This window comes from Necator americanus, chromosome II (assembly GCF_031761385.1).
Source record: "Necator americanus strain Aroian chromosome II, whole genome shotgun sequence".
Lineage (NCBI taxonomy): Eukaryota > Metazoa > Nematoda > Chromadorea > Rhabditida > Ancylostomatidae > Necator > Necator americanus.
This window is the reverse complement of record NC_087372.1, coordinates 5,698,892-5,770,980: the sequence shown is the minus strand read 5'-3', so window position 1 is coordinate 5,770,980 and position 72,089 is coordinate 5,698,892. Positions and strand designations below refer to the sequence as shown.

The following is a 72,089-nucleotide window of genomic DNA, read 5'->3' as shown; positions in this document are numbered from 1 at the left end:
GGTGATAGATGGTCCGGAACGTTCCCAGGAAAAATTTCACTCCTTTTTATAAATGATTGATTGATCGGTGATGTATTTGAGTCCTTTCAATCGTTTTTTTTTCAGCCAATACTTCTCAAATATGTAAAAATTCTAGTTCTTCAAACATTTTACAAATACTCACAAATATTTCTTTTTTCTTCATGTTTATTTTATAAATAAAAAGGGAAATAATCTATACCCTATTTATTTATTAACTTATCTACCCATTTATTTATTTTCTTTTCTACTTATTTATTTATTTATATATTCACTTATTTATCTTCTCGTTTATTTACTTTATCGTTTATTTATTTATTTTATTTTCTTATTTAATATTTATTTATTCATTTACCTGTTCATTTATTTATTTGCTTATTTGTCTATCTATTTATTCAATTACTTATTCGTTTATTTATAATTTATTTATTTATTTGCTTTTTTATTTATTTATTTGTCTATTTATTTATTGATGCAAACTGAGATTTGGTAGTTGCTTTTTCGACGAACACTGTCTGCCCATCAGGTGACGAATGCCCAGAGTTGTTTACTTGACTTGGAAATATTTAGTAAATATTTTAGATAATTACCAATAGTTACCCATGATAATTAATTACTAATTATAATTACCCATGATTTTTCCTATTTTCCATAGCGTAATGGCGTGCACTGTTTTTCAAACAAACGTCACAAGAACTTCAAGTCATCCTTAGATTGAAATCACCATCAAAATTCTCCCGGAAAGCACTTCAATATCTAAAGAAATCTGTGCGCATTTTGCTAAACAACGAAGAACGTCCGCTCAGTGGTGTTCGTTCTCTGCACCGTATCCTTTTTATCTGCAATTTATGACTGTTCACTTAGTTCCCTCCCGGAAATGCATCCGATATTTCAATTTATCCAGCTAACCTTTCAATACTTCACTTTATTTCGTTAATTCTCTTTACGCATACGGTATACTGTAGATAGATGTTCAAGTAGTTGTTAAGAATGTAGTTGTATGTACTTTCTTAGAGGATTGAGCCAATTCATATTCTGCTTCGCTGTGCAGGAGAAAAAAATGCAAATAAGATATTTGCACATAAAAACAAGTGCACTTGCACTTTCTCTTCCTAGAAAATCTCCTAGGAGAGAGAAAAAAAAGAAGAAAAAGATTCACGATGAGATGAATCTCCTAGAAATTTCGCTATTTTAGCTTCTCTCACTTTAGAAACTTCGCTATTTTAGCTTTTCTTACTATCTTTTCTTTTTATTTTGCATTTTCCAACCACATACTTCCTCTTTTCTCTTTCTGTTTCTTTTCCTCATACCTAAAAAAAAACTGTACCATATATGATTCATGGACAAAATCTTTTATGGATTTATAATTTTTTAAAATGCTTTTTTTTCCACTTTTATTGAATGCAGTTTTTATGGAAAATTTCGCGGAAAAATATGAAGATGTTACTTCTACAACGCTTTATTTTTATTGGCTTAACAAATAACAAAAAATTTGAAATAATAAAAAATACTAATAATAAAAAAAAAAAAAGCAGATAAAATTAAAAAGTCAAAATAAGAAATAAGAAAATAAAAAAATAAGAAAATAAAAAAAATAAAAATAAAAAAACAAAAAAAAAGCGAAAGTAAAAAATTTAAATGTGGGAGAAATGACTTCGCCTAAAATTCTTGGCGCTCCAATGAAGAGAGTTTTTTCCCCGGCCGTTAAGAAATATGTATAGCATTTGCATAGTGTAACAATGACAATCGTCGATAACTGGATGCGAAGGATCCACAACCTATCGACCACATCCACCATATACTGAGCACTGAAAGAAATTTGTGCCTAATTTTTAGCGTTATTCTCATTTCTATCTGAGACTGATTAAATTCTTTTTGATTCAATAAAATTTTAAAACGAAAGAACACCTGGAGGTTTTTTTTTTCTCGTGTTTTTCTAACAGCAAACAAGCACTTGGAAAGAAATCCGATGACGTTGTTGCATTTTTCGCGATGGTACTTTTCTGGAATAGAATAATCGAGGACCGAATTTATTTATTTTTATTTTTACAGAACGTTTTCATATAGTCCTTTCTTCGGCAACGGTTACGTACAGTAATGGAGCAAACACTGCCGTCTTTACTGTAGTGCGACTAGGATATTCTTTCTTTTTGGGATATAAAATAATTGAATTAAACTGAACTGAATGGGAAATAAAAATAACTAAATTTATTTTCGTTCTTTGGATGCATAAAACAGTGCATCCAGAGAACGAGAATAGATTGCATTCAACCATTTCTAGAAAGAAGTGCAATAATAACCTATTTAAACATTTTTTTCGCGGTAGTGCAACAATGCTACCGTTATTATTGCGTTCCTTCCTATGGTTGTTTGAATGCAATCTATTCTGGTTGCATATTTTTTACCCTATAGAAGAGGAATGCACTAGTCAGAGTACTGTAAAGACGGTGGTGTTTGCTCCACTACCGTATTCGCTTAGTCCAGCCCTTTGATTCACACGAAACTATTTAGGATATTTATAATGTAATAAGTTATGTTATAATTACACAAGATATTTCGTGAGAATTTTCATTGATTGTGTCTGAATTTTTTCTCAAGCTGTCAAAGTAACATAGAGAATCTTAAGTTTTATTAGGTTGGTGCACAAATAATGGCATTTTTTTTATTATTTAAACTCGTTCAGAGAAAAAAAGAGTTTTATTTCATCCTTCTTCCTATAACATGTTTATTATGTTTTAAATATATTATATATTATTATATTTTCATGTTATTTAAACTTTGTTCAAGGAAAAAAGAGTTTAACGTCATCTAACATGTTTTATGGTTCAACATTACCTAAAATGTTATATGGAAGAGTATTTTTTACCTATAAGAAAACATTTTTGGTTTTTTATGCTGATTTAATTTTTGCTAAATATTTAAATTCTAGTCAATAAATATTTTATATTTTGTTTTTTTAGTCAATAAATAGCAAGATCTCGTTCTATTTGCATGTTATCTATAGATTTAGCAAAAGTTAGATTTTTTAAGCTTTTTTTTCTGCCTTTTCGCTTCCTGGTTATTCTTCCTCTCACCATCTCATATTCAGTGCTCGTTTAAATGAATTTTTCAAGTAATTCTTTGCCTGCTTCCTCAATAATGCACTTTTTTCGTAGCTTTCTTTCAAATATTGATGAATCGGCTTCTTTCATAGCGCAATGGCACTGCTCTTATGCAGAAATCGTTTCTGGATACGTGTGCTTGTCGGATTGAGATTTCATCTCTTTCTTTCAAGAAGAGAATACCTTCCTTCTACTCATCTGAACCCTCATCTCATCTTCATCTGAGCTCTCCAAATTCATATAGAAAAGTGGCAAAATAGTTAGGTAACTGTCGTTTTTCGATAACATATATCGGTAGAATCTGTATCATTCGTACATCCGTTTTTTTCCGAAGTTATCACTAGTAAATAGGGCGCCACAAATTCCATATTCGTGATAGGTTGCGTTTAGACACTTTTCTTGCATTCAAAAATATCCGACTCAGTGTTTTGCAGAGGCGCTGCCTAAATCTCTTTTTGTTCCACATTATTCTCTTCTTTCACCGCAGAACTTGGCTTTGTGTTAAAGGCATCACCCAACGAATCGGAGGTGGTACAGATTTCAGGAAGAGTATTCGTATATGGGATCGTAGATCATGAAGAGGGAGTGATTCCGTCCGTTTCTTCCTAATTGCCGTAAAAAACGGCCCCGAAGATGCGGCGGCGCCCAAAGCTGGCGTGCTCCAATCGAACTCTTTGTGGAAAATAGTGCGCCAGAACGCCCGAAGCCGTATCTTCCGGGCCGTTTTTTACGGCAGTTAGGAAGAAATGGACGGAATCACCCCCCTCTCCATAGTCTCCCATCCCGTATACGAATACTCCACCTGAAATCCGTGCCACCTCAGATTCGTGGAGTGATGCCTTCAATTATTCTCGGAATGGTGAAACAACTATGGCATTCGACAACTAGACAGGGTCACGTTAGAATGGGATTGCGTGGTTTTCAAGAATAGAGTGGGCCGAAATTGTCCACAAGGCTCTGATTGAGTGCCGTTGGATTCCCTAACTCTTCATACTCATCATTTTCATAATCAAATGAGAACCTACCTCACCTTTCCAACACAAACCAATCAATTTATGTTTTGTATGTAGTGAAGTGTATGGTATCTCATAGATTGTTAGGAACCTTTATTTTACTTTATTGCCTGAAATCGATGTGCTATTTGCAATCTGGACCACCAAATATCTCATATGTTTCATGCTCGTTCACTGAAATTCCCTGTTCACTAAAAGTATATCGGTTCAAAGAATCCCCAAGTACAAGACAAGAGAATCTGGAATTTTGCTTAAAATTTAAATATAGCGTATCAAGAAATTGACGTAGTATGAAAATTTCAATGAAAACATAGAGGCGGAGGTATACGAGTGTGAGCGTTGCTGCACTCAATTCCCTCTAATCATCCTGAAAAACTACAGGGGAACGGCGTTTGTTCCCACGAGGTACGTAAAAATGCTCTATCTCTGTCTACGCGCCGCATCCGTGAGCGAGCGGTCGAAGATCAATGAGGTCTCCTCATCTTTGTATCCAAATAAAACCAATGAATCGGTGACTGATGGGGGTGGAACGTGTACAAAGGATGGCACGTTCTAACGTACCTCGGACGGACTAGGGGTTTCCCATCACACATCCGGTAGTCGGAGCCGGTGCTTGGAACTCCGTTCACTTTTGGATGGTTTTTGGATCTTAATCATTCGAGCTGCACCTCATGAGCTGGACCTCTTTACCTGAGCAGGATTCGGTTCCTCCCCATCGCACCCATGTCTTCCCACACCGTCTTTCGGGGCGATTCTTGGGGAACTGAGAGTGACCTCGGTCATATTCGTAATCTACACCTCTAACTCCATGTTTTCCCTCACGTTTCCACACTCTGTCAATTTTGTGATACGTTGACTTTATACATTTCCAGCAATCATCCTTGCGAAGCGATAGATGCTCAAACTTGTACTATGCTCTCATTAGCCGAGTTCTCATGTTGCTGCTCTTGTTCTCGGTTTCTTCCGCATCTAAAAAGAGCTCGAACGATTCATTCCTTTCATCCTAGGAATTAGACAACTGAAAATTGACGACCAAGTAATGCCTGTGCTTTTCTGAACAGATGTAAAAGACCTGATCTTTCGAATCTAATTTTTTTTTTACCTTATATGCATAGTTCTTTTTTCCCCTTTCTGGATATCTAATTTCATAGTGCAACATGGTGTAATAGGTGGAAAATAAGGAATTGTTACCGGAATCCCCTCCCCAATCCGTATATTTTGTTGCTGCTGGGTTGAACCGCATGCGATTATTTTAAAACTTTCATTTCCGGCTGGCTTTTCATGGAGTTCACCTCCTTGAAATTCTGCAAAAGGTGGAGTTTAATACAGTCTATCCGTAAAAAAGTTTTAAACACTCAACAAAGAGAGTTCTTTGTTTTCTTTTAGATCTAATAGTTCGAAATAGAAATGCGAACCGTATATACCTCAGGAGTGGAGAGGATTTTTTTGAGTGTTGTTGTTTTCTAATAGTTGCAAGGTAACTAATTGAAGATTATCTGAAAAGAGGATTTCCGCATGATTCGGACCGATTCCTCTATGAGTTTTCGTTTTAAGGTTTTTAGTGTTCGTCGAAAAAGCCTTCAAAGCTTTCTACACCGCAATATGTACGTTGTTTATTTGTGAATATCATATTCCTGACTTTTTTCGCCTTGGGTTTTCTCGTTGCATTTTCTAACCACCTAATTCCATGGATTCAAGTGATTTCCTTTTACAATCTAAGCGTTGTTCATTTTCACACGTTGTTCCTTCTGTCGTAAGCATTTGTCTCCGTCTTGCTTTCAGGAATTCAGACGAAGGACATATATACTTGTACAAACACTTTCTTTGTTGGCCGATAGAGATAATTGTATGTAAGCTATTGTTCGAGGTAGCTAGGGGGGAGGGGGCTGGGGGGGGGGGGGGGGGAGGGGGTTTTTAGGTCTCGCTACAAATTCTTGAAAACTAGCTCTTCCCAGACAATGCTAACCTCGTCGCAAATAAGTGGTACGTAAAGAGGTGCTTTCTGCAAATCACGGTTATTTTCTGAATATGCTCCTATATATTTTTTTAAATCGCCGGTTCCATTGCTTTATAGCCGTCATCAACTGCTACTTCCTAGTAAAATGCGACTAACACCTACGTTTCCTATAGCGCCAACAGAGTGGGGCTGTGCGGGTCACATTTAGTACTATCGGCTTCTTACCTTGGTTCCGATTAAATAGTAGATACCGAATTACGGTATTATCGTAACTGGTATCGTTTGCTGTATAGTCGGGTCAAAACGACATGAAGCACGGACATTTGCGCAAGCGACTGCGCTCGAAGCGGAGCGGTAGAGCGTAGCGGTTGAGATCGTGTAAGGTCCTCGCTGCCGCCACTCACCTCTGCAGTTCGCCATGGTCCCACGTCGATTCCAACCGCTGTCTCCACCGCACCGCTTCTGAGAGCGGCCGCTCAAGCAACGGTCCGTGCTTCATGTCGTTTTGACCCAACTATACCATTACCGTACGTTCTAAGTGAAATGTCCACTGGAGCGTTGAAAAACTGTAAATTTTCCCATCTACGCTGCTGGTGGTGCGAAACGTGTTCTATATTAATGTTTTCTTGTTATGCCAACGAGGTTTAGGTGAAACTTTTTTATTGGCCTGACGTTTCGAAAAATTCGTCTTTTTCAAAGGCCTGAAAATGGTTCGAGGTCTTTGATACCATGCGTATCCCATCAAAGTCCTCCTCTCTCCTCGCCAACCCTCGATATTGTTCCAAGTACACCACGCAAGACCTTAAAAGGAAAACAACTGACCAGTTTCACCGACTAGCGGGGTTGGTAAACCACCGCGTTCTTAAAGATTGCCACCAAGGTGAATGAGATCTACGCACTGTGCAGTATCCTTAGGTACTGGTGTCTGGATAACGTTAAGGAACTGCATGTGGGGCAATCTTATAGCTCACAAAGTGTTACGAACGGCAAGAAGTCATTGGTAATTGATAAGCACTCATTTTTGTTATTCATGGACGGATTCCTGACGGAAATCCAGAATGCTTCCAAAGCCTTCCTAGCAGATATTTCTTTCTCGTGCGCTAATATCGTACATTTTATTTCAAACTCATTTCCATTATGGTTATCATTTTTGTGGCGCCCTAACGGTGTCATCGAACTCCCTCGCCTTTTACCAACCAAATGTTCCTTGATACGCACGTTCAGCATCTTTCCAGTTTCTCCAATATAAATGGCATTGCACGTTAGGCATTCTATTTGATAAATAACTCCGATGTTCGTGCAATCACCGGCCTTACCGAATGGACAAACTACGCAACATTCTGACTCGCATTGCCTATCGTGGAATCTATTGCGAACTAACTGTCGCTTGATGCTGTCGTTCGGGATGTTCACCAACACAACATCATCTTGCAGCTGTGTTCGCAAAAGAGTCTGGTGTATAGCAGCAGTTAAGGAGTCAGAGACGAAGGGGATGCACAAAGGAACTCTACCTCACGTGGGATCCTCACTCCTGTCGTTCGTGGTTCGAGATTGGGTGTTAGATTTCAATCTCGAGTAACCGTTTGAACTAGCTATGCTTGTGGCTAGTTTTAGTGATATCTCCCGTTCTCTATCCCCTGTGCACATTGCTGCTGCTGTTTTGACCATATTTCAAATAACTGCTTTTTTCATGCCATTAGGATGGGCTGACTTTGTGTTTATCAGTATGTTTTTCGAGCTTTCCTTGCGATACCATTTTACACTTGCAATGCCATTGTTTAGTTTTATTTGAGCATTCAAATAAGGCAGCCAACCATCTTTTGGTTGTTCTCGAGTGAGTTTTATGTACTGCGATCGTTCATTCAAAATTCTAAAGCATTCGTCCATTTCGGATTGCGTTGATGTTATAATGAAGCAATCGTCGATATAACGGCAGTACATCTGTGGAAGACGTTCCATCACTGGTTGTTCTATTCTACTCATAAAGCAAACGGCAAGAACTGAAGCAGGCCTTTGGCCCATAGCAAGTCCTCTTATTTGAGAGAAATATTTGAGAGAAATAATAGAAATTCGTGTTCTATATTGCCTTTTGTTGTTTTCAACGAAAGAGAAAAGTACAGGCTAGTGCTGCCTATCGGTACGAATAAGAACACATTACCAAAATAATCTTGGTTTGGAGAGGAGAAAGTATCTTTTTGTGCAATGGGTGGGTGTAGTGTAGTCGGTAAGAGTTTCCCCTGTGACCACACGATCGATCGGAGGTTCGAATCCGCTCTAGTGCTCACCAAGACTTTCATCCCTCTGGGGTCGATAAATTGGTACCACACTTGTCCTGGAGGATAAAAACACTGACTTGACACATCGGTTAGCCGCCTCAAGTCATTGTATAGGCCAGTTACACGTTCGTAAACCTCAAACGATTCTGAATTGAAGTGAACGTGGTGCCGCATCCCAAGCGGATTGATTAACCCTAGACACCTTATCCTTTATTCTTTTATCCTTTTATGTAAAACTTATTTATGCCCAAATTAACATTCCCATTCGATGGTGTTAGAGGAGGTCTCGAAAAATTTGTGACGAGAATCCTAGAACTCCTCTTAGCATCTTAGACAAAGGCTTATGCATATCATAAGCCTCACTACCGTACCGTAAGCCAAATTTGTGCGAATAATGGAGATTCCAATTTTTGTGGTTATCGAGTACTGTAAAGTCACAAGATTTCCTCTTATCATCCATGTGTAGGGAAAGTAAAATTGTAAAAGAAAGAAAGTGATTGTAGATAAGCCCATGTGTCGTTTATCCCGATCTGCTGTAGAGGAGGCGTAACGGTGATGCGAATTCATCGGTGGGTCAGTTAGACCACCATGTGTTCGAGCGAATGAACACCTGGATGGCAAGAAGAAATCTTGTGATTCCACGGAATGAGGTAACTGCACGTTGCGGCGTCAGACCGGAGCAATCTCGGAGTTAAGATCGTTATCTCAGCAAATACTTTTGGGAACTTTTGGGGTTCTTGGGTTCCGATCTTTCAAAAAATGTTCTGAATCAGACAAAATTACAAAATTGTTTAGGCAAAGACAAAACAATGTTTCTCTTTTCTTTTTTTGCGCAATTGGTATATGTGAAGTATTGAATAAATAAATAATTAAATAAGATGAGATAAACTATTCACTACAGGACACAAAGATTTGAAGGCGTTCTATATCTATTCCAGAAGTCTAAACTTTGAACTGGGTAATGGAAAGCTATAAAATCCCATCAAGTGCCCTTTTTGATCCTGGGAATTATTCGTTCCTTTCTTATTGGGATCTCGCATTTACATTTCAAACTTGGAGATCGATGGGGAGAAGTTTTTTTTTACCGTTGAGCGAATGATTCGTCTGTTCGTAGGTTCGATGCAGTCGATTCCACGTTTTTTAGCTGTAGAGAACGAGAAATTGCCAAAACGTTAGCCAGCAATAAAAATTTTAAACAACCTCGGATCAAGCTATAAACATTTTTATTGTATCGTCATTATACCTGGGGTTCATTGAAGATCGGTCATAGCAACGATGGCGGTGGTTGAGCGGAGACCTCAGCTGTTGCATGCTTGTCAGGATCTTTACGTGACTTGCTGGACATCGAACTTGTCACTTTTTTGTTGCTGAACATTTGTTTCTCAGTTTTTTTTTAGCAAACGCAGAAACTAATCGAACACAGAAATAATTATTAGATTGAGTAGTAAATAATTTCCCTTTTGTTTTTTGTGCATTTATTGTGATGTTGATTTATTGTGATTAATATGTATTGAGCTTCTCTGCTAACTCTCTCGCTGTTTGTCATGGATTTTGTTCCAATATTGTCTTCAAGATATTGTCATCAAAGTTTGAACTGGGACCCCTCTCTTGGTTCGTCTTTCAGGGTCCCATCTCGAGAAAGAAATTTGACAGACCAATTTCTAACTTTCCGATCGGTTTTCGCTCCCTCTCCATGCACAATGCTCAATATTTTTTGAGCCGTGACCGCTACAGTAATCCCCAGTTTAAATTCACAGGGCGTCACATGGCGTAAGTGCATTTTTTGATCCTCCATTTTCAAGGTGAACGAAAAAAAAATCAAAGTGAACATTCACAACATGCGAGACTGCTGTCCAACGTGTAACCGAAACTCTGCCCCCGTAGCGATTAAAAAAAAATCCCTTTTTCAGGTAAAACATTGTTTGTGAAAAAAATAACTGTAGTGGTCATGCACCTGCTCGGAATCTGTTTATGACTCAATTTTTGTTTTTGTTTTTTTTTTCTTGTGCTGCTTTTTCATGTTATTTGCTATTTTGAACGGTGCTCCACAAACATTCGCCGAGGCGTAGCCTGACATCTAACTATTTTCGGCACGTGGTAGCAGCGAAATGAATTAATTCAGCCTCGACAGCGTGGTTTCATGGACAACACGCTAGGATCCGTTATCTTCGTCAGCGTATGAGATGAGCATTGATGCGCCAACTCTCTGCAATCACCTGTTATCCATGAAAAATTAAGATTCCTTTATTTGAATTTTTTTTGTCTTTCTCTTCATTTATTCATTTACATATATATTAATTTCTTTATTTTTATTTTTGTTCACAAAAATTTTCTTTATTTTCTCATGTCCTATTATCCATGAAAAATTTAGATTCCTTTTTTGATTTCTATTTGTCTTTCTCTTCATTTATTCATTTACATATATATTATTTTATTTTTATTTTATTCATTTTTATTCCACAAAAATTTCTGCTCACTTATTTTCTAATCCTCATGCGAGATCAGTCAATAGTACTGCATTCTAGGCGATAAATATTTTAATGGTCATTAAGGTCTAGCAACTCAGAGCAATGAGAGCAGTTAAGTACGGGTGAGGATAAAGAGGTTGGAGGAGGAGGGGTGGCCCGATAGAACTTTAATCCCTTCTATGTTTTTTATTGACATGAAACCTGTTCAGTTTATGTTTTACAACGGCTATTTCTGCAAACTTTTTAAAATCAACCCACGGGCGGTTCTGAATTTTTCTGCGCAACTGTTTCTATATTTTTCGGATGTTGTTTCGATCTTAGTGCAAACTTTCAGCCATGCATTTCTCTGCTTTTTCTGCTTTTGATCTCTGCTTTTTTTTAAAAAATAAATTTAATTAGCTTTATCTTTAGGAAAAGAGCAGCTGAAAAATCGTGTCAGTTTGCCTGACTTTTTCTTCCAGGATGCTTCGCAGTACATTTTCTCAATCATTTTAAATCGTTTGAAAAGATTTGCGCAAAGAATTGCAATTTTTCTTTTCCCCCCGATCATATCATCCTTTTTGGGGTTTTGAGAGAGTTTGTTATGAGGCCAGAATTATGTCGATTAGATCAACACAACTATGATTACTTTTAAAAGCACCACTCCACGAATCTGAGGTGGTGCGGATTTCAGGTGGAGTATTCGTATAGACGACAGTAGATTATGGAGAGGGGGTGAATCCGTCCATTTCTTCCTAATTTCCGTAAAAAACGGCCCAGAAGATGCGGCACAAGGCTGGCGCGCTCCAGTCGAACTCCCTCTAGAAAATAGTGCGCCAGTACTCCCGAAGGCGTATCTTCCGGGCCGTTTTTTACGGCAATTAGGAAGAAATGGACGGAATCAACCCCCTCTCCATAGTCTCCCATCCCGTATACGAATACTCCACCTGAAATCCGTACCACCTCAGATTCGTGGAGTGATGCCTTTAAATAATAATTGTTTTTAATTTTTTTCCCATGTAAGGAGTTTCCGTATCGATTTTTTTCTGAGAAAATTGTTCCCGCAGAAAGTCTTCGTGTCGATTTTTTTCTCTGAAGAACTTCTTTCTTTCGCTCAAATGTACTTGCTGAATGTGCCGAAAGAGTAGCGAAAGATTTGCGTTACATTTCCTGCTCTAAAATGCATGCCCTTGACTAGAAGTGCACCAAATGAATGTCAGTGCTGGGATGTTCTAAGCGCGGAAGTCCAATCCTCGCCGGCATTTCCCTTATTGTTCTTCTTAAATAATGGATGCTACGGTGACATCATGGACGATACAAAATTCACAGTCGTCACAGCGATGTCTCAGTCATTTATTATTCAGAAGCCGTGTTTACAATTGATACATAGCACGGCTTCATGTCGTAGTTATAAGGTTTTTCTATTCTAGACAATCCCTACTATTTATAATTCCATGTTTTTCCTAATAATACAAAATTCTCGTGAGATTTATCTGTGCAAGACGTTTGTAGCAAATTACTCTGCTTCTATCTCACGGTCAGAATTGAGTTTAATTTTCTCCTCCGTTTTTTTCTCACATGAAAAAAATCCAATTTTTTTTTTCTCGAAATGAATTGAGATGTTTTTTTTTTCAATCCATAAAATGTTGCGTTTTTTTACATCATTCTCAGCAGAATGAAACCTTCAAATATATCGAACAGTTATTATTTTTCTATTTTTTTAGATGAGGTTTTTCTTTCACGAAGGATTCTTGAATAGGGAACAGTTTGAACGGCTAGAATTCTTTCGAGGAAAATTTTCGATATGTCAAAAAGTCAATAAAATGTTTTGATTGTTTTGTCAAAAATAATACAAAAAAACCAGAAAAATATAAAGCTCAACTGACTCTTTCATTCCCATTCTTTCCCACATTCTTTTCAAATAGGGGCTTTGTACTGAATATTCACATTATCCCTTTTCCCGAAGGAGAACGGATAATGTGAATATTCTTGGAATGAAATAGCAGGATTGACTCTTTTTGAATGAAATCGCAATATTCTTTGGCGCGAAATTGCAGGATTTACGAGAAATGAAAAATCATTAAAAAAAAACTCTTGACTTCTTGAAAATTTGTAATGAAATTAATGCAAAGATTGATTTATAGGTGTTTTTCATTTGTCGGAGACAAGAGAAATTTCCAGGAAAAATCACATTAACACAACTTTCTTTTTTTAGTTTGTTATTTGGTAAAATAGCGTTTAGGGAAAATAGGCCACTAGTAAGTGTAAAAATTGAAATTAGTTGTTAAAATTAAAAAAAAACATTGGAAAGTGTCAGCAATTTTTTTAAATACGCCATGTTGCTGCAATTTTGAATCTGCAGTCCTTCAGCATCATGTTAATGTTAGACTCAACTAACTCTATAACAAGAAATTTTTCTTGGAAACGAGAAATGGGAAAAGGAAGAGAGAAATGCTTCTAAAAAAAAGAGAAAAAATTACTTGATCACTTGAAAACTAATTCATTCGTTGAAAAGCAAAATAATTGTTATTATTGACTGGCCTTTTTTGTCAGCCACAAAGTTTGCTAATGATGTTTTCACGTCTGAATAGAGCACATAGCTGTTACTTTCAGTAATATGTTTTCTTTGTATTTCACCCTGCTTATCACGCTGTAACATTCGACTGATTGTTGGCTTAAAAAAGGAAAAAAGAATCTTTGTGATTTTTTTCACCAACATATACATTTAGAAATGAGAAAGAAAGATTCTGCCGTACTGTATCAGAAAAAAAATACAACCCTTGATGATGGTATTATAGCGAGTTTGCCATCACATAAAAACGTTTGCAGTATTTTTTTTGTTATTATGCTGCGATCTTTCTAGAAACTTGGTCTTTTTATGGATGGAGAATTATCCATAATTACGTCATTTCATTTATTTCACATAATTTTCACGCGGAGACGAGGACATATACTCATTCTGAGGACGTAGAAATTCTACAAAAATTTATAATAAATTCTTAGGAATGCGTATGAAATTTCTTAAGAATTGTAGATTATTGTGGTTTAATTGGTAAATATATAATTTTTCTTCTATTGTTGCTAATCATTCAATAGTCGTACTTTCTTTTTCTTCCGATTTTATTATTCTTCGCTAAATTTAATTAATCTATCCCTCCTTGCTAACAATTAATTAATCCTAAAGCTATCATTAGACCGTGAAAGACTTCCAAAAAAAAAGGAACCATTTCCGCTGTTCATTTGTTTAATGAGTAATTATTACGTTTATACTTTTATTCTTTATCGTAACCTCGATAAAATTAGAATCTTAATGTAGCCATTCCATAATTGTTTGCTTTCTTCTGAAGGTTATATATAGCGTGAGAATGATGGCAACAAAATAAGCTACCCATATATACACAAACGCACACGTTTCCTAATATGATACTGCTGAAATAATTTGAAATCCCGGGAAAATTTTGCTGGGCGGCGCTCATATGCTGCAGTTGACGATTAGCTGTTTTGGCCTCCTCAACGTGTTTATAGTTCGTTTCTTTTTTGAAGGAGCATTGACGTGGGAACTCGCAGTGAAATTGTAAAGAGAGGCCACAAAATATTCATGCTTTAAATTCTTTGAAAGAAAAATTCGTTGACGTCATTTTTCGCAAATTTCTGGACACAGTTTTTTCCGACATCTGCTCATAAATTCCTCACATTTCCTGAAATAGGGTATGTCTTATGTAAATGGATTTTTTTTGAATATGTAGACTTTATCTTGTTGTTGAACGTCTTTTGTGGATATTTGTGGAGTCGTTAGAAGGTAATGTGAGTTTAAGAAGGCGGAAAAAGGCGTGCGAAATACTTACTTGTACTTAAATCACTCCCAAATCCAGCTCTGCTGGGGAATCCACGACGGCGCTCGACGGATTTTACGCACAGTCACGTCTCATGCTGCACAATAATCTTATCTCTATTCCTTTCCTTCTCATCCAGTGGCACCGTACTCTTAAAGACAGACCGAAGAAAATCCTATTTATGTTCTAGTATAAGTAATAAACGCATAATCATAAACAAAATATCACAAAGTAAACATACAGTACAACATATAATTAAATAATACATTAATATAATACAAACATACAGTACATAATTATATTATATTAATTACAGAATGTAATTGCGATGACAAATATATAATTCCTAGGCAGTAGACGTTCCTGTTCCGTTCCTGTTAAACGCTGGTATCTGCTGCATTTCAGTTCCTTTCTCCTTCATAGACCAGTAGAGAAAAAGAAAATTCTCTTATTATTTTCTTTTCTGCTTCTTCTTTTTCTTGATTGACTAAACAATAGAATCTCGAAAAGATTCTGAACCCATATATTTTTTCTTTTCTGCAAATCTCTTAAACTGAGAGCTCTCAATTAATCTTTGCGCTGTTCACTTCAAAATCATAATTCATAAGTGTCCTTGTTCTAGCTGCCAGTCTGTTCAAGTTCTATGTATTTAGAACTGTTTAAAATTATTATTATTTATTTTTATTATCTATTATTCTTTATTATTATTATTTCTCATTATTGGGTTAGTTGACGTAGTTTACACGTCGATGATCGATAATAATAGTAATAAATAACAAATGAGAAATGATAGTAACAATAATAATAATAATTTTCTTCTCATTCCACATGACTTTTTCATATTAGTCGACTTATTACAAACAAGAAAGTTCCAATTAAAATATTTTATATAAATGTCAACATATGTCTGTGTGATACATATATCACACCACAACCTACATAATTGCCTACATTTCTTACTGATTAAACTTATAAAGGGGCGACTGTAGCGCAGTCGGTAAGAGGTTCCGCTGTATGCACGATTGATCGGAGGTTCGACTTCTCCCCAGTGCTCACCAAGCCTTTCATCCCTTGGGGGGGGGTCGATAAATTGGTACCAGACTTGTTTGGGAGGATAAAAATACTGACTTGATCATCGGCTGGCCCCTGCAAGTTATTGTGTGGGCCAGTTACACGTTCGTAAACCTCAAACGATCCCTGAATTGAAGTGAACGTGGTGGCGCATCCTAAGCGGATTAATTAACGCCAGGCACTTTATTTTTTATAGTTTTTAAACTTATAAACTTCTGTCAGTGTACCACTTCTGCTTAGTATGCATTTTAATCCTTTACTTATTCAATAAGTTCCCTCAGCCAGCACTGCAGGAGGAATACGTAAAATTTTCCTTTGTTTTCTGCTTGAGATTCCTACGTGAGCTGAAAACTAAGCGATTTCTTTTAATTTTTATATAATTATATAATTTCTGGTTCTTAAGAAGTAATATTCATTGTATGTATATGCAGAAACCATATGAACGTTAGAGATTAGATAATCACATGTGAAAACAATGGGAGAAGCAGTATAATACATCTAAAATCACTCAAAAAAATACAATACATAACACATAAAAATCTGAGATCATAGGGAAGCGATACGGTAGTATTACAGCTGAAACAAACCAACTCGCTGGATTTTTCTCATCAATTTCTTATCGATTGTATAGAAGTGGATGAAAAATTCCCTTTAGAGTTTTTTCTTATCGTTTGAGCAAAACCATTATCCGACCACCCAGAACTAAAAAAAATTAAAAGCTAAAAAAACCAAAATTAAATGAAAAAAGAAAAATTTGTCGACTTTACCGATTTTTTTACACACTCGCTCATAATTTGATCGAGTTGCTTGGCAGAATATTAATATTGGCCACGGTCCAGTTCCTTGATTCTTGTTTGAAAGCCAAATTTTTCCTATGAGTAAACGAAAATTTTCCTGGTTCAATCGATGATCGATGAAAGCCTTTGCAAGGATCTTTCTGGAATGGCAATAATATCCTTTACATTGGTCTACGTGGACTCATTACTTGGTATGATAGTTCTAATGCTACACTATTCATAGTTGTTTATTTTAGTTGAAAGCGCTATACCACAAATCTGACGTGGTCAGGGAATCCGCAGGAAAAGCTAGAGATGGGGTCGTGGATTGGGGGGAGAGGTGGTTCCGCTCATCCCTCCCTCATCGTGCGTGGGAACCGCTTTAATTCCTACGAGGTACGTTAGAACGCTCGTACGCGTGCACAAGCGTTCCAACCGAATTCGTCGTGAAAAACGGAGCCTTTGATGTGGTTATTTTTCTTTTACAACGGTTAGGAAGACCGAACAATCCCTGATCCTGCAATCTACAACCACATCTATAGCTTGTCCAGCGGTTTCTCGGTTTCCCTCACTACGTCAGATTCGTGGTGTAGCGCTTTTGAGTCAGTTCGGCCATGCAAGCCCTCATCAATTTTGGAAATATTTCAAGTTTCATTCGTTCTTTTTTTCTGATTTCAATCCCTAATCCCTAAGATTTGCCTTGGATGTTGGAGTTCTGATGAATTAGTACATACTTTTTAGTGGCGTTAAACGGTTCCATTACTTTTGGAGGTGTTTGTCTGGATTCTGGTTGCACTTTCTAACAATTGTCACTCCGCAGTAAGGAGTATACTAGGTCTCTCTTACTCAAAAGGTCCCATGCCCTTCCTATATGGATCTTGCACTTTTGGGAAGGGTAGGGATTAGGATTGATATACTATGTTCATGAGAGGAAATAATTTGATTTCGAATTTTCTAATTGTTTCTTATCCAGAAAATAAAGGTATACAATCCAGTTACAAGCGAATTGTAGTCTTTGGTGGAGAAATTATTAGCTAACTAATTTACTAGCTACCGTAATTTACTGGCCATATTAATTTGAAGTCTAGTAAGAATAGTCTTGATTTATAGTGCAACATTGCGTAAGCGGTTACGTACAAGTTGGTTCAGTTTCCAACCTTTTACAGTGCAATTAATGGTTGGTTTCCACGCTGAGTGCGGAATTAAAGGCAGCGTATCGAGAAACTGACGTAATTCAGAAACCTTTGGGAAAATAAAGAGTTTGGGGTGTTGATTACGACCGTGAGCGTATCCCCACTCAATTTCTCATAGTTGTCCCGGAAACGGGCGTGGGAACCGCTTTAGTTCCTACGAGATACGGTAGAACGCGCTTCGCTGCACACGCTCCGGTTTCCTCAGCACCCTATTTATTGGTTTCACTTGAGTAGGCTGCTGAGGATGCCTCGTTGATTTTCAACCGCTCGCTCGTGGACGCGGTGAGTGCGCAAAGGTGACGCGTTCTTAGGTACTTCGTAGGAACAAACGCGCCGTTCTCACGCTATTTTTAGGAGGAGGGAATTGAGTGAGGCCGCGTTCTCATAATCTACACTACATCTCTACATCTCATCATCTACTTCTACAATCGAGCTCTAAATTTGCCCAAAGAGACCCCAAAATCGTCAGTTTCAGGATTCACTGCCTTTAAGCGAGGTTCTTATGGAGCAGATTTCTTATTGTAGCTCCGTTCGAAGACAGAATTCAACGTCAAGGACGGAGAGTGTGAATTTTTAGCGGGATTTACGTTTCAATATTAGTGACCACAGTTTTTACGTTGGTTTTAGGTGAAGAGATCAATGGTTAACTAATCTCTTTGGTTTTCTTGTCAAAGTTTAAGTTTTTAAATTTCCCTAAAAAATAAATATAAATTATAAATATATGTAAATAAATGAAATAAAAAAATATAAATATAAGTATAAATATAAGTATAAATATAATATAATATACAAATGTAAATAATAAATAATAAATTGTGCAAATATACGGAACATCTTCTAAAGTTCTTTTTTGTTTCAACTATATAATTGAATTCATAAAATGAATCTTTCAAACATCAGTCGGCACGAATCAAACATTGAATATTCGATCTATTCATTTATTAATGGATTGATTTTATGAAATATTCGAATAGAGGAACATGATGTGATGCTTTACGCTTTACGATTAATTACTACTAACTCTTCATAGAATTTTCGCTGAACATTATTAATAGTAATTGTGCCATCGCTTAATTAACTAAATTAATCACATGTATTATGTCCTCAGGGACGTGAGAAGACGACAGACGTCTCTGACGGCGTGTGTGTGTGTGCATCTGGCAATCATATGACAACGCCGGCTTGGCTTCCCTAGTATTACCCTAGTATTCTCTATTCTACCCACTACACTATGCTGCTAATTAAATACGCCATGCCATTCTTTTGCTTCGTTCACATCGTCGTCGTCGTCGCGTCACATGACCGTTATCTCCTCTACCAATATTAATATTTTCTTCATTTTTTTTTCTCTTACAGTGAACAATGAACAAAGTTCTACCGATACCAAGAATTCGTTACAATCGTCGTCAATCGACAAAAACAGGCCGGGAAGTTGTTCGACCGCAAACTAACAGGTGCTTTGTTTGAGTGCGTTTCTTTTTTTTTCATAGATAGTTTTTGTTTCTCTCACCCAAAATTATAGGGAAAAGAGTCTTTTTTTCCCGACATCAATTGAACCATCTTTCTTGGATTCCGGCTGCTAAAGGGAGTACACATGTAGTTCATTAAAATTTTCAAAGTAGCGAGCTTTTGTATTTCGGATAACAGATCCTCATTTAGCGAAGCGATTTATTTTTTCCATAATTTGATTTTCTTCGGAATCGAAAGGAAATTTCAGTGGACAACACGTCCTCAAATGGATATTAGTAGGGGTTTGCAGCGTTTTTTTTGTATCTTTTTAAATTGAGTTCACCAAACTTAGATATGCGTCAATGATAACGTTTCCAGAGAACTTCGTTTCCAGCCAGGAGCTAAAGCGATGAGAATTTTTTTAAGATAGAGGTCAATATCCGATCGATAACGTTAAGGATCGAACCCTGACGTGAATGTGTAAATTTTAGTGGATTTTTGGAGCACATAATAGAGTTTTAGAAGGACAACGTTAGCAATTCTTCGAGGAAAACATCATCAATAAAAGTTTATTTTTTCCTGAAATTTATTATAGCTACTTAAATGCACTTACTTTAATAAATTACAACGCTTACTCCATAAAATTTGACAATAATAATAACCGTGTACGATAATAGAGATGTGATGAAGAGCACGATTTTTTTAAAAAATAATTTCCTTTCTAGGGAATACATCCCCAAGACTTCCCAAGTATAAACGTTATAAACTTTGCTTTGAAAAAAAACACGGACAGAAATAGATATCTGATCGAGTTTTCAAAGTGTTTGTGACGCTTGCTTTTTTGCATGTTTTAAATAAAGTCGGCATTACTTCTAAACGAAAAAAGTAGAAAATTAGAAAAAAAAATCATAGAAAATAGATTTTGTTCCATCTACTGTAGGTACAAATGCCACCTGACCTTATTTCTTTTATTAGGTTATTCTCATTTTCTTCATTTTAATGTGCCACATGATTTTCTCCCATTCTACTTGTTATTTATAACCACCAAATTGTCGGGAAACGGGAAAAAGCCTCCTGTCGTCCTGAGCTCATATCCAATCTACTCTGCAATGCATATCCAGTCTTCAGGAATGGAAGAAAATCAAGTGGCACGTTAAAAGCAAGAAAATGAAAATAAGCTTATAGAAAAAATACTTCAGGTGGCATTATTAGCATCCAGGATACATCCTTAGGAGGACAAATACGATGAAAATAAAATTATTGAGAGCTTCTTTCTATATCTTTCTTCTTCTTCTTTCTTCTATCTATACTCTTCGGTATTACTTGATTAATTTGCTGACGCAAACCCAACTGCAACTGCACTTCGTTGTGGGACCAAGCCGTTCGTATCAGAGAAACATCCTAATGGCCGCTTATCGGCCAGAGATCATTTATCCACAGTTGCACAAGTGATACTGTAAGCGGGCTCAAAAACCTTCTGCTCGGGACCGACAGGATGAATCGGTTTCGATCGGCTTCGCTAAATACGATCAAGTTATGCTTTAGAACTTCTTGCAGAAATTTGTGATCAAGTCCCGCGACGAAGTTCGAGTATTTCCGGGAACCTTTACCACTGCCAAAAACTTCAACGTGGTTGAATTCTTGATAGAAAATTAGTTGAAGTCATGAGAGGGATATTTTCCTATTAATATTACGAAAAATATGTATTATTATTAATATTTATGTTCTCCTGTTTTGCCAACGAGTTTTGGTGAAATAGTTCAAAAACCACGTGTTTGCCAAAGGCTTAAAAATGGTTCGAGACATCGATGCTATGCATATCCCATCGAACTCCTCCCTTCCTCACTTACCCTCGATATTGTTCTTACCACACTACGCAAGAACTCTAAAAGGAAAACAGACTTACCAGTCTCACTGACTAGCGGTGCTGGTGAATAACCGCATTCTTACAGATTGTCATCCAAGTTTAATGAGATCTACACACTGTGCAGTATCCTTAAATATTGGTGTCTGGATAGTGTTAAAGGCATCACCCCACGAATCTGGAGTGGTGTGGATTTCCGATGGCTAATGACTATACGGGGTCATAGATTGAGAAAAGGGGGGAAAACCCCCTTTTTTCCCTTTTTCCAAAAAAAAAGCCAAAAAAAAAGGGGGAAAAAAAAAAAGGGGGCCCCCCCAAAAAAGCCTCGTAAAAAAAAAAACCCCCCCAAAAACCAAAAAATAAAAAAAAAAAACACCCTTCCCCCCCCCCCCCTTTGGTTTTTTTTTTTAAAAAAAAAAAAAAAAAAAAATCTGTACGACCCCGGTCATAGATTGCAGAAAGAGGTGGAATAGCTCTCATTTCTTCCTAATTTCCGTAAAAAACGGCCCGGAAGATGCGGCGCCGCACAAGGCTGGCGCGCTCCAGTCGAACTCCTTGTAGAAAAGAAGTGCGCCAGAACGCCTGAAGCCGTATCTTCCGGGCCGTTTTTTTACGGCAATTAGGAAGAAATGGACGGAATCACCCCCCTCTCCGTAGTCTCCCATCCCGTATACGAATACTCCACCTGAAATCCGTACCACCTCAGATTCGTGGAGTGATGCCTTTAAGGACCTTATATCTTATAACTCACAGAGTGTTACGAAAGGCATAATATCATTAGTGGTTGAAGTGGTTGAAGCACTAATTTCTCTTATTCATGGATGGATTCCTGACGGGAATCAGGAGTGCTTCTGATGTCTTCCTGGCAGATATTTCTTTCTCATGCGCTAATGTCGTACACTTTAGTTTAATCTCATTCCACTGATGTTTCTCATTCTTGTGCCGCGCTCTCATTAATGTCAACAAACTTCCACGCCTTTTACCACCCGAATGTTCTCTGATACGCGAGTTCAGTATCTTTCTATTTTCTCCAATATAAATGCTATCATCAATATTAATAGTAAGTATATTAATAAATAGTACTAACTAATATTATTCCATGTTATTTTTTGTCTTTTTTCCATTGAGAATTTTCACCGTGGGACCTTTTCCCCGCCCACTTCTTATTCGTCGACACTGAGTAACTTGATAACATGTTTAGTCGTGAATCGCAGATCACATACTTGTTCTAACATGTTTACACTCTTGTTTGAGCACCATTTTGTCAACCAGTAACTGCTGTGAAGAAAAGAGGCGTATCGCCTGCTCTCCGCGTTCATTCCCTCAGGGTCCCTTAGGGTGACCCGTCTGAATGGTCTCTTAATCTTTGAGTTAGTTTTTAAATGAGATATATCTGTGTCTAGGTGCCGTACTTTCAAATAATTTTTTTCCCTCGAGACGGGGGTGGCGCAATCGCGGTAAGAGGTTCGTTTGCGACTGAACGGTCGATGGCTCGAAGCTGCTCTAGAGCCAACCAAGCCTTTCATCCATCTGAGGTCGATAAATTGGTACCGAACTGGTGGCTTAAAGGCACCACCCCACGAATCTGTGGTGGTGCGACTTTCAAGTGGGTTATGCCTACACGGAGTCGTAGATTATGGAGAGAAGGGTGATTCTGTCCATTTCATCTTAATTGCCGTAAAAAAACGGCCCGGAAGAGACGGCTTCGAGCGTTCCGGCGCGCTATTTTCCGCAACGAGTTCGATTGGAGCGCGCCAGCCGTGTGCATGCGCAGCGTCTTCCGGGCTGTTTTTTTTCAACGACAATTAGGAAGAAATGGACGGATTCACCCTCCTCTTCATCATCTACGACCCCGTAAAGGGACTCTCCAACTGAAATCCGCAGCACCCCAGATTCGTGAGGTGCGGAATAAAGAAGGAATAAAACACCTGGCTTGGCCACCGCAGATTACGGTAGGGCTGCACACACCATCATAAACCTCAAGCGAATTTCTGAAGTTTCTTCTTCTTATATTTCTATTATATTTCTTATATTATTTCAAAAAATTCTGAAGTGAATTCGAACCCCTAGGTGCATCTCCAAACAGTTTATCAACGTCGTGCACCTTATCTTTTATGTCTTTTTTATGTTAGCTTAGCCAAGTGTTTGATGTATGTAGCCATTGTTATTTTTGTATTAGAGAACCTTTCTGATTTATTGCTGTCTCATTTCTCAAACTGTGTGTCTGCCTGCCTCGACCTAGAGCTGTTGGAATAGCAGATCCAAGAATTTGAGGATGAATGAAATATGGCAAAAATGTGGATTTGGAGTAGAAAATTCGTGTCAGATGTTCTTTTTTTTTTGCTGAACAAACTTTATTAATTTGGGTGGTTTCATTTCACATCACTCAGTTTTCGATATTTTTATTTTATATTTTTATTTTTCGATAACGTTGAGATTTTAGCGGCAAATTGATCCCATCCACAATTTCCCAAAAATAGCGAGCAGGACGAGGCGACGCATGCATAAGTAGCCACGCCCACATTGCAATTTTTTGCAATAGTTGCACTATAAATCACTAAATTTAGTTCTATTTGTCACACGAGGTTTCCTTCCTTTTTTTTTCTTTACTGTCATTTTCTCTTCACTATAAATAAATTAAGAGTCTGGAGAAAAGATTAAATTTCCATCACGTCTCTGTTATTTTCGTAAAATAGAGCGTGTAACAGCTGACCTGAAAACAACGTAAATTTATTTTCCCCTCAAAAGACATTCTTCATTACGTCAAAATTTGTGTAAACACAACAATCCACATCTATTTCGTCTCAAAAGTCTGAATTCAACACGATTTTTTCTATGAAATTCCATCAGGATGCTAGCAACTGCTCGCTGTATTCTTCGGTGAGTGTGTGTGAATTTGAGTGACGTATCGTTGTTTTTCTATCCGTTTTTTTCTTCAAATTTGAATGCTTTTTTTTTTCTGAAAACCCTGCCATTTTCAAAGTGCAGACAAATTTTTACGTAAACTTGTCTTAGCATCGATTCTTTTCCTGCCATATAAATACAGAGAAATTTGAAATGAATTGCAATAATTATGTGCTAGCGTAGCCTGAAGTCATAACTGTGAGTGTTTCCATGGACCTAAGCTTCCACATCATTCATCATGTCACATCAAAGCATTAAAGAATCGTTGAAGCCACATAAAACCACATAAAATTGTCCATCCATTATTTTCCTTTATTTTGATTCTGGTATGGAATTATAGTTTCTATTTACTTATTTTTTACATATTTAGTTTTAATCTTTGTCACAAGTATCGGAATTTTTGGTGTGGCCACAAAAATTGCAATTAAGCACAGGGTGGCGAAAAATTACGTGCGCGTGATATTTGACATTGACAAAATTAATGCGAAGGTCTGTCAAAAAGAGATTCTTAAGACGTCTGTGGTTTCATCGAAGCAAAATCACCTCAATTTTATTTTTAAACAGGATTGGGCTACTACAGCCCATAAAGCCAAAACAACGATCCACTCTTCCTTGAGACCAAGATTGAGTCTTTTTTTTTCGCGAAGGATCTGTGGCCTAATTCGAACAACGCGGATCTCAATTCATTAAACTTTTCTGTTTTGGAGGTTTACATATTTTATTTATTGGTTTTATTCCCATTCTCTCATCGATTTGACGGTCCCCGAAACCATCGATAGATTAACGAATTGACGCTTATATCAAAGCTGTTAGTGGCCATTTTGAAGATTGTTTGTGTTTATAAAATGTTTTGGCTCATTGTTTTATGAACATGAAGTTTCTTTAATGTTTTTTTTGGCAGAAAAAGTAAAGTTTGAACTTTTTTCAATGGCTCCTATAATTTTTCCCTATCGTTTATGTTTCTAGAACTGTTTCCAGAAGACTACAATAAATTCTCCATAAAAACAAGTGACCTTCAGCTTCAAATCTAAGGATCGTGTAGTTACCTAGTTCAAAAACGTATGAATGATTTAAAATCCGCTCGACAATTGTTCTGGAGAATAATTGATGCTCATCATGGTAATTATTCATATGTCACATTGTCTTTTACGCAGTCACGCGACTTCTTAGCTATCCTTGGATTTCTTCCCGGCGTTACTTTCTTCCTCGGCGATCGTAGATCATCTTAGCGCTTAATTCATTTCCATTTCTTCTTCTACCAATTTATTTTCACTCTCGGTTAGTTCGGTTTTTTCAAAGACATTTTCTCAAAATTCATAGAAAATTAATAAATAATAATAAATTTTAAAAAAAATAAGTTCTTAAACTTTCTTGTGACTTTATCTTCTTTCGTCTGTTCGTTTTCAAATTCTCCTGACACCTCTACGAAAAGTAAATCGAAAAGAAATGATGCCATGAAATCAAAAGTTTTCAGAAACACAATTTTCAAATTTTGTGAGTTTTTTTCGGCAATACAATTATTTCTCGTATGTAGTTTGAGGGATTGTGAGAATTTGAAATTATCACATGACATCGAGCAACGTGATCTTTCAGGAATATGTAATTACGTGCGGAGTTCAGACGCATATTTTAAAATAGCATAACATATAATCTTTAAATATGTACAATAATCTCGCATATGTACTCATTCTTTTCGGGACCCTATGGGACCGAAATATCCGTCAGAGCGTCCGTTTTTCATTTTTCCTCAAAATCAGCACAATTCACAACTTCTTTCAGATCTACCATAAGTCATTGACTCGCCGTCGGGCATCAGATTTGACCTTTACGGATGCTCAAACATGGTTACCATTATTGTTTTTCTCTAAAAAAAAAACGCCGCTTTTAAATGGAGGACAGGAAGGAAATGAGCTATAAATGTTCTTATTGTTAGCTTTTCGGGAGAATTTTGCCTTTCATTCATTACTGGACAAATGTATCTGCACAGGAAATATAAGTAATAGTAATATAGTAGATAAATATAATATAAAATATAATGTATCGGGAAGTATAACAAATTTCCTTTGGATTTTTACCGTATGAAACACGAGTAGGGGGATCGCATGTTTGAAAAGATCGAACGAATTGTCTTTCCTCAATTTTCGAACCTATTAATGAGTTATGTTTTGCTTATGCACTACATTTTCCTCCACACTTTCCATATTTCCCATTCATTCGATTTTCCAGACTTTTTTTTGTGAAAGAGATAAATGAGATGCCACTTTTTTGCGAAGCGCGAAAATTCGAGTTAGAGTTAATGAATAGAGGTTTCCAACTAGTTAATTGTTTTGTCCATGAAAAATATTGGATATCCTTTAGAACAATCTTTGCAGTTCGAATGTTCTCTTGTCTTGAAACCTCGGCATATTCTGTTTGTGTTTTGTGATAGTGTGCCTGCGAGGTTTTTAGATGGAATCCTTTATTTGTTTGACGTTTTGGCTTTTTTAGCCGTCTTCAGAGGCCTAAATAGTGGATTACTGGAGCAATGCTACGCTTATCCCACACGCAGACCCAGGGTAGTGTGGTACTTGACGGGATAAACGTAGCATAGCTCCAGTCATCCTCTATTTAAGCCTCTGAAGACAGCGAAAAAGCTGAAACGTCAGGCAAATAAAAGGGTTTCATCTAAAAACCTCGCAGGCACACTATCACGAAACAATCTTTGCAGTTTTCAAAGAAATGTGTAATTTAATTTCGGCATTGATTTCTTGAGGTTTCAGGTGACTTTTTAATTCCCAAACTTTAGGTGAGTTTTTAGTTCCCAAAGTTGCTTCAAATCCAGTTCGAGCGGGATCCATGGCTTTGCGCTTCAAAATTCCCAACATTTTCCATTTTAGTTCTCTCAAGCGCACAGAATTGGCTTTGTTTATGAGTAATGGCCTCAGGCGAGCCATAAATAAACCTGAAAAAAAAACAGAAACCTATGTTTAAAAAAGCCTAACAACCTTAACATAGTACAACATAAACCTTAGCCATAAGTATAACCAATTCTGTTCTTCTATTCTTTATCGTGTTCTTCGTCCGGAAAAAAATTCAGTTCGTAGCGTTTGTTAGTGGCTCAATGGATTTTATGCTCTCCTCATACGCATCTCCATAGTAATATTCGTCTTCCACGAATTCGAAATTCGAGTTCCCGTCGTCGCCGCTGAACGTTGAGATCACATTACTCCGTCCACCGTCATGCTTCTTGGATATGGATGGATGTGTTGTCTTTGGTGGTGGTGGTGGTGGAGTTGAACGAAAATCGAATAGCCGGCGTTAGTGGGAGCCAGTCGACCGTTTCTGAAATCTCATTCCATTCTCGCGGCCGCCATCCGCTGCTATAGTAGTATAACTTGCGTCCGATCAATAGTGTATGTTTGACGACGCGTTCGTTTCCCCGAGAGACCTAACTATGGTGGGCGTGGTCAAATCATCAATTATTTCTAGACGAGTTAGACTGAGGCAGAGTTTAGGTAATTAACGACAATAACGACGATATGGGTGCATTTACTGTAATTTTTGCTTTTATTAAGTTTAATCCTAAATTACTTCCGTTTTGTTCTTCGTATATTTATTATGAAGATGATTTATTATGATTCTATGGTGATTCTGACCTATTGAGGTTCTCCACTAACTCTCTTGTTGTATGTCGTGGATTTCGTCCCAACATTGACTTCAAGATATCTTCATCAAAGTCGGAAAGGGGACCCCTATCTCTTGGTTCATCTTTCAGGGTCCCATCTTAAGGAAGAAATTTGTGAAACCATTTTCTGATCGCCTGATCGGTTTTCGCTCCTTCTTCATACAAACTGTGGATTTTTTGACCTGTGGCCATTTCTTTTTTTTCTAAATTCCTTTCAATTAATTTAATTTTAATTCCTTTTTTAAACTTCCGAAGCATCACATGCCGTTGACGTGGTTTTTGATTTTCCATTTTTAAGGTGCACAAAAATTTTTTTAGAAGTAACGTGCACAACATTAGACTACTGTCTAAAGACTAACTCTGAAGTTTTGCTTGCGTAGGGACAACAAAAATATCTTGCTTCGGTAACCCATTGTAAGCGTAAACAATCACAATACGTGGGTACCATGTTCCTGGACGGAAGTATGGCTACTTATGACTTAACTTAATATTTTAATCACTTGAAAATCTAGGTCGTCATTCTTACGCCAAAGCTTCACAGTCTTGCACGCACATATTTTCTTCAAAATCGTGTACGAAGTAATCCCGTATGCATAACGAGCGGTTCATCAATGATTTATTCGGGAAATTTCTCAGGATTTAGAAAAAAAAAACGGATTTTTTTTGCGAGAAAAAAGACTCTCGATTTCAAATCCGATGATTTGGGGCTTTTTCCAGTCGTTTTGGTTACGTTTGAGGCATATGCACTTTCTTTCGGCACTTCACCTTAATTATTTATTGAATTAATGGGTTATTTTTTTTTAAAGACAGGTCCACTAGTCAAATGGAATTTTTATTTTATCAGTTTACAGAGCTTTTTTGTCACAGAAGGTGGTCATCTGAATTTCGATTAATACTAGGATTTTCATCCTTCTCAGAACGTTTATATCTATCTCCTCTATTCTTGGACATTCATTCATTACTTCCTTTATTTATTATCACTTTTATTATTGTTACTTGTTATTTATTTAGATATTTATATTATTATTGCACCCATACCTATGGAAGGAGTTTATCAATGATTTTTTTTTTTTTTTTTTCTGTTGCTAACCGCTTAGATTGCTTACTCGTATTAGTATTCCTGCGAAAAGAAGAATGACTCATGTTTACTCCTCTAAAATATAAATAAATAAAATATAAGTATAGAACCGCAGGATGTGGTTAATAGGGTAGACAAAAGGAAGTTTACATTCAAAAAAGAAAAACCGGAAGAAGAGTAGGAACAAATTTCCGATTCCAATCACGAATCCTGACGAATTCTAAAACGAAAGCAAACGCACGAAAAAGAACGTGTTTCGAATTTTGTAAATATCGTAGTTCATTTATTCCGGATCGGTTCAAAATGGATTTATCCCATTCTAAACCAGCGACATAATAATTGATTTATAATCAATAATCGATTGAATATGTGCATATGCTATCCATCTCCTGTAAAGAAAACCCTCAAGTGAAGAAAATCCCACATGTTGGCAATCTAACCATCGAGATCGCATCACTAGTATCAATAAATCCAGTTCATAATCCCAAAGGTTTCCGGAGGAGAGGGTTTGAAGATGGCTATAAAGTGATTTTTCCACTATAGAAAAAAATAGTTTTTTCCTGAGACCCTGATTTTTGGTTCAGAATTCTATGAAATGAAATATGTTCTGGAATTCTATGGTGGAGAAAAATCCCCCATCAGATTTGATTGACGAACATAAGGCTGAGCTGTTGTAAAAGCCATAAAATAAAATGTAAAATAATATAAATATAAAATAAATTAATGAAATTACAAAAAAATCTAGTCTATAAATTTACAAATGATATTTATTTATTTATTTATTTATTTATTACGTTCAAAGGCGCGCCCAGAGTAAGAGGCAAGGAATGAATTTAAATAAACAATAGAAAATCCAGCAACGAGAAGAGTAGAATGAGAATATAATTCATTTTGCAGGGATAATTCACAACAGTAAAGCAGTAATAATTTAAAAAAGCACATAATATGAATATAAAGTAATATTAAATATAAAATAAATAAAGTAAAGCGAACCTCAGATCCTGAAATCATGGAAATATATTTAATCCTCATTATTCAGTGGATGTGCAGCGAATCAGCTCGTCAATAGTCGCTGCTATAAAGTTTTAGAGGAAGACAGTGTGAGATAATGTGATCTCATCCCACTTAGTTCAGTTTAAACACATTTTTTTTTTCGTTTAAACACTTTGGCGACACATAAATCCATCGTTTTTCACCTCCCTCACTGAGACGCAAGTCCACTTCCACATAATTCCTGGATTTCTTTTATTGTCTTTCGTTCTCGTTCATGCATGCATTCATTGCTGCTGATGCATAATCTAACTGGATATGTCAATAAAGCACTGTTATGTCCGCAATTTTACGTCTACCATCCATCGAATTAGCCGCAGATTTTATACGGACTCCTCGTTAGGTCCTACGAATTTTCATTGGGTCATTTATTTATTTTTTGTTCTTTCATCCCGCTTAAATGAGACTTCTCATTTTATAAAAGTAGTTTTTCTTTGTTTTTGTTGTTTACAAAAACCATATGTAGCTCGGAATATCCACTGATTTCATTTAATGGAAAATTGTCTCTGAGGATGAAAAGCGAAGAAATTTGCCTCGGAACCAAAAAGAAGTTAGTTCGAGCAAGAAAGAGGAGGAATAATTTTGTAGAAAGGAAGAGAAATGTACTTGAATCATCAAAATACATATTAAGTATTAGATAGCAATGAAGCAGAACTGAAAGCAAGTTCTGTCAATTTTTTTGGGTGAAGATTTTTCAATTTTTCATTTTTTCGAGAGAATTTTGATGTGTGAGTAGTCCCAGATTGATTTGAAACCTATTCAATTTTTTTCGTGAATTTCCAAATTAAAGCGAAATCTGCAAAATTCACGCTTTGAAATTTGTACTATTTTATAAAATAATTACTTTTAAAATAATAATTTTACGAGGAAAAAATCCCTCTGTATGTCGAAACCAAATTTGGGATTTTTTTTTGGATAGCCTTGTCGTATTTAATTTTGACTCAATTTAATTTTTAATTTTTTAAAATATTTTTAATAGGAGTAATATAGGTTCCATGTATGAATTAAAAATTACTCTTTTTTTGTTTACGCTACAGAACATTATCATTTGATTAGTTTTTTTCCGAGTAGAATAACGGATTTTGAGCCATACTCATTAGCGATGGAATGAAATTTGATACTTATGTTTTTCAATAACAACGAGATGAAGGGTTTGAAAAATTTGCATTTCTGCCTGGTTCTGTCATCATCTGGCATCCAATCCGGATATTTTCGAGAAAATAGCTTTGTTTATGCTGTGTTGCTTTGCAGCACATCAATACATCAAACTTTTTTGTGGTTTGTTTTTCCTTCGTAGGAAAAATACTACGTATTGTGTGCATAAGTACGTAATTTTCTCACCAATATACAATTTTCATCCAAATGGCTACATTTATCTTTTCTTTCTTCCATATAAATCCAGAGTAAACATCGTGAAATGTCTTAATTTTGAGAATTTTGACTCTGATCACCCATTTCAGTGCGCAATTTTTACGAGAGAGAATGAAAGAGAGAAAGAGTGAAAGAAAAAAAAAGAAAAAAATCTAGATTAAAAGATTTGTCAAGTCCTCCATGTATTAGTCGTTACGTTAAGATTTGCTGAATGCTATTTTAAGAGCGGATATGTTTGTTTTCCTAAAAGTGCAACCTTTTCATAGCCACTGGATTCCCAACTACTACTTGAATCCTCCTTCAATCAACTACTCAATGTGAAAAGTCTGGATGAATGTGCTTAGGACAATCGCAGCGTATGCGTACCAGTGGATAATTTCATAGCAGTGTAAAACTAGAAGAAAAAAGGGAGGGAATGAATGAATGAATTAATGAATAGATGAATAAACGGAAGAAAATGTGCGGGGAAAGTGTTATCCGAATTAGGATTCAGGATCTGCTTCCTGTATTTTCAATGAAATTGTTTGTTTACTTGTCGAGCTTTGCTCAAATGATTCTCGTGACATTTGAATTTTCTCATCCTATTTGAAAACATACACAAACACATGTCACATTATCCACAGTCATTCCGGATGCTTATTCTCTAGCTGAGAAAAAATGCTTTTTAACTAAGAAGAATTACCTTTGATAAAAATTTTTTCTCTTTTTTTGTCATCGAACTGCATCTTAATTTCATCCGTTTTCGTTTATTTTCCTAATTAGTCATGTTTTCATTAGCATGCTTTCTTTCTTTCTTTCTTTCTTTCTTTCTTTCTCTCTCTCTCTTTCTTTCTTTTTCTATGTCTCTATTTCTTTTTCCTCTTTCTTTCTTTCCCTCTCTCTTTCCTTCTTCCTTTCTTTCTCCATCTCTTTCTTTCTTTCTTTCTTTCTTTCTTTCCTCCACCTTTCTATCTTTATTTCTCTTTCTTTCTCTGAATATCTCTCTCTCTTTGAAAACTTCTCCCTGGAAATCTCTCTAAATTCCGTCCTATTACGGGTGTTACTTTGGAAAAAAAATACACTGATGTTTACGAAAATAAGCTAGGAATATCAAAAAAAATGAAGAAAAAAAAAAGAACTGTGAATACCGTAAACAAGCACATCATTTCATTTAACAAACACATCTTTTGTGAACCGTCTAAATTCTTTTTGTATGGGCTAAGTCACTTATGGCATCTCTCTCTCTTTCTTTCTCTATCACTCTCTTTCTTTTTTCTCTCTTTCCTTCCTTCTTTCATTCTTTCTTTCTGTTTCTTTCTCTGAACATATATATATATATATATATATATATATATATATATATATATATCTGAATGCCTCTTTCATCGGGGAATCTCTCTAAATTCCCGTCCTATTACGGCCGCCATTCTGCTAATCTCACTTGACTACTTTCCAGAACGAATACGTACACGAATTCTATGTACGCATATCCACGAGATGACAGCCGAGTGGCACTAATTTGTTCAAGAGAGCGCCAGCTAGTCACGAGCCGGCCATGAGCAGCCGAGCGGGAGCTCCGCTCCTGCTCACGTGCTCCTGAGGAGAAAAAAAATCTTGAATAAGGCTTTCCCTCCCATATCTTCATGGATCGTTTGATGATTTATGATTTACTGGTCATTATTTCTTTGGTTTCCGGAATTTTTCGTATCCTTTTCATTACTTTATATTATATTAGAGCAGAAATCGGTTAATAAGGTCGTATACAGTTTGCACTTTCGTTCTGACTCTATTTCTCATCTAAATCGTAAATAATATATACACATATATAAAAAAATGCAATATAGTCTATAATAATATATAATACCGTAATACTACAATAGTAATAAAAATCTATTTGTGTAATGTATGTGCAATCTAATTCTGTGCTATTTCTCTCGAACTTTTCGCATCTGGGACCGCACGAATGTATGGTGAAAATGCGCATACGCGTTTGATTTATTCTTTTTTTAAAATAATTTTTAAATTTTAATCAAATAACTGCTAATATTTTGATGGTTTAAGGCTAATTTAAAACTTTGCTTGGCCTGGACCTAATCCAGGGTCGCAAGAGCTCATGCGACTGTTCGATTAATTTTTAATATTTATTTTAATATTCGTGCGACCGGAATGAAGAGGAATAAGTATAGAATGAGAATAATAAAGGAATATGTAGAGGGGACACGCACTATTCAATGAATAGATGGATTGCGTATGGCGCGTGGCATTGGCGTAATATCCAGAGGAAAAGAGCATTATTATATGTACCACAGAGCATGTCACCATAGCTATAGCAGCTAAAACCGGTCATAGTATATTTACTGGAAATTAGAATTCTTGAAAATACTCAACTAGCTGCACAATCGTTAAAAATCCAAGAATTTCTTGTCAGCCCACATACATATCGAATTGTTTTCTGGATGACGGCGACTTCGTGTCTTAATCACGTTTTTTTTATTCCTTCGGCGCGCTGCAAAATCGTTAAAAATCCAAGAATTTCTTGTCAGCCTACATACATATCGAATTTTTTTTTGAAAAGGGGAAATTTTGTCTTTCACGTTTTTTTATTCCTTCTGCGCTCATGCGTGTTTAAAGTAGATTACACTGTTGAATTCTTGTTGAACACGGTGCTTAGCTGTCGTGAGCTCCATGTAAAACTCGTCCATCATATAATGGACGAGTTTTTTTTTGTGATACTCTTCCTTTGTTGCCGAACTTTCCGAATATTCTACGATGCCTTTGTGTTTTTGAACAGAAAGCCAATGTGAGGTTTTTTTCTTTTCGAAATCTTCTATTTTTTTTATACATTTAGAAAAGATTACGCTTATTTTTTCATCTGGCAGCTAATCCCTTTCTTCCTCATTTCCCTTTCCGTTCTTGCACCTGAACCTCATCCGTAGCATCGTAGGTATTCGATAACTTTTTTTTCGTGTGAGTTTCAGATTTCACTTCGACTGAACTAATTTAAAACAAAAGAAAAAAGACTACCCTTGGAAAGTTTTGCGAATAAAAAGTTGGGCAAACGAATAGATTAAGCGGATTTGCACCAGAAAAACGGCTAGTACTATAGTACGGTAGATTGCACTTTGCTGTATTTTTCCGGATAGCAGAGCAAGACGACGGAAATCGCTTTAGGAACATCACAAATCATGTTTCGGTTGCATTCCACGACGCATCGGCAGAGTACACATTACCGTAATAGATTACTACCATAAATAGATAGCTTCACGTACATATTTCCGCACTGATGCTACACCAGTGCATCGCCTTGTCGTTGTTGTCGTGAAAACAGCAGGTTCCCTAAATAAATCAAGTCCGAAAAAAGTTCCCAGCTAAAGGATTTAAAAGTCAAAATCATAAAGTCACTGGCGTATCAATCCACTCGGGATTCGCCAACGCGTTTTACTGGAATTTGTAATCGCTGAGGTTTTGGAACGCGTGTTGGCCCACACAATGACTTGCTGGGGCCAGCCAGTGATCAAGTCAGTGTTTTTATCCTCCCACACAAGTCTGGTACCAATTTATCGACCCCGTAGGGATGAAAGGCTTGGTGAGCACTAGGGCGGATTCGAACACTCGACCGTCTGGCTACAACGGGCATCTAACCGACTGCGCCACACCCGCCCCACTAAAGGATTTAATTATTATTATTAGTTAATTATGCACAAAATGATATTTCGCTCACTATTGACAGCTATATATGAATTTTTCCTTTTTTTTTCTTAAATTCGATTAATATTAATTCTATTGCTATTACCGTACTATAGCGTTGAAACTGATTGGATTACTAAAACTGATTGCCGTCATCTGAAATATTCACAAGAAAAGTTTTAAAAGTTTTCAAGAGTATTCAAAAGAAAAGTTTTAAATAAATAATCGTAAGAATTACACCGATTTCCCCATTATTTATTCATATTTTATAGTACTTTATTAAAAGAACATTTTACCTCCTTTATTGTCTTCCATTCCCTGTTATGAGAGTAACGGAGTTTTTTTTTTTCCACAAAAGAAATCTATTGAAAAATTTTCATCTCTCTTTTACTATGTACCTACTTTTGTTCGCTTTGTGCACACAAATGAGCACGGATGTAAATGCAAGTTTCAATCCAGAAAAGCGACTAATCATATCTTTTTTTCCCTGAGGCTCAAAAAACTGTAGTTCTTTTTTTCAGGAAAAAAGGAACTAACTTCATATGTTGATCTAGAAAGCCGCTGTCAACAAAAAAGAAGAAAACAAAAAGCAAAAGAGAAAAAAAAACAAGAAACAAGACAATAATGGCAAAAAAAAACAGGAGCAACCATTAGCTCAAAGGCATCACTCCACGAATCTGAGGTGGTGAGGCTGGCGCGCTCCAGTCGAACTCTTTGTAGAAAGTAGTGCACCAGAACTCCCGAAGCCGTATCTTCCGGGCCGTGTTCAAGGAAATTAGAAAGAAATGGACGGAATCACCCCTGTCTCCATAATCTACTGTCCCCTATACGAATACTCCACCGGAAATCCGTACCGCCTCAGATTCGTGGAGTGATGCCTTTAAGCACTTAGTTTTTAATTCATGATAATGTTTCGATCTTAATTGATGTGATCGATCAAGCATCATCCAGTGCTTTTATGTTTGCCGTGCATGCTTCGTTCACGCTTTAATTGAAACGCTTGATGGAAGAGGGGGGATTGTGCGTGAGAGCATCTGCCCCAACAACGCATCCGACACAACAATCCATTAACTGCTTTGTAACACATATCATCGAGACCGCTGAAATGTGCATCATGGTCCATAAAATATTCTTTTTTCATTTTTTTTGGAGTGTTTACTAATGCATTGTCACGAGATAAAGATAGTATTTATTCCTGAAATCATTTCTCCTCACTTCTTCTTTCTCGTCTCTCGTTTCTTTTTAAATCGCAGCACTCGTCCAGGTTTTGCTCTTGAAAGACTTAGATGCTAAAATCGCTGACGAATGAGTGACTTTTAGTCGTAGACTCATCGTGGATTTTTCAGGTAAGCAGCACCTCTCACAAGTGGGTGGTCCAAACATTGAGAAAACAATCATCGGGCGACGAGTGCATAGGTGGCTGAGGCGTTGGGGAACAACCATTATTTGGTTCCGTATAGGTGGTCTAATTCCCGGAATCCTTCAAAAACAAAAAAAAATTCCGGAATTCTTCAAAAACAAAGAAAAAAGAACGCTAGAAATCTCAAACGAATGCTGTCAACCCAAGCAGTCTGTTAATGTTTGGAGTCTCAAATTCTTCTGCTTGTTTTATATGTACGTGTTTACGCTTAAATTAAATTACTTAATTTTGAATATCGAATTTTTGGAACTGATTTTTACAGACGCCTTTTACAATCCTTGAATTTTGTATCCTTACTTTCTTTTCGTTATCGAAGTAGGCGCCGCTAAATTGAAAATTATATTACTCTAGCATTTCTAGGAAGGAAAAAAGTGTAGAAAGTAGGAGGAAGTAAAAATAAAATAAATCAGAAAATGATAATTAAATAAAGTAGTTGGTAGGAAGAAATCATAAAAAAAAAAGTAACAGAGTAAAATAGAAAGCAGGAAATCGGAAGAATAATCTCGCTTCATGGAGGTACTGTGGATTGTTAAAATACAGATTTGTTGATATTTATTATATTTTGATTTGAATTACGGATATTTTCGTTTGAACATCTCTGGATCCTCTCCGCATACGCTTTATCGGTTTCTTCGCATTTGATTCTGCTTTGTGATGTGACGTATATGCCAGAACCGGGACATTAACAATTAGATACGAAGTGGCGCAAGAATCTCCTCAGTAAGTAACAGTCAAACTGAAAAAATTTAATAATTAATTAATTTTTTTAGTCCTCACATGGCAATCCATGTGTTCAAGAATGGAGTACATATACAACAAACAAATAACAAAAAATAAAACCAGCTAAAGAATAGTAATGAGGACACTGAACGTCACTGAATACATCTGAAGAAACCTCCAATTATTGGTTTGCTTCAAGGGATCATATCACGAATCTGACGTGGCATGGATTTTCGTTGGAGTGTGCTAATATCGGGTCGTAGATCATGAATACAGGAGTGGTTCCGCTCATCTCTCCCTGCATCGCTGCAAACAGACGGCTTCGAAATGCGGATCCTTACAACGTCCTCTATTGTAACGCGCCGCGCTTGCGCCCCGCCCCCGCCTGCGATTCGTTGAATAAAATGGATTGCCTATACGAGCGCCCAGATGGACTTTCGACGTCACAATAGAGGACGTCGTAAGGATCCGTATTCTGAACCCGTGTGTTTACAGTGAGGCAGGGAAAGATGAACGGAAACACCCCTGTATTCATAATCTACGACCCGATATATATCTACTCCAACGAAAATCCGTACCAGGGAAAATCCATTCGTGGGTGATGTCTTTAAGGAATCTTTTTATAGCTTTCTTATAAAACTGGAAGTTTAGTGGAAATGGGTATTTTCTTTTGATATAATTAAGTTGTCCGAGCCAGTTTTGTTAACGAAAAAGTGTTGTCTCACCGGAGACGTAGGAATCGTAAAGTTAATCTTAAAAGCAGCATACCACGAATCGGACGTAGTGAGGGAAACCGCGGGGAAAGCTATGGATGGGGTTGTAGATTGCGGGATCAGGGATGGTTCCGCTTTTCTCTATCGTCGCCAAAAACTCCGTTTTTCACGACGAATACAGCTGCGACGCGCCACCCTCGTACGCGCTCCGCATCCAGCTGCGCAGTGGTCGAAAAACGGTGAGTTCTCCTCGACTGTCTATTCAAGTGAAACCAATGAATAGGTTGTGCTGAGGGGACCAGAACGTATACATAGACTAGTGTTCTAACGTTCCTCGTAGGGACTAAAGCGATTCCCATTCAGCGGCAAATTTGTGATCGCCGTTTTTAAGACGACTGGGGAAGGGTAAGCGGAATCACCTCCGATTCCGCAATCTACAATCCCATCTCTAGCTGTTCCCGTGGATTCCCTCATCACGTCAGATTCGTGGTATAATCTGCCTTTAGATGTTCGTGGGACCACATTTCATCGATTTTTCTTTTAAATAGAGGAGAAATTAGAGATTTTCGCGCTACTGTAACCATGGAGGATTTTATGAAGCATGATAAAATCGTGGGCTACAAACTCACCTGAGAATCTACCTTTCCTGTGAAATTCACTATCACCATTAGCAGCTTATTAAATTCTCTATGGCTGGCGAACCTTTACTCATGGATTCGTTGGATTTCTTAATTCAGGAATCAATTAAAGCACATTCGACATAGTTAATAATTTCTGTATTCTATTTTCTGGGTATTCCGATCCGATAAATTGTCCGATATTCCACGACACAGCCTTCGCATGTCGTTGAAAAAAATGAGTGTTCATTTTTTCAAGAAAAATCAACGTATTTTTCGTGGAAATTAATAGTAAATAAGTTCTGCTTTCTTTTTAAATTTTAAAAGAAACGTTTTCCCTTTGGATAATAAGACAACAGCTTGAAGCATAATTGTTATACTTTAAAATGGATTTCCAACCTATTTCGTTTGAAAAAAAAGGAAAGAGGAAAATTCAGATAAAGCAGTAAAAGTAAAAATGATAATAATGAAATAAATAAAATAATAATAGTAAAAATCCTAAAATGGTAAATTTTTCGTGGAAATCAATGACAAATGAGTTCTTCGGGTTTCGTTTCAAATCTTTAAAAAAAAGGTTCTATTTGAAAAATAAGACAACAGCGTAAAACTGGAACCTAGTGCTTTAAAATCGTTCAAAGGTGATGCAAATCAAGAAAAAAACTACTACTTTCTTGTTGATGGGGGATTCCCGAGAAATTCCGTCGAGTGGAATGGATCATTAATGAATACGCACTATGTGGTAGTTACCTCGTAAATTGCCATAGTTAATGACAATTTTAAGTGCTTGAACGATTCCCGGTAATTTTCAGGCGGCGTTAGTACTTTTGACTATAGTGGTGCTAGGAATGAACTACGCTGCTGTTCCGCTTCCAGCCATAGTCTGTGGATCGACGAAAATAGTTGGAACTTTTCATTTTTTTCAGTCAAATTACGTTAAATGTATTTATTTTTCATAATAGTTACTGGAATGTTTCGGTGTTTTCGTCTTTTTTTCTTGTGTTTTTGACCAGTTATTAATCATTAGCATATTTATTTACATTTATTTCATTATTTATATCACATTTTATTTGTATCGAAGATAGTTGTTTATATTTTTATCACTATCAATTTTTTCATCACTATTTGCATTACTTCCCGTTTATATGGGAGATATTTATTTATATTTACAATATTATGTAAGTCGGCTTCTGATCTCTGAATCCATCATCCATAAATCCATCATCTCCTCAATGTTTCATGGTGTTCAGGAAAAGTTCTATTGAAAACCTAATAGTGATTTCTGTCTGTTGCCATAGTTGTGGTGGAATTTTTTCTTTTTTTTTGGAATGGTAGGAATACTGTAGGGTTTGTTGGAAGCAGTGGCTAGCAGAAAATTAACGCAATTAAAGTGCTGGCACTTCCACGCTAACATGAGAAGACTTATTTAAAGTTTCACTGACAGAACAACCATTTCTCTTTTTTGTTTGCTTCCAACAAAATCTAAAATTTTTCGTTTCTACAATGGTTAATTTACAGTGTCAATGTTCTTCTTTTCAGGACCCAGCTAAATGTTGATGTTTTTTTTCTTATTTTTTGAACGTAAATATCGGTTTTTCAATTAAATTTCACCTGCTTAACATCATAACCGACATGATTTTTGCGCCGCTTTACGATGTGTGTTTAGCCGATCTCAATGTCTCAATCGAAGATATGGATTAATTTGCCAGAAAGTAGATCATCGTTTCTCCCCTCTCCTACTCCCCTCCTCCTTCGAAAAAAAAAGTAGAAAAATGATTGATCTTCGTATTTTTTGTACTTTTCTGAAGAGAAAAATATTCTTTCGGTGTTTTTTTTTCAAGTTCGCATGCTTTCATGACGCTTTTTTTTCCAATCCTCAAAGGTTATATTTTTCCCATGAAAATATTTTAGGACATTCCTAAAATACACAGATTGATTTCACTTTTAGTTTCTCAAATGAAAACGGTGCATATTTCACCCTACCACTGTGAATTTGGATGGAAACCCACAATTTGAATAAAAGCTTGTGATTTTATCCAAATTGTGGGTTGTGTGGAACGTTATCCACATCGTTATCCCCATTCCTCGTTATCTTGGACTTCTGGGAAAAATTTTGCAGGGATTTTTCTCAATTTTTGAGGGAAAATAGGCTCTCTATCGTTTAGAGTAATAGCGGAAACGGAGCATATGTTTGAATAGATTAGGTTGGTGTGCAAGAAAATTCAGGAATTTTTCTCCTGTGAAGGATACATACATGTATTCAAAAATTATAGCGTAAAAATTTAATTTAGTTGGTACCTGCAAATACGTGACTCATGCAGTGAAACTTAATTTTTTTTTTTGATTTGCTCAAGACCTTATTAAAATCTTCGAATTGGTTTGTTCTTTGCTTTTCCAAGAAAGTTTGGAACAACCGTCGATACGTTTTTTAGGTGGCTTAGGCTTTCAGGAAGCCTGTAAACGCTATTTAATAGCATCGTTAACGAACTAGCTTCTTCCAAGTTCTATCGATTGTTTACTCCGTAGATGTTACGGGTTTGTCGGTTATGATGTGATGTGATGCCGCTTTAATCCAAACACCTTTGTTCGATCATTTGAGTTTTCATCCTGAAGCTCGTTCGTTTAGCTGAGATTCATCGTCGCATCGCTTCTTCGTGTATGCACACAACGGATGAATAATTGAATAGCACGATCCTATTACATGGATAAGGAGGGGGACGCTTCGCCATTTGCAATTTTTAGCCGCCTTACGCTACGTAGGGTACGATAGCAAATATGAAAGAAAGGGATTGAAAGGGGAATCATGAGATTTGACGTAAATAGCACACGTTCTTCTCGTCCTCAAATCCGCTATTCCATCCAGAGAGAGAGAGAGAGCAGCGGATTTCTCTGCTCTTTGATTTTTGTTAATTTCTGCGTTGCTGCTATTTTACGGCCATGGGGAAGCGGGGGGAACTAAGCAAGGAGCGTGACTTTATTGCCATTACTCCAGATCATCCTAACTTTCATTTTGTTTTTTTTTTTGTGTTTTCCTTCCTATAGAAAAAAATTGAAAAGGAGTCAGGATTCAAATATTGGCTAGAATTGATCGTTTCATCGCTTTGCTTCGTCTCCTTTCAAATTTCTTGGAAATTAAGGCTTAGGGCAGAGTTTTTGCTCCATGGATTGCAAGCAATCTGTTATTCTAGATCTTCTAAGATTCCAGTTTAGTCTTAGTTTGTTTTATCCGTGTTTTTTTTCACTAAAGGAAATATTTTGAAAATTAAATTATTATCTAAAGTAGATTTCTCCATTTATTTTTTCCTGCTTGGTTTCCCCTTAGATTTCCTGAAATTTGCAAAGCTAAGCCTGGACACAGTTCCTAAATCATGCATAGCGATCTGTTAATCCAGATCTTTTTAGTGTCTATTTTATTCTCATTGCTATTCCTCCTGAAGAAGAAATAAAATCGAGGTTTAAAATATTAGATTTAATCTATTCGTTCTGATTTTTGGATTTTTTCTCTAGATTTCCTAGAATTTCTAAGGTTAAGATTGGGCTGGGGTCTTGAATTATTTACAGCGCTTTGCATAGCCACCATGATTTCATTTCATTGCTATTGAGAACCACCGTACTTTAAGGTCTTACGACTCTGAGGTAAAATTTCTGATTTTGCATTTTTAAGCCATATCCTGTAGGCAATCTTCAAGGAAATTCTCTATAGTGGCTTTTTTCTTGCGACTGACAGAGAAAAAAAAACACAGAATAAGAAAAAGTTTTTAGAATGACATCGGAAATTCCCCCTCCCCTCCCCACTTTAAAACTCACTTAAATTTTTCCCTCTTTAAAATTTTCAAAGTACTCTAAGGCCTTGGTGTTATTTTTTTCTCGCTACTTTTCATGGAAACCGACTTTCGAACTTTACATACATACTGATGGGAATTTGTCCGAAAGATTATCCTTTCTCTTTTTTTTTCTCTCTCTCTCTCTTCTCTTCTTCTTCTGCTAGGTGTAACTTCTTCTAACTTTTTCTTCTTCAGTCCGAGATCGGAATGATTGTGAACACACTATGGAGATCACTCGCCTTGTAACCATACGTATGTGACAGAGTTTTTGTTGCTCTACGAAGATCCATTAAATGGATGTGCAGTCATGTCGTGACTAATCAAAGGCAAAAAATCAAATTTAGCGTGTGCATGTGTCTCACTCTCTCTCCACACACACACACACACACATACACACACATATCCGATTTTCCATCCAGGACTCAGTCAGCTTGAATTCCGTAGCATTTCCGTAAAGTAGTAGTAGCATTCAACATATGTGATTGATGCCATGATGATATGCCGGCGGTCTTCGTCACTTCAGGAAGCTACTTCCTTTCCATCGTACCTCTCTTTTACAAGCCTGCTACTCCTTTTTTTCCAGGATACGGTAGATCTTTAGAAAATCCAAAATGCTTTCGAATTTCTAAGCAAAGAAAACTATTTAAATCATTTCAACTTGCAAATGAATATCATGTTTATATAAAATATAGAATATAATATTATATATAATATAAAATACAATAAAATATAGACAGAAGTATGCCGAGGTTTCAAGAAAAGAGAACGTTTGGAAAAAAAAAACATCGGGTGAAAGGTGGCTTTTGAATAAAATTTAACTGTTACATTAGTTTGTATGGAATAGGATGTTCTCCGTGGACTAAAATACATTTTTCAAAGGAATTTCCCTTTACGTTGTGAAAAAAAAAACATAACATCCATGATATTCATATGTATCTTTTTTTTTTCAAGATGAAGGATGAAGGATGAAGGATTTTCAAGATGAAACTCCTTTGAAAAATCTTAGTTAGTCTTAGTCTTCGGAGAACATTATATTGCATGTAAACTATATAAAAGTTAAATTTTATTCAAAAGCTATTTTTCACCCGATATTTTTTCAACCTTTTTTTTCCGAAATGTAGAGGAATATCTGTGGAAAACTTTGAACCTCCGATCTCCTAAAGTTATTCTATCGCATGAAAATTAATAGTTCAATTTTATTGAAAAGCGACTTTTCACCACCTGAAACTTGTTCTTTTCAGTATTTTTCACATTTTTGAAAGTATATTTTAGGGATTTTAAAGACTTTAAAGTTATTCATGACTAATAAAATATCTAGAACTGCCAATTCTCGTAATGTAAGGATATTTTCCTAAAGTTCCCCTAATCAGTTTCCCCTTCTTAAGTAGGTTTTATTGTAACCGTAACCATGGTGATAGCTTTTTACACCTCTAGAACTTCTTCGATAGTATTTTCAATTTTTCCCTTTCTAGCCTAGCTTCTCCACGGATTGTAGCGTATTTTTTTCTGGATTATAGCTTTGTCTATCGTAGTGGCATTAATAGCGTGGTGTAGCTTTACAGCTGGATTTATTCACGAGCCGTACACGCGACATTCCAGCTGCTATCGAACCTATGAGTTCTTTCTTGATTTTTGATTTCGTAAAAATTCACCATAATGCATTTTTTTCTGTTATTCGTTCAATCTACATCCCGTACGAAATTTTGTGTCGGAGAAGAGCGGCTATGTGACTTATATCCAATGCGACATTTAAAAAAAAATTAAAATTAAAATTAAAATCAAAATATCAAACATCAAAAATATCGGGGTGTCCTTATTATTTGACGGCGCTGGATTATTCTTTATATTTTATTTGATGTCCTTCTTGCAAAGTTCCTCTTACTTACCCCAAGACATATTCGTCTCCATTCATTTCCTTAGAGTGGCGCGTTTACACCGACCTCCTCCTCCCCTCCCCCACCCTCGACCCTCCACCCTCATCCTCTCCCTTCGTCCTCTCCTAAAATTAGTGACATCGACATTGATTACCGGTGACATCTCTTCTTTTCATACATCTAGGAATAGCGAATAGGCGAGGATGGCGATCATTTCACGGGCGTGGCCAATCGGCCCTATTTTTCTCTTCTCCATATTTTTTTCGTATATAAGGGCGGATGTAGTGCAGTCAATAAGAGGTCCGCTGTGACAGCCTGATCGATAGTTCGACTCCGCCCAAATGCCAATCAAATCTTTTATCCCTGTTTGATCGATAAATTGGTATCAAGCTTTTCTAGGAAGCAAAAAACACTGACTTGATAGATCGGTTGGCCTCCGCATGACATTGTATAGGCGAACACGCGTTCCAAAACCTCAACGGTTCCGAATTGCAGTGAAAATTCGGCGTCGTCCCCTTTCCAAAGGGATTCGTACTTCACAGACCTTGTCCTTCATCCTTTACATTTTTTTTTCTGCATTTAATTGAAAAGACTTTACAATGCAGCGTTTTTTTCCCCTTTGAAGTCTTCTTAGTAGACTTTTTATTGTGGTCGTCACTCACTAAACTCTGAAACACCTCTTTTTTTATTTCATGGCTCCTGCCGTATTCTCCGGAGGTGCATTGTTTCTCTGTCGGCTTCCCGCTGCGTTTGTGCTTTATTGGGAAGTCATGCGACATTCGAGTGACATTCGAAGCATGTTTGCTCCTTGAGATTTTAATAGCCCGTAGCAAAATGACGCTAATAGACGTTAATGACGTTCATTGATGCTGTGGCCCATTGTATGCTTGACGTATGCGTAAGAAGTATAAACAGATGATCGTACTTAAATGAACATTCATCTTTATACATACTAAATATAAGATAATCACTTTTATCGCTTGGGAACTGTTTTTTTGCTTGAGTATTTTTTGTAGTGTGCTGTACTAGAGAGATTTTATCAAAAAATATTCTCTGAATAATGTAGAATGTAAAAAATGAACATTGTTAATTTTTTTTGTCAAATTAGTTACTCCAGAAATTACTTAACATCATTTTGTAACGTGTGGAGTTGGTGTAGCGCAATCGGTAGGAGGTTCCGCTGTAAATGCACGATTGATCAACGGTTCGAAACCGGTCTAGTGCCAACCAAATTCATTCATTTCTCCGAGTTCGATAAATTGGTACCAGAGTTGTTTGCGAGAATAAAAATATTGACTTGACACATTCGCTGGCATCCGGAAGTCACCGTATAGGTTAAGCACGCGGTTGTGAACCTCAAACGCTTCTGAACTGAAGTGAACGCGGCGGTGGCGTATCGTAAGCGGGTTGATGAGCACCAGAAATCCTTTATCTTCTATCCATTTGGTACAGTTATTTGTGATTAATTGATTAATGTAATTATTTCACTAAGAGATGAACTTGGACGATTATGCTCAGCCCTTTAGCTCCTTTAAACTCATCACGTAGTTTTTCGTTCACCATAAAATACAAGAGTTTATAGTTGCTTAGCACGATGAATGCGTGAACGTTTGACTCACTACCGACATCTTCGTTAAATTTTCGCTTCCTGTATCTCTTCAGGAACACGACATGAATTTTTCTAGAAAATTTCCGTTGGTGTTATGGAAGTCTTGAAATCTGAAATCAAGTCGAAAACTGGAACTTGGTTAAAGTCATCTTTCAAGTTCCATTCCACTACAATTTCTATTTCCAGCTTTTTTTTCATCGATATTTTTTTCTTTGAGATTTTCGTGGAGATTTTCTCAATTTCAATCTTAAAATTCATTCAGCTAGGATTTTTATTTCGTGCCTGTTTTTTTTTGATTTTTTTTCCCGGATTTTCAAATTCTCTTAGTATTTTTTTTCTGTTGCACTGTTTGCAATAACGTGCAATTCTTTGTGAATATGTGTTCCTAAAATTTATGTCCGTGATTTCGAAATATGAGATAATTTTTTGAAATTTTTATATCGCCAAAACTTCTGACTTTTAGTTTTGCTTTCACGTTTTGGTCTACTTCTTGCCGTTTTGTTTCATTTTTCTTTCGCGGAGAAAAAAAAACACCGCACTTTTTTCTTTCTACAACTACGTTTGTTGTTTTGCACTTTTGTTTCTGAAGTTTGATAGATTTAGACAAAGTATACATTCATTCATCAAACATTTCAAAGAGGAAAGAAAATCCTCAAACTTCTATTGTTTTTGTTGTCAGAGCGGATGTTGTTTGATCGTTGACAGATCGTTTGTCGTTTTGACAATCGTGCTGTGCTGTCCACAACGTGCTCGACCTATCCGCGCTCTGCTCACCCACCCACTATTACTGTGTTTGTTTGCCGATAATTATCAACATAAGTGTTTATCTTTCTTGACTTGAGAATTGCTACTGCGATCATATGACATTAGGAAAAATATCCTTGAAATCATATGTTTGTCCTCATTATCCTCAAACACCATAGAATACGCAAACTACTTCAAATATTTTGCTTCTTGAGCCACTGCTTCCTTTTCCCTCAAGAAAAGGAGGAATTTACTCAAAGGCAGTATACCACGAATCTGAGGTGGTGTGGATTTTAGGTGTAGTACACGTAGACGGGGTCGTAGGTTATGGAGACCGGGTAGTTCCGCTCATCTCTCCCTGCATCACTGCAAACACTCGCATCCAGAAAGCCGTTTTGTACGACGCCATGTATTGCAACGCTCCGCCCCTTGCGCCGCCTCCGCCCTGCGATTTGTCGAAAATCAATTCGGACTGCCCCGATAGGCAGTAAGGGACGCTACGCGTGCAAAGGTGGCGCGCTGCAATAGAAGGCATCGTAAAAAAAACAGCATTCAGGGGCCAACTGCTTGCATTGATTCAGGGAGAGATAAGAGGAACCACCCTCTCCATAATCTACGGTCGCGTATACGGATACTCCACCTGAAATCCAATACCACACCAAATTCGTGGTATGCTGCTTCTAATTCTGCATTTTACCATTGAATACTTACATATTTTTAAAATCATTTTTGTATTTTTCCTAATAAACCTAAGGTTATACCGAGATCCAGGCGATATTTTCACTCTCTGCCACTTAAGAAAATCCTGTACCGGTAAAATCTAACGTTAGAAGCGCTCACGAATTTCATATCGTGGAAAATTAGTTTTTTTTTTTCGTTTGCTCTTACGACCATGCAGAGGAAAAGAGCAACGCGAAACGAACCAGTATAAACTCACTTACGACAAACGATGCGAGCATCAAACTTAGCGTCAAGCGTGCGGCATCGCTGCGTCAATTTTAGCGCTCACAGTGAGATCCTACATTGAATTTGGGCAAAAAAGAAAATGTGTCAAGTTTACTCGCTGACTTTTTCCACAGCGATAATTTCACTACGAGAAAAAAAAACTTTATATAAAAAATTTGCAGCATTGTGAGAGAAAAACAGGCAGAAGGATTCTCACGGTCATTCTCCTACGAGCCATATTGAGTACGGTAAAAATCCTCTACACTTTTCCAGCTCCGTCTCGGAAGTGGAGAAGTAGAGTAGAGGTAAAGTATCCCAGCTTGAACACAATGAGCACAATCGGATTACTTCGGGAAAATTCCATATGGGAGCATTCTTTTCCTTTTTTCATGTGTTTATTTCAATTTATTTGCTGAAAGTTAGAGGTAGTCTTATGAAATACTAAAACAGCAACTGAATAAAAATTAAATAAAAATAATGACAGTGTTTAAAAAAAAACTTTAAAATCACATCATTAATTCAAGAAAATTTTCTAGCTGTTTTGTGGATAACTATTCACCTTATGTACATATTCATTTATCACAGAGTTTCTTCATTTCAATAAGAGTGAAATGCTGAGCATCTCGAAATTACAAAATTACTATGTATGTAGGTAGCAGGATAGATAGAACAAGAATTATTTTGCTTTAAAATCGTTGAGAGAACCACTTATTACTACTTTTTCATCCTTTTTACTTTCTTTTACAGTTTTTCTGACTACGGTAATCGGAATATAGTTTATCTTATCTTATCTTATCTTATCTTATCTTATTTATTTATTTATTTATTTATTTATTTTACTTACTACTTCACATACACCAATCGCGCGAAAAAAGAAAGAAGAAACACATTCTGTATGAGTCACAGACATTTTTTTTTGGAAGATTGGAACCCGAGAACTCCAAAAAGTTCCCAAAAGTATTTGCTGAGATAACGATCTTAACTCCGAGATTGCTCCGGTTTGACGCCGCAACGTGCTGTTACCTCATTCCGTGGTGTCACAGGATTTCTTCTTGCCATCCAGGTGTTCATTCGCTCGAACACATGGTGGTCTAGCTGCCCCACCGATGAATTCGCATCACCGTTACGCCTCCTCTACAGCAAATCGGGATAAACGACACATGGGCTTATCTACAATCACTTTCTTTCTTTTACAATTTTTCTTTCCCTACACATGGATGATAAGAGGAAATCTTGTGACTTTACAGTACTCGATAACCACAAAAATTGGAATCTCCATTATTCGCACAAATTTGGCTGACGGTACGGTACTGAGGCTTATGATATGCATAAACCTTTGTCTAAGATGCTAAGGGGAGTTCTAGGATTCTCGTCACAACCTCTTCGAGACCTCCTCTAACACCATCGAATGGGAATGTTAATTTGGACATAAATAAGTTTTACATAAAAAGATAAAAGGATAAAGGATAAGGATAGACACATGACCGTATGAACATTAGGAGTTGAGAGAATCATTCCCATCAACATCATAGATTTTTTATCCTTTTTATCCTCAACATTACAAAGGTTCTTATTACATACATATTCTATGTCCATTAAATTCATATTTTATTCTTATTCTTATTACATGACTTCACTTGATGAAAGTGTGTCTAGCGTTAACCAATCCGCTTGGGATGCGCCCCCACGTTCACTTCAATTCAGAATCGCTTGAGGTTTACGAACGTGTAACCGGCCTATACAATGACTTGCGGTGGCTAGCTGAGGGTGTCAAGTCAGTGTTTTTGTCCTCTCAGACAATTTTTGTACCAATTTTTTGGCCCCCTGAGGGATGAAAGGCTTGGTGAGCACCGGGGCGGATTCGAACCTCCGGTCGTCGATCATGCAGGCAGCGTAACCTCTTACCGACTGCGCTACATCCTCCCTAGGGAACATGTTGGCGAAGTAAAGGGAAATGAAGTAGAAAATGAACGAAAGAAGAGTTTTTCGCGGAAAAATAGAACTTTCTCGACGAATTTGTTATTATTTGCTTAACTAACTAGAATTTACGCGGTATACTAATGGATCTACGCATTTGTATGCCGTCGAACGCATGTCACGCGCGTACATTTACGAGTACATGTGTCCTTTTTGAGAGGAATCTTAGAGGCAGGCAATAGGCTGGAGCTGTATAGAATTGTTTCATCAAAATTAATTGACAGTTTCCTTGAATGTTTGTTTCACGTCTTCCTCTATTTCACGTAATTTTAATGCCTTTATTTTTCTACAATGCTCTACTTGTAACGTCACTGGTGCCGCAACGCCACTACACTAACTCTAAACGCGGTTCGGATGTATTCCCACGATTTCTTCAAAGAATTCTTTCTTTTCTCTGCGCCTAAACTCGCACACACGCGATGGGTTCTCTTTTTTTTTGCTTTTCTTTAACATTCCACTCAAAATTAGATGCTTAAAAATTTGTTTAAAAAGTTTGCTCCGGTTTCCGTCATCAATCTCGGATCTTATAAGATGTTGAGAATCTCCTCCAGGAAATTTTTAAGCGTACTGGATACAATTGTTCGTAAAACGCGTTATTTCCATACCTTAGCATCTCCCGTGTCTAAATCTAAGAGTCTAGTCAGTCAAGCAGCATGGAAAATCAGTTGAGGGGAAAAATTCTATGGAATCGGAACTTCTCTGTAGTCAGCGATATTAATCCTATTTTTTGCCACTTTGAACTCAACATAATTCCCAAAATTGTGACAACACTGAGACTTAGTTTGTTAGTTTGTTAGTTAGAAGATTTAGTTTGTTCTATTCTTCATAGCTCCTCAAGTCTTCCAAAATATCGTAGAAAAGGAGAAATTTCAATTCTGACTTGCCCGAAAGTATTGGCTGGAATACGTTCAGCAAATGAAGGAAACATGGACCGATTTACATTTTCCGCGGGGGTTTTCTTCGCTACATTTATTTTGAAAAAGGGATGTGGGAAGAAAAGCAAAAATTTGAGGGCTATCGAGAGCAGTTTTTAGCTTTTTTATTTTCTTAAGTGCTAGAGAGACACGCAGAGATTTTCACTGCAAGGCGGCCACGTTAATCGATATTTTGGGATGGGATTTGCGTGCGTCGCGTACACGCGGGACAATAAATTTGGTGAGAACGGTGCCAGTAGGTGTCCAACAGCTAACAGCTATAGCAAAGTGAACGTCTTGCCATTTTTCTGTGATTTTATTATTTTCATTTTATATTTTCCGTCTTGTCAGTCTAACTTACGACATTTAAAGAAGCTCGAACTTGAGATCCGTTCTTGATGAGAGTCTTAAGATTCATGATATCATTCAGTTTTGGTTTTTCATTTCAATTTGTCAATCCAGTTTTTCTTAACACTTTTAAATTGCTGACGACTACGTACCATCAAACAGTTCACCTTTCAGAAGTGTTTCCAAATTTTTCTCCCTCTTTTGCAAAAATTTGACTCAGTGGAATGTCGAACCTGCGTCGTCCCATTATTATATTGTCAACGCATTGTACATTTTCAAAACAAAACATTCTATACTGTCCAACTCCTAAAACTAAATATAATATTTTGTATTTCATTTGGTCTTTTAATATTATTTATTGTAATACTTTATAATATATGTAATTATCTGATACTACGTAATAATTTGTCCTAGTTACCATTTTATCCTTCATTCATCTTGCCACTTTTCTATGGTCTAACTTGAAGAGATTGAAAAAAGCTTGAAGTTGAGATCCGCTCTTGAAAGTATTCCTAAGATCCATGACATCATTCAGTTGCTATCGTCTTACAGCTCTTATTTTGATTAAATCCGCTGAAAATTTTCTGGATAGAATGGGTTTTTTCTCGTCAACGAGAGAGAGAGAGAGAGAGAGTGGAAAAGCTCAAAGCACAAGTTGAAGAATTATGTAGAAGGTTTTCTTTTTAAGTAAGAGAAAAGCGCAACGTCCATAAATCTTTGTGTTTGTTTCTTGCACTCTCGCACTAACGTCATGCATTTTCTTCCCGACTACTTACATGCATAGCTCCTATGACTTCAGGAAGTCGAAATTTAAGGAAATTCTAAGTTTTCCAATATGTATTCTTCTCTTGCGCTCACATGTCTAAATTGCGTTTTTCTATCTCACATGTACATGTGATGCTATTCGTTTTTGTGACAGCTGGGACCCTGTTGTTCCTACCCGATATATGGTTACGTTTCTGGAACATAGAAGAGTGCATATTATTGACACATATTGACTTATGTCGAGTTTTCGAATTTTCTCCAAAAATTTTCTTCTTTTTTTTTGAAATTCATACCTTAGCGTAGCTTTTTTTCTTATGCTCTCATCGCTTGACAGGAAACATTGTTTATTTCTGGATCTCTACATGAATCCTTCGTTACAAACCCATAATTTTAGGCGAGCACTGTCAATACCAACAGTGCGTGTATCCTCACGACCATTACTACCACCTATGTCGCATACAATCGAAATTTCTATTACAGTAAGGTAAGAGATATGAAAATATTGACGGAATACTGTATCTGAATTCTTTATTACAGCGATCTCGTCGGTTTAGAACATCTTGCCAGAGTCGCTTGTGTTTTATCGCACAATGACACGGAAAGCGAGAAAAATTGGCGCCACCTTGGCACCACTAATCCTACCGTAGTCTTTTCGAGAAGTGCTGATTTTGAGGATAAGATCCCGTACAAATACGTTTTTGAAAAGGCGCAACTTATCAAAATAGATATGTAAGTTTTATTCCAGAGTTCTATGTGTATATTCGTTTATTCTCTTATTAATTCTTCGTTATTCTTTATTGCTTATTGTTTATTTATCTTTACTTACTTATTTATTTTGCTTATCCACTTGTACGGTACATTGTTTTTTTTCGTTGGGTGAATGTCCTCCTTCTTCAGATGTCGACTCCACGATGGTGAAACCGCATCCGGTTCCGATGACGTTGTTGCCAGTTGTATTTTCAAAGTCGATGAACTTATTGGGTCTTTTGGTCTGCAGTTAAGGAGATCACTGTTGTAAGTCTATTTTTTCAAATGTTTTTCTTTTCAGATTTTTTTTTCTGATTTTTCATTGTCATGGGAAACACATTGAAGCTGTGCTACACTGTCGCAAACCGATCTTTCAGGTTTTTTTTTCAAGTCAATGTAATAGTTATATTTTGAAATCTCCAACGATAGCCGTATTTTCTGGAAAAGTAATGCGAGACCGATATCAAAAAAAAAACTCGTGTACAACTTACAAGCAATAAATCTTTCTTACTGCTTCCTCCAGATATTTATGTTTATCCGTTCTATTGTTCTTTCAGGAGGAATGATTGGATTTTCTCCAGAAAAGCACATATTTTGTAAAGCCTCTTTTTTTTACTGTGTCCGTCAAGTGCTACTTTCCCTCGGGCTAGACTTTGAATCAGTCATTGTTGATAAAAGTGATAGATATATACCAGAAAACCGTTCCAAACAAGAAAAAAAAATGAATGAAATGAAACTATCGAAATTCCCGTTGGGCTAAAGCCAGGTTGGATTGGAAGTATCATGTATTGCTTCTTTTTTTTGTTGATTATTTCGTTTGTAAGTCAGCGGCTTTCTCTAAAGAAACCCTGAGAATATGTAAATGTGTCCATTGCTTTTTCAACATTTTTCTGTATGTTGCATATAAAATACACCATAATTTTCCGAGGATATTTTTGTAGGGAAAAAATCTCAACAATACAGGTTAGTTTTTGTGGTAGAACTTCCACTGCTCAAAACCACTAACAAAACTCTTATGTATCTGTTCGATATCGATGCGGTCCCACAATGAAATTTGATCGCTGCTTTCGAGTACCCCATGATAATCTCAGGCAACTTTGCGGAGTTTTTTTCGAGGGACATTTTTGAGCTTGAAATTGTACCACGGAGAGTAGATTGGAGTAAAACGAGAGATCCTCACACAAAATAAGAGCAGTACCTTAAAAATTTGCTGAATACATAAGGTTACCGAAATATATAATCAGCGGTAGATGATCATAATCATGAGATCATTGATTGAAACAAGAATCTGGAGACATTTTATCGTTGTTGTTTTTAGTCTAATTTAAGAATTTTCGGAATTTTTTACATTTATTTAATAGTTGCAAACCTTTAAAAGATATTACTGATGCGAATATATGAAGAAAAAGTATGGAAAATGTAGAAAAGAAATAAAGGGGATAAAAAGCAGTGTAAAAAAGGCTATTGACATTGACGTTACGAATTTGAACTGAAAGTTTAAAAATAGAAAACTTCTGTGTTGAAGATGTTCTTGTTACTTTAAAGGCATCACCCCTGGAATCTGTGGTGGTACGGGTTTCAGGTGAGTTATGCCTATACAGGGTCATAGATTATGGAGAGAAGGTTGATTCCGTCAATTTCTGCGTAATTGCCGTAAAAAACGGCCCCGACGACACGGCTTCCAGCGATCCGGCGCGCTATTCTCTGCTACGAGTTCGATTGGAGCGCGCAAGCCTTGAGCACGCGCCGCATTTTCTGGACCGTTTTTTACGGCAATTAGTTAGAAATGGACGGAATCACCCTCTTTCCCATAATCTACGTCTCCGTATAGGCCTAACCTACCTCAAACTCGCACCACCGTAGATTCGTGGGGTGACGCTGGAATCATTCAAAGTTTTACCAGTCTGCTCAATTTTTCGTTCCGTCAATTTTTCTTCCTACATAATTCCTCACGTTACGTCGAATGTTTTTTTTTCTTCCAAGAATCTGTCATGAAATCTCGCTAGTGATCGAATCAAATCCGGAGAAGGATGTCCTTTAAATGGGGGCGAAAATGAAGCGATGTCCTAAAAGTGCAGTGTGTGTGACACGGACAATGCACTAATATGCAATTCACGTCTGATATGCATTGTTTGTGTTCGGTGACAACTCTGCCCTGAGAGTATTGAAGTAGTTCTTGCATAGCCAGTTGCCAGTTTCCCCAATTGTATCCTTGAATAAGTAATAACGGAGCGTTTGACTGGATCTTATATTTTTTAAAGGTGTTTGAACGAAAGAGAATGGAAGACTGGAGAGAAGGATAAGAAAAAGAAAAACTTCCAGTTATTTCACATGATACTATATAAGGGTTTTGCAGGCGATCGGTCTCCATAGCTCAATCACTGTCAACATCGAGACCTTCCCAGAAAATTGTCGGCGGAGTCATCATTTCTGGTAAACTTAAGCTAATCAACTGTAAATATTAATAAAAATTCCTATTCATAATTTCAAAACTATGTTTTCTCCCCATAGTTGAAAGAAAGTGTTCACGTGACATTTAAAGGCAGCATACCACAAATCTGGGGTGGTACGGATTTCAGGTGGAGTATTCGCACACGAGGTCGTAGATTATGGATACCGGGGTGGTTCCGCTCATCTCTCCCCGAATCACTGCAAGCACCCGGCCCCTGAATGCTGCTTTGTACGATGCTTTCTATTGCAGCGCGCCAGCTTTGCACGCATGCGACCCTTACTGCCTATCGGGGCAGTCCGAATTGATTTTCGACGAATCGCAGGGCGGAGGCGGCGCAAGGGGTGGAGCGTTGCAGTGGATGGCGTCGTACAAAACAGCATTCTCGAGGCAGTTGTTTGCAGTGATGCAAGGAGAGATGAGCGGAACTATCCCGTCTCCATAACCTACGACCCCGTCTACGTATACTCCACCTAAAATCCACACCACTTCAGATTCGTGTTATGCTGTCTTTAAGGCATCCCCGAATCTAGGATGTATCGTAGTGTAGATTATAAGGATTCGTCATTTTTCTAATTGGTAAAAAGGCCGAAGATAGTATTGAATTTTTAAAGTTTTAGCGCTCGCGTTTAGAAAAAATACGAATACTCCCTAGTCCATCCGTAACAATACACCTAAATTGCACCACCTAATTCTGTATGCCTTTAACCCATTGACAACAACACGTTTTTTCGCGTATTCGCCGCTATTCTACTTTTACAAGTTATATTGTTGAACAAAGAAATAGTATTAATAAACAATAATAAGTTCATTAAGTGCATAAAACTTTTTAAAAAACCAAGCAATCATGAAAATTAATTGGTGAGAAATTGTACGGCTCAGCGATGAGCCGCACTGTTCCACGCTATCAAAAAAAAGAGAGCGGGCCACCACCGACCTCAAATAGATTAAAAGTCATAGACGGTACGTTCCCACTCTTTTGGACCTTGATTGAAATGTGCAAATTTCTTCACAAACCACTAAAAAGTCGTATTTTAGCCCAGATGCCCGAGAAAGAACAACCGATAATCGTGCAATTCGCTGGACGATCCCTGGAGCGAAAAGATTTGATCTGGGACGAAACGGCTGTGTTCTTTAGGGTATGATCATGACATGTATTATAAGCAGAAGTTGATATAGAAAATTAAACCACACGTTTATTTTTTTTTACTTTAAATTTTTATTCCGCATAAGTTCTCCGAAGCTGATGTGATGATAAGTGAGAATCCATGGTAGCTATGTAGTGTTGTCAAGTCATTAGCAACTGATCCTTTTACGGCGCTTAATATTTCTCTCCTACTTCAGGTCATATATTTTTTACAAAGAATTTCTCGTTTCCAAATTCTTGTGCCTTTCACAAGTTTTGTAACTCCTTTCGGGATTCTGCATTTGAATCCTGAAGCCTAACTTATAATATCATTACATAAAGCTGCCCTCTATGAGAGTTTGAAAAAACTGTACGGCTACTGTACTAAAACTATACTGGTTTAAAACTATTACTATTACTGAACTATATAACATTAGTTGGCGAAGAATTACATTTAATTAACTTTAACGTTGACAGTCCACCTCCAACTCATTACGTTTCCTCTCCTTTTGTGAAGAGTGCTGTAGAAAAATTTTTTTACACCTCATCGGTTTCATTTCGCGGATTTATGCACGAGATAAAAATTAAGCAACTTTTCGTTTATTTGAGAACAAGTTATATTAAATAAAAATTTCTCTGTTGCTTGACTATATCGGTCAGCAACATGTTTTTTTTTTAATTTTTAAACTTTATATCACAATTCCTCCTGAGAAATTCGAGAAAGATGAAGTTCCTTAGTATGATAAAAGAACAAAAGTTATACAAGGATAATAAGTTTCCATAATGTAAGCATTCGCGAATATCTATTCGTCTCACGGTTTAATTTAAAAGCACCACCCCACGAATCTGAAATGGCACGTATTTCAGGTGGGTTATGCCAATACGAGGTCGTAGATTATGGAGAGAAGGGTGATTCCGTCAATTTCTGCGTAATTGCCGTAAAAAACGGCCCCGACTATACGGCTTAGAGCGATCCGGCGCGCTATTTTCTACAACGAGTTCGACTGGAGCGCGCCAGCCGTGTGCACGCACTGCATCTTCCGGGCTGTTTTTTTACGGCAGTTAGAAATAAATGGACGGAATCATCCCCCTCTCCATAATCTACTGTGCCGTATACGAATACTCCACCTGAAATCCGTACCACTTAAAGATCCCTGGGGGCCTTTAATCTCACAAGGAACCGGTGAAGGTGATTTGACCAAGGATCCAAATCGACTTCATTTCATTTCATTTTATTCAGATTCTGATTTTATCTTCAGCTCATTTATTTGAAAGTTATTTGTGAAAGAACTTATCAGTATGTGTAATCTGTAAAGAAAATGAAATTAAAAGTGATTTTGCACAATTAAATCTGTTTAGTGTCTTTTCTTTCATTACCTCACTTCTTCGGCCTTTCTTCTTCGTTTTCTTTCTTTGATTTACGTCTCGGATGCACAAAAATGCGAAAGCCTTTTTTTTATGCTATTGTTGTTTTCTTCTACAATTTCATGCGTAATTGTAGAAGAAAACAACAATAGTAATTGTAGATAACTGTTCTCGAATATATGAATATCAGTCTGCTGTGCTTGGATCGTATGGCTGCCGAATCCTATTGAACCGTATTAAAAGAATCGTAACTGCATGAAATTTGCGTTGAAACCCGCAGAAAAAAATTGCACTACTTTTGAACGAGTCCATTTTTTGCTGCCGTTCTGCAGAAGACAGCATGAATACTGTAATTTTCCTTGTATTTTTTAAGGATTGTGTGGGGGCTTCTTTCTGGACTGACACCTCTTTTCTCTATTCTACTATTTAATTTCCACTGAAGTTGAATAGAACCCAAAACCTTTAAAATCCGTAAACTAATAAAAAAAAACAAATACGTGGTGTTATCCTTTCCTACAAACGGGAACATTTCTAACTTGCCGTGTAAATTTTCAAATAATTAAGAAAATATCCGTTAACAGTTGGAAACGATCACTTATTTCTTGAAAGACAGTGTACCACGAAATTGACGTAGTGTGGAAACCCGATGAAAAACATGGTGATAGGATTGTGGGTTGCAAATGTGAGTCGTTCAATTCCCACTAATCGTCACAAGAAATGGCGTGGAAAACGGCGTTTCTTCGTATGTGGTACGCGAAAACGCGCTACCGTTGCGCACGCTCCGCATCCACGAGCGAGCGGTCCAAGATCGATGAAGTCTCTTCGTCAGTCTGTTCAAGTGGAATCAATAAATACGTTGCTGAAGGAACCGGAGCGTATGTACCCAAAGGAGTTGCGTTCGAACGTACATCGTAAGAAAAAAACACCGTTCCCACGGTGTTTTTCAAGACGATTAGGGAAATTTGAGCGGCACTGCCACTGCCGTATCCGTAATTCACACCTATTCTACATTTTCGCTGCGGTTTCCATACTATCTCAATTTCATGATGTACCTCCTATAAAGTGCAGAACACAATTTAGGAGACAAAATTTGTCATGATTTAGGTATTTCGCCTAGAGGAGGGAAAAGACGATGACGAACTTGTATTGCTATATGAGAGTGAGGCAATCAAAAATCATTCCCATCCTCAATGGGGTGAATTTCGGTTAGGAACACAGGATGCTGCAGACAACAGGAACCGGTACGTATTTATGCCAACCCAACTATGTGCTTACGTCTTAGTCATACCAAATTTTCTAGATTACTAGAAGTTTGGGTGATGTATCGTGATGTTGACGGATCCGAAGGTTACATAGGGAAATTCTTGACCACATACGCTAAAATGAAATACGGTCCTGGTTCCGATAACGTCTATACGGTGATCAACGAGATGAAGCAACAACAGAAGAAGGTAATTCTTACTTTTCCTCTTTTGATCTGCACTCATACCGATCGTTTGGCAAAATTGGGGAAAATAAGTCATATTTTCTTCACTTATAAATCTATCTACACCTTCTAGGGTCCAAGAAAACCGCAGAGTTTTCTAAAGTCTGGATTTCTTCAGAATTACGAGAATAGCGGTCGAATGGAGTTGGTGAAATTCACAGATGTATCGTTTTTCTCGTTTCTTGACTATATCGTTAGCGGGTGAGTTTGTTTGATTAGGAACATCTCCCAGAATTCTATTTTATTCACTAAAGCATGATTTTGATTGGTTCTGATTATTTTTCTGAATTCTTGAAACAAATACTCAGGTTTAGTTGTGTTTCTTTCCAGAATTTCTTTATAAAATAGTTCTTTTTTAAATATATTTTCGCGTAAAATTTGCATCTTCAAGGACGCAATTGCACTATGAAGTCGCTGTTGACTTCTCGTCTGATGAATCAATCGCTACGGCGGATCAGCATAGATTTGATGCAGATCTTCAGCTAGCTATCAGAGCTGTAGGAGGAATACTTAGGGACTACACGCCGTTAGTTTCATTTCGATAACATTAAAGTGACACTCCTCAATTCTTTTACGATTTTTTTCTTTCCAGAAATCGTCTATTTGCTGCTTTTGGAATGGGTGCTAAGACGCCGCCGACATTCCAGGAAGCCCATGAATTCCACTTGGTTGGTTTTTTTCTTTTTTTTTAATATGAATAGTTATATGAACAGGATGTTTCCAAAATAATTGGACGAGAATCTCATCTCTAAGGTAGGAGCCGAAATAAAAATATAATTCGTAGAAATATGTTTACTGATTCAAGCATGGGATTTAAGCAATCCCAAGATTCCGTCCTATTACAGTATAATTGAATCCACGTTAATAAGCCGAATCAGTTTATATATATATATATATATATATATATAAAATCAGTGTTACTCCTGCTTGAGTTCTTCGGTTCGAGGCGATAGTTCGTTTGTGTGGCAATAAAAAATCAAGGGTGCACCCAGCTTTAACCTTCCTTGACCTTAAACGATCTAACTTCTTGATTAGCCGTGAAGGCAACTTTCATTTTTTTTTAGTTGCATGAACCAAATGGAAATTAAGTTGTCCTAGCTGGGGAGTTGCAAATCAATCAGAAGAGAAATTTTTTTGCGGAAACATTTCGGCCGATTATGGATTCCTTTCAGAATTTCAATATTGATCCGATCTGCAGAGGTTTGGATGGCGTTATTGAAGCGTATCGCAAGGCACAGTCAGTGGTTGTACCCATGAAATCGGCTAAATTCGCTCCTGTGGTGAATTCAGCTATAAGGTTAGAGCTAAGTCTTCATTGAACTTGGTTCATTAGTTCACACTTCCAGTTTTATTCGCTGTTTATTTTCATTTCAAATATGCTTAAATCCAGCATACCACGAAACTGAGGTGGTGCGGATTTCAGGTGCAGTATCCGTATACGGGGTCGTAGATTATGGAGACGGGGGTGGTTCCGTTCATCTCTGTCTGCATCATTGAATACAGCCGCCTCCAGAATGCTGTATTGCGCGACGCGATCTATTGCAACGCTCCAACGCTTGCGCCGCCTCCGTCCTGCGATTCGTCGAAAATCAATTTGGACTGCCCCGATAGGCAATAAGGGACGCTACGCGTACAAGCGTGGTGCGCTGCAATAGAAAGCATCGTACAAAACAGCATTCAGGGGCTGGCTACTTGCAGTGATTCAAGGAGAGATGAGTGGAACCACCCCGGTCTCCATAATCTACGGCCCTGTATACGGATACTCCACCTGAAATCCGTACCACCCCAGATTTGTGATATGCTGCCTTTAAGCATACTTATTTATTTATTTTCTCAGACATCAGACAGTGCAGCAGGACATTAGCACCTCTTTCTCTTGCCAGTTTCTCAGTTTTCAGCAAAATTCGTGACCAGCTTTCTTCACTTGTACTGACCCCAGTATTGTGTGTGCTGCTCCTGTTGCCTATCGTAATCCATATCCAAGTCCTAGTGTTCCCAAATTTGTGCCGTTCTTACTAAGCTATCCTTCAGAATGTACTATCTGTTCGCTCATGTTCTATCTAAAAATCGTCGTACTACGAAATTGAGGATGCTGGGATCCCCACGAGTAGATAGGGTAAGGGTATGAGAGCGATTACGTTCAGTTTCCTCTAATTTTCCTGAAAACACGGCCTGGAAAACGGCGTTGTCGATTGAAGTCCGCGCCGCGTCTGCTAGCGGGCGGAAGCGATAACATCGACGGCTCATTAGTTGCGCGTTCGGTCGCAGACGTACGTACACCGAGGAGACGCCACGTAGGATGATTCAATCGACAAGGCCGCTTCTCAAGCCGTTTTTCAGGACAGTTAGGTGGATTGAGGGTGGTTGTGCTCATACTCGTGTTCTACGCCCTAAACATATAATTTGTAACCCCACTGTTATCTATGGGGAGATCCTAACATGCCCAGTTTTGTGATATACTGCCTTGAAAATTACCGAGTTCGTCCTTTTTCAGATTATCACTCCGCTCCGGTTTTCGCGGACTGCATTATCATGTGCTCGCAATTTTCACTCGTGGAACACCTACAGATATTAAGGTACTATTGATGATATCCACTTACGCAGCAGCATCGAGCTTCACACGTCAATTAACATGACATAAAGCACGACCTAGTTGCGTAAGCGGCTGTGTTTGAAGTGGCGCGGTGGAGAAAACGGTTGGGATCCAGGTGAGACAATCGCGAACTGCAGCTGAGACAGGAATGGTGCTTACAAAGGTCCGCTCCCGATCCTAACTGCTACACTCCACCGCGTCGCTTCGAGCGCAGCCTCTTACGCAAGTACATCGTGCTTCATTCGCCGTTTCGACCGTACTATATCTCATTCTGCTTCCCAGCTGAAATGAACGCTCCACAGGAAACTATAGGAATCACAATGGTATTTTATTTTGACTTCTTTCTGCACTCACACTATTCTTCATCTAGACGTGCAATAGCATACTTTTCACTACTTTTTCTCGCTTCATGCTTGTTTCATTTATTTTTTGTTTGTTTATATTGCTTACTTATTCTATTCGGCGGGGGTGGCGCAGTCGACTAGAAGGCCGTTGTAACCACACGGTCGATGGTCCGAAATCCCCCTAGTGTTAACCAAGTCTTTCATCCCTCCTGAGTGAATATGTAGGTAACAGGCTTGTCTGGGAGAATAAGAACATTGAATTGATCATCGGGTAGCCCTCGGAAGTCATTGTTTAGGCGAACACGCGTTAAAAAAACCTCAACACATTGCAGTAGTAAAACGCATCCCAAGTGGATTGATACGCTCGTGACTTCATCCTGACTTTATTTGTCCTATTTATCGTTGTTACTATTAATATTGTTATTTATTACAATTGTTGTTTTTGTTAATTCTTGTTGTATTGTTAGTCACTAATACTGTTATTTACTTACTATTATTTATTGCTTATTTTTTGTTGTTTATTTATTTTTTATTGCTCACATTCTCTAATGTGATTTGATCAAACCGACTTTTTCAGGAATTAAGTGCAGCAATGATGGGAGCTTCCGATGCCCCGATATCCATCGTTGTTATTGGGATTGGAAACGGGGATTTTTCACAGTTATTGAAATTAGCGGCAAAACGAAAGGAAGGCACCAGATCCTGCTTGCAGGTGAACGTGGTTCTTATTTTTGTTCAGCGACACGTTTATTTTTAACCTTTTCTGTTTTTAGTTCATTAATATCACTGACATAATTGAATCCGGAAACTCGCCGGCGGAAAACCGATCTCGAATTGCGCAGAAGGCATTGCGTGCAATCCCCGAGCAAATGACAGATTTCATGCACGCGGCAAATATCGCTGCAAAACCACCTATTCAAGTATGTGGATTATATGATTACGTAAATGATCACACTAACGTTGTAGCCATCTGAGGTGGTTTGTTTGGAGTGAGGCACCGATGACTCACCTGATCGTTGGGCTTTCGAGTCAAGTGCTGCACCGGTAACTTATCCTCTCCAAACTAGCGTTTATCTCGAGGTTATACTAAGCAGTAGACATTAATGCATATTGTTCAGATATAACATTTTAAATTTCTGCCATGATTTTTATTTTGATTAGTTTATTCTCGACTTAGTATCATTCAATGATAAAAGCAAAAATGAACGTATGCGAGGATGAAACATTTAAAAAATCCATGTGATCGTTAATATCCTATCAGCACACATATTTGTAGATTTATATGTTCGTATGGAGCGGGTACGGTCAGAAGTTCCGCTTCGATCACGATCGATCGGAGGTTTGAATCCGCCCTAGTACTCACCAAGTCTTTCATCCCTCCGGAGTCGATAAATTGCTATCAGACATGTCTGGTACCAAAAAAAAAAACACTGACTTGACACATCGGCTAGCCACCGCAAGTCATTGTATGGCTAGCTACATGTTCGTAAACCTCAAACTATCCCTGAAGTGAAGTGAACACGGTGGCGCATCGCTAGCGGTTTGATTAACGCCAAAAACTTTATCCTTTATTCTTTATGTTCGTATCCTTTGAAAAATTTGCAGTACGAGAAATCCTCTCTAGGTTTGCCGCTCCCCTCTTTTCCACAGTTCTTCGCTCATCCCTGATCGACCTACACCACAGTTCGTGTTTGATGGTCCGCTGCCAACCTGTATGACGCCGCAAATGCCGAGAGCAGATCGACGAGGAAGCGATTCTCGTAAGTTTTACTATTTATCAGATTAAAACATACATGAGAAGCGAACCTTCAGTTCAGTGCACCATAAAGCACCGATTTTAAGGAAGCAGATTGAAACATTTTTTTAATTTCCTCGAACACTTCTTCTAATTTATGGTGAGGTGATATTTCTAAGATACTTGTTTTTAAAAGTGATGTTGTGATGTGAAAAGAATGTTTTTAAAAGGATATTCGTAGAAAGTGATTCAGCATACTATTATTATAGATGGCTGAGGATACTTCTACAAAAGTTTTTTGCATGAAATATTGAATTTTTAAGCAGTTGGACTCCATGATAAACTAATATACAGAGGAGCAAAGTCTAATACATTTAGATGACACTAATTTAAACATATCGAGGCTGAGATGGACTTTTGTTTATTGAAAAATTTGCTCAAATGATCAGCTTTTCGCATTAATTGATAACTGTTTATAGAATATTTGGATGTAGAAATCGGTGCGAGACCTAGTCTAACTGTACGAGTCCCCGAGAGATGTCATTCTGTCCTACAGACGACTCGAGAGCAATACCAACGGAGACTGAAGGAAAGAGGTCTCGGAAAGGTTTGCTACTTTTTTTGCAGTTATTTCTGTTTAAAGAAACCTCTTGCTCTAGTCCTATAAGAACTGAGTTATTATACTTTGAGAGTTTTTCAAAATTTTGCTGCATATTTATATGATATTTATCTATTTATTTGTAATTTGTATGTATTTTTATATCTTTATATTTTTAACTTTTTTTAATTTTTCTATTTTTGTGATATATTAGATTATACATAGATTTTTCACGTACGTACATATAAATTACAGATGCGATTTCCTCGTATGGATTTATCCACATTGGAATCAAGTGGTGGTTCAACCCAGGACAGCTCACTTTAATCACTATCACTAATGCATTTGTTTGTGTTCTTGTAATTAATTTGTATGTATATTTCGAATAAATACTGTACATTCTGGAAGGGACCCATCTAAAACTTGTGATTCTATCGCCATTTGCCTGCTGAAGCGGAGATAGTGGCGAATCCCCTTGTGAGTTCGCTGTGAACAATGGCTCTTATCGCCTTCGCTCACAAATCCACAAATTATGGCCGGCTTCTGTTGTTGAGAGTAGATTACGGTGTACGTGAGAGCCGTCGTAGCCGAATGCTTGAAGATGAATTGACGATCGGAAAAAAATATAAGAAATATAAGTAAGTATAAGTGTAAATAAGAAATAAATAAAGAAACAAGCAATCTAACTAATGCATTTAGAAAAAATAGCAAATGAAATGAAATAAATAGAGGGGATTTTTTGCATTTTTTTCGCCCATTTGAGGCATCCTTTATTACCATTTACTATATATTTTCCGTCCAGAGAGCATTACTGTGGTCTTTCTTGTAGATTACTTACCAGGAAACACTGCTAGGTCAATATCTGATCCAAAGATGAGAAAACAACCATTTTATGACTGTAATTTGCAACATCACTATCTAACTATTACTACCCATCGCATGGCGTGAGCGGAGCGATGGAACGTCTGAGAATTTTGACTGATGATTTTTTCTATTCGAAAGAAATCTGGCTGGAAGAGTTTACTAGAGATGAACGGCATTAAAAGTTTGTAGAATGTTTTGTGAAGATTGGTTCTCGTAATAGTTGTGCAGCCATTAATAGTTATTAGCCGGCCAGATTTCAAAAATTTAGTGTTGAAGGCTTCACCAGACCCATAAAGATGACACTGAACAAAGAGAAGAAAAAGATGTGTCGAGCGGAAGGGAGAACGGTAAAGAGGGTCCCGGCGGATTCTCCGCGAATGCCTCCGAGAGATAACGTGCCCAGTGGATATGCTGACGGATACGTGAACATATCTCGACGAAGTCACGCTCCAGTCGTTCATGAAGACGCAGACAACCGCCATAGATGTCCTTCCTGCCACAGAGACGCAGAAAACAGCGCAGTTACAAGGAAATATGCAAAGAGTGGTGTGAGCTGTCGAAATGACCGAATAAGTCAAAGAGTAATAGTGTTAGATAGAAGTAGATGGGATTTTGTTTGGTGTTCTAATAAAGAAAGAGAGTGAGTTTGTCTTTATATCATTTTCAGGAAGTCTAGAAATCTTACCAAATTTGAACTCTTTTTCTTCCTGTACGTTCCCAGAAGTCAGAGATACAGAAGGTCCCTCTGTCTAGGAATAAATTAGACTACAAAAAAGCTTGGGAGTTACAGGATAACGGTAATTCTCATCACTTTTGAGTTACTTTTGAGAGTTGGAATGTTCCGTTTTGACGAAAATTTTCATGCACGTAATTTGAAGCTATTAGATGCATCCTTATCTCATACTTCACGTGAGGATTTCTCTTGCTTCTGGTACGATTACTGAATTGAGATCACATTACAAAATTACAGTGAATTTGTCTGATTCTACGGAACATTTTAACAGATAGTGAATTATATCCTAGCCGGTGATGCAGCATATGATTAGCGGTAGGTAAGCCGAGTCAGCTATTTAGGTGCCAACGAAAGTGAATATCTTTAGGACACGCACTATCGCTAATTGTTCTGACGAGGCATGACCGGGGCATGGTCGAAATTTCGCGGGACCCTCTTCACACGCATCCGAGCGGAAGGGTGAGAACTAATGCCGACGAGAATGCGTTCCGGCAGCTACACTGTCCAGAAAAACAGCGGGGTGATAGAAATTTTTCAAAAAGAATTTCGACTAAGGATATCACGAAGGTGATAGATAGTAAAGGAGGATTACGGTTACTGACTTCTGCTGCAAATTTCTTTGAATAAGACTCTTTAACACGTGTTAAGTGGTAGTACCAATCATCGCTTAGATAAAAGACGCAGAGATTTAAGATTTCTGCCCATCTGCGTCACTATATTAGCATATATAGTGGCGCATATGGGCAGAAATCAGTTAGCTGGTGCCTCGCGCGAAGTCAAAGTTCTTTGTCTCCGCTATATTCGTCTGAGGTGCATCAATACATCACTTAAACATTCTGCATTCTCTGTTGCAGTTATATCTTTGCTTAATCGCCCCTTTGGTTATTGAAACATTTATTTTTGACTATTCTTCTGATATGCATCAACGCATCACTTATATATTGTGCATTACTTACTGCCGTTATCCCTTTGTATTACATCTTCACTCAATTGCCCTTTTTGTTGTTGTAACATTTACTTCTGTTCTTACACATATAGCTTTAGCCATGTTCGTGCCTTGTATTTGTAACGACTGATTAATATAGATAAAGTTTAATTACCCAAGTTTGAGATACCGCGTGGCAATCAAAACATTCTACGTTGGACTACATCACATGGTGCATCGACACTAAAGAACAAGCGAGCCGCATCCACTACATAACTAACGAGAACAAGCATCGAGTCGGATCAACCTCGGCTAAAACAGGTGGGCAGTAAAAGAAACCTTGCAGTGCACGATAACGCTTCGCTTCTTATTTGGCATATTGGATCTCATACTCGGTGCATATACTACTATCTCATGAAATCATTTGTGTGCTCATCAACATATAACTCCGCTCACGATCTCTGAGAGTCCTTTCCTCATTGTGAAGCTAGAAAAAATCAATTGTAATCATCGTTCTCCATTCTACACTCTGTAAACATGACAACGTCGCTAAAACACGAAAAGGGGTTTTTGCGCGACACATTAACACTCTTTGCAACTCTTAACCCAGTATACACCATTGGGGGGATAAAATGCTCAGTGATGAATCACTAGGCAATGATATGCTCACCCAAATAAAAAGGGCTGAAATACAAATAAAAGCAACACTCGTTGCGTTTGAAACGGCGCTTTATGTCTTTACTGAAGCAGTCGATAACCTTGAAAATCCTCTCACAGAAAAGGAGGAAAGAAAGGTCATCGATAAGGCTCAAGAAACTATTTTTGAAACTGAAAGCCTACTTACAAGAATGGAGGTCAATAATTGATTTCACTTCATGGCCAGAGAAATCCTCAAGGAGGCAGAGGAAGGCTAGAAAGTGTAACTAATGCAAATCTGGCAGCAAGATTTAAACTTCTAAAATTACCAATAATTAATTGAATGAATTGAATGAATTTACTGGCAAAAGTTGGCAATGGGATAACGTTTGGGAGTTTTTCAACGCGACAGTGCATTCGCCACCAATTCCAGATCTGCAGAAATTCAGTTATCTCCTTAGAGCATTGAAGGGGGAGGCCAGAGAATCTGTTGCGCGGTTTCAAGTCACCTCTTTTAATTATGCTCTAGCAGTCGCTTACTTACAAGAAAAATACGGTAACGTGCAGACCATAGTGACAAGTCTGCATAAGAAACTGGAGCAATGGTGCGCTAAAAGCTCCACGCTCAGACATCAAAGAAAGTTATATGATCAACTCTCCGTAATTACAACTCAACTTGAAAGGAAAGGTGAATCTCTCGACAGCCCATGGCTCTTACCGAAAGTTCTTTCCAAATTTACAGAGACAATACAAAAGAAGAAATCTCAGAGAGAAAATGTCTCTACCTTGAAGGGAGACGTGGACTCTGAACAAGCTCATGACATCCCTCGGTGTAATTTTAAAACAAGAAGAAGAAATTGAACGGCAAATGCCAAGAAAATTAGAACAAAAGAATACCCCAAATCAAGGAGCGAAAGGAATTAATTTCCAGATTCTTAAACGTTCTCCATTTTGTTTCTACTGCGACAGCAAAGAGCTCAATCAAGCTCGTTGTAGAAAATAGCGCTTCAGAGCGCTCGAAGCCGTATCTCTGTCCCGTCAAGTGCTCCACTACCCTGGGTCAGTGTTTCGATAATTGTTCAGGGTAGCGAAAATATAAAATATAAAAAATTTCCATCTAAAAACCTCGCAGGCACACTGTCACAAAACACAGACCGAATTTGCCAAGGTTTCAAGACAAGAGAACATTCGAACTTCTAAGTTAATAGTTTATTTTTCACTTTTTATTTTTTAACTTTCTTGGAAATTTTTTCCTTTCTTCTGATATATTCTTCGCGATATTTGAAAATAATCATCTGTTTGAACACCTATAAGATCGAAAACTAAAAAAGTGATATGAATATTTCAAAGAAAAAACTTACATTGACTTAGAAGTGCTTGCTGAAAACGCATCGGATTGCACATAGGCATAACAAGTAGTTCTGCCCGCGAATCACAGCAAATTGAAAAAGTTCGATTAATTTTTGGTACCGTTTCCTCAGTAAAAAAAGATCGTTAATTCCTTAAGAAGAATGCACTTACGGTTCGCACTCAGGTGATCTAATGCTTGGATCGCGGAGACCTATTGCAAACGGATTTTTCTCAACCTTCAGCTTGATTATCTGAAAATTTGGGGTTCAGTGATGTATCGCTGTATGCCGATTATTCTAATTTTGAATTTGGCAAATATTTAAAATAATAACTAATGTATATATTTATATCTTCTGGACTGGCTTTCAGGGCAATTTATTAGCACTTATGTTTACATGGACTTCTCATAGGTATCGTTTTTCGTTTCCCGTGTGTGACCCATAAACTTACAACTGTCAGATCAACATTTCTAACCAAACAGTCATTAGTAAGTAAGGTGAAGAGACATTTTCGTTCGCTCTTAGAATGAAAAAAATTAGGAAGGTGTAGGAACTGGCACGGAGGAGAAGATAACATTGATGTAAGAGTGAAGCAGTAAGCAGTAAAAAATCCGTCTGTATGTGTTTGTATGGGCGTGTAGCGCAGTCGGGAAGAATTCTAGGTGCAACTGCACTGCTTGGCGGTTCGAAACCGTGCTAGGCTGACTCACGGCTAGCTCTCTCAAACAAAAAAAAAAATTTTTCACCACTTGGCTAGACTCTATCTTCATTGGGGCATAATTTTCCATTTCCCATGGATACAAAAAAACTTTTTTTATTACACAGCTAAATAATCAATAATCATCAATTACAACATCTTACTTATAATACACTACATACCCTCATCAACTGACTCCTATCATTTTCCACTATGAGCGAAAGTTTTTGAGATCCTAACGATTGCGAAGAAAGCGGAAGTTACGAGGATCCGGCAAGAAATTTAATTTTTTATGACTAAATCTCCTACGGTGTGACAGTAACGATCCAACGAAGCACGCTTTTCCAGCTCTGCTTAGATCAATGATATCGATGTTTACAGCGTTGGAGCTTTGCAATGCGAGAAGTCGCATTTTATACGAAGTGGTCCTGAGAATGGGCGGGTGTGGCTCAGTCCGTTTGAGGTTCTGCTGCCTGCACGATCGATCGGATGTTCAAATCTGTCCTGGTGTTCAATAAGCCTTGCATCCCTCCGGTGCAGACAAATTGGTACCGTACATGTCTGGGAGAATGAGAGCATTGAATTCATTATCGGGTAGCCACAGCAAGTCATTGCCATGGCCAGCTACACATTCCTAAACCTCAAACGACCTGCAGAATCTTTTTAAGACAATCTTTACTTATGTGAAGTAATGGATAGAAAGATTTACTCCTTCCCTTTTATTTCCAATAATATACGCTCAGTTTACTACATCAATGCATCATAAATTGCTGCGCCAATCCGTTTTTCGCTCCCGTTCTTTCAAAATTCGCAATATCCATCGCTTTGTCGCGCGTCGCGTGAGGCGTTGATTAGAGAGGAATAGGGAGGCGGGAGATAGGGGATCTCAAGAGGTTGTGGAGGACGTATAGATGTGTGGAGCTGCAGCCGCAGTTACAAGGAGGGACGCGGTGCTAAAGGGAGGACAGGAGCAGTCGGCCGGTTGTCGCGGGTTCCTCTTGTCCCGTATACGAGAGGTATTACTGCACCTCGAGATATCAATTCGACGTGGCACTCGTTTAAGGGGTGCGGGACAAGGTGCAGTAATACCTCCCGTTTGCAGGGCAAGAGGAACCCGCGAAAACCGGCTGAGTGCTCCTGCCCTCCCTTCAGAGATCACCTACACCCCTTGAGATGACCTAAATCCCGCATCCCTATTGCTCTCTAATCAACGCCGTGCCCGACGTTCCTGCCGAAACGAAGCGGTGGTTGAAGAGGGTAGCGGGATGAAAAACGAATTGTCGCAGCGAATTCTGATGACATAATAAACTAAGTGCATGGGAATAAAAGAGAAGAAGTGGATCCTTCTATCTAATTTAACTTCAAATAAGTAAAAATTATCTCAAAAAGATGCTCCAGGTTGAAGAATAATATGCACATATTTTCACACATCTCATAATTTATCACGTTTCATGTCCTAAGTCTTTTATATAAACTAGCAGTGCACAAATATGTTTGTCACGATGCCATTCAACGATTTCGTGTTCAAGTCTCAACCGCAGCAGCTATAATAACAGCAACTTTAACTTTGTATGCATTCTTTAAGCTCCTTTCTACGTTTTATCTTTCCAAAATTTTTCATAGATATAATGTTTATGTAGAGCACATGTCAAATATTTCAATGCTTGTACGTTTCATACAATTTTATATAATAAAACTTTGTATGGCTCTTCAAACTTCTTTCAACAGCGTTTTATCGCTTCATTTCTATCTATTCCCAGCATAAAATCAATATGGTAGGTTAGGTGTTTCAGTGGCGAACAGAGACCTTTGTATCTTCGAGAGATACCTTTAAAGGCATCACTCCACGAATCTGAGGTGGTAAGGATTTCAGGTGATGTATAAGGGGTGGGGGACTGGAGAAAGGGGTGATTCCGTCAATTTCTTTGAGGGGTGATGCCTTCAAGCACAACCCATGTCTGCAGGGCATTATTAGTGCCTCGTTCGCCGTTGGATGACAGTTTTACCCAGCTAGATAAGCGGAAGGAAAATCCTAGGAAGCGAAGAAAAAAGTGAAAAAAAATTGCATTACACCGATCAGTACATCAGTTTTGAAACGTCTTTTGAATTCCCAGGGATGGATGAGTGCTTTGCACCTAACAAGTCGAAACAGGATAATTTCATTTCTACTCGCATTTCTGAATACATATCGCCTATACAAACCCTTTTTATTCTCTATTTCTTTTATATTAACTTACAAGCACACATTATGTAGAGCTCCAACTGCATCTAATACCACGTACTTTCCTTTCAGTTTGTTTTTAAAAGCGCATCATAAGAGCTGCAAACGCGGCGAAAAAAAGAATTGTCGTAAGAGCGGCAGACGCGGCGAAATGGGTGGGGAGGGAGGCATGGGCGGAGCGTCTTGAAAACGTAGCAAAGAGGAGCAATCAGGCTGCTGTAGCCCTCCTGGATTCGCGGCGGCACATCATACGGGTACCTCTTGATTCCCACGTCTAAGCTATATTGTCGTCTTCTAGCCTGCTGCATCACATCGATGCCGTGGGAACCGCTTAACCTAGATTTATGGCTTTGAGGCGTGAGCTCACCCATGTAACGCCGTTGGACTCGTAATTCTCCATACCGGAAGAAAACATACATACATACATACATACATACATACATACATACATACATACATACATACATACATACATACATACATACATACATACATACATACATACATACATACATACATACATACATACATACATACATACATACATACATACATACATACATACATACATACATACATACATACATACATACATACATACATACATACATACATACATACATACATACATACATACATACATACATACATACATACATACATACATACATACATACATACATACATACATACATACATACATACATACATACATACATACATACATACATACATACATACATACATACATACATACATACATACATACATACATACATACATACATACATACATACATACATACATACATACATACATACATACATACATACATACATACATACATACATACATACATACATACATACATACATACATACATACATACATACATACATACATACATACATACATACATACATACATACATACATACATACATACATACATACATACATACATACATACATACATACATACATACATACATACATACATACATACATACATACATACATACAT

At 37.5% G+C, this 72,089-nt stretch overlaps 3 protein-coding genes across 5 annotated transcripts in view; 1 reads left to right on the top strand and 2 right to left on the bottom strand.

Annotated features, from left to right (window-relative positions):
* Nucleotides 1–7,760: 7,760 nt before the first annotated feature.
* Nucleotides 7,761–8,111, bottom strand: RB195_016963 (uncharacterized protein; the record flags this gene model as incomplete). The annotated part of the gene is made up of 1 exon (XM_064183732.1): nucleotides 7,761–8,111. One exon carries the CDS (start codon nucleotides 8,109–8,111, stop codon nucleotides 7,761–7,763), a length of 351 nt encoding a protein of 116 aa, XP_064039613.1.
* Nucleotides 8,112–19,047: 10,936 nt separating this feature from the next.
* RB195_016962 (uncharacterized protein) lies at nucleotides 19,048–63,968 on the top strand (the record flags this gene model as incomplete). 2 transcript variants are annotated; one of them, XM_064183731.1, is made up of 18 exons in its annotated part: nucleotides 19,048–19,139; nucleotides 51,593–51,682; nucleotides 51,736–51,927; nucleotides 52,096–52,212; nucleotides 54,302–54,378; nucleotides 55,433–55,533; nucleotides 57,990–58,126; nucleotides 58,186–58,336; nucleotides 58,490–58,572; nucleotides 58,763–58,897; nucleotides 58,964–59,039; nucleotides 59,544–59,668; nucleotides 60,866–60,947; nucleotides 61,886–62,020; nucleotides 62,082–62,228; nucleotides 62,933–63,068; nucleotides 63,523–63,650; nucleotides 63,897–63,968. In XM_064183731.1, 18 exons carry the CDS (start codon nucleotides 19,048–19,050, stop codon nucleotides 63,966–63,968), a joined length of 2,076 nt encoding a protein of 691 aa, XP_064039611.1. The 2 variants fall into 2 exon arrangements, with proteins under 2 accessions (XP_064039611.1, XP_064039612.1); XM_064183730.1 differs by having other exon boundaries at nucleotides 58,445–58,572.
* Nucleotides 63,969–68,316: 4,348 nt separating this feature from the next.
* Nucleotides 68,317–72,089, bottom strand: part of RB195_016959 (uncharacterized protein) — a gene marked incomplete at both ends in the record, with an annotated part of 21,327 nt that continues 17,554 nt past the window's right edge. Inside the window, one exon of one of the 2 annotated variants that reach the window (XM_064183726.1) lies at nucleotides 68,317–68,400. In XM_064183726.1, coding sequence (XP_064039610.1) covers nucleotides 68,317–68,400 — 84 coding nt within the window. Of the gene's footprint in view, nucleotides 68,401–70,761; nucleotides 70,856–72,089 lie in introns of those variants that run through there. The other variant, XM_064183727.1, reaches the window with a different exon arrangement.